Source organism: Podarcis liolepis (genome assembly GCF_965112155.1).
Source record: "Podarcis liolepis genome assembly, chromosome: 9".
Classification (NCBI taxonomy): domain Eukaryota; kingdom Metazoa; phylum Chordata; class Lepidosauria; order Squamata; family Lacertidae; genus Podarcis; species Podarcis liolepis.
The window spans coordinates 71214365-71284267 of NC_139564.1; positions in this window are offsets into that span (position 1 = coordinate 71214365).

The window sequence follows — 69903 nt, forward strand, 5'->3', positions numbered from 1 at the left end:
CAAGCTTCTGGCATTATTCTTGAGTGAATTGTCAAAAGTCAGATTTTTGCTGAAATTCTGACCCCGGGGCTTAGGGATTTTTTCAAAAAAATATTTTCCGCCTGTTAAGTTGTTGAGGGCTGATTTCTTGTCCTGTGATAAAAAGCCTTCTGTTTCGACTCCCAGTCCTTTCAGTGGAGCATTTGCAAGCTTCTGGCATCATTTTTGAGTGAATCGCCAAAAGTCAGATTTTTGCTGAAATTCTGACCCCGGGGCTTAGGGATATTTTCAAAAAAATATTTTCCGCCGGTTAAGTTGTTGAGGGCTGATTTCTTGTCCTGTGATAAAAAGCCTTCTGTTTCGACTGCCAAACCTTTCAGGGGAGCATTTGCAAGCTTCTGGCATCATTTTTGAGTGAATCGCCAAAAGTCAGATTTTTGCTGAAATTCTGACCCCGGGGCTTAGGGATTTTTTCAAAAAAATATTTTCCGCCTGTTAAGTTTTTGAGGGCTGATTTCTTGTCCTGTGATAAAAAGCCTTCTGTTTCGACTCCGAAACCTATCAGGGGAGCATTTGCAAGCTTCTGGAATCTTTTTTGAGTGAATTTCCAAAAGTCAGATTTTTGCTGAAATTCTGACCCCGGGGCTTAGGGATTTTTTCAAAAAAATATTTTCCGCCGGTTAAGTTGTTGAGGGCTGATTTCTTGTCCTGTGATAAAAAGCCTTCTGTTTCGACTGCCAAACCTTTCAGGGGAGCATTTGCAAGCTTCTGGCGTCATTTTTGAGTGAATTGCCAAAAGTCAGATTTTTGGTGAAATTCTGACCCCGGGGCTTAGGGATTTTTTCAAAAAAATATTTTCCGCCTGTTAAGTTTTTGAGGGCAGATTTCTTGTCCTGTGATAAAAAGCCTTCTGTTTCGACTCCCAAACCTATCAGGGGAGCATTTGCAAGCTTCTGGAATCTTTTTTGAGTCAATTTCCAAAAGTCAGATTTTTGCTGAAATTCTGACCCCGGGGCTTAGGGATTTTTTCAAAAAAATATTTTCCGCCGGTTAAGTTGCTGAGGGCTGATTTCTTGTTCTGTGATAAAAAGCCTTCTGTTTCGACTGCCAAAGCTTTCAGGGGAGCATTTGCAAGCTTCTGGCATCATTTTTGAGTGAATTGCCAAAAGTCAGATTTTTGCTGAAATTCTGACCCCGGGGCTTAGGGATTTTTTCAAAAAAATATTTTCCGCCGGTTAAGTTGTTGAGGGCTGATTTCTTGTCCTTTGATAAAAAGCCTTCTGTTTCGACTGCCAACCCTTTCAGGGGAGCATTTGCAAGCTTCTGGCATTATTCTTGAGTGAATCGCCAAAAGTCAGATTTTTGCTGAAATTCTGACCCCGGGGCTTGGGGATTTTTTCAAAAAAATATATTTTCCGCCTGTTAAGTTTTTGAGGGCTGATTTCTTGTCCTGTGATAAAAAGCCTTCTGTTTCGACTGCCAAACCTTTCAGGGGAGCATTTGCAAGCTTCTGGCATCATTTTTGAGTGAATTGCCAAAAGTCAGATTTTTGCTGAAATTGTGACCCCGGGGCTTAGGGATTTTTTCAAAAAAATATTTTCCGCCAGTTAAGTTTTTGAGGGCTGATTTCTTGTCCTGTGATAAAAAGCCTTCTGTTTCGACTCCCAATCCTTTCAGGGGAGCATTTGCAAGCTTCTGGCATCATTTTTGAGTGAATCGCCAAAAGTCAGATTTTTGCTGAAATTCTGACCCCGGGGCTTAGGGATTTTTTCAAAAAAATATATTTTCCGCCGGTTAAGTTTTTGAGGGCTGATTTCTTGTCCTGTGATAAAAAGCCTTCTGTTTCGACTGCCAAACCTTTCAGGGGAGCATTTGCAAGCTTCTGGCATCATTTTTGAGTGAATTGCCAAAAGTCAGATTTTTGCTGAAATTCTGACCCCGGGGCTTAGGGATTTTTTCAAAAAAATATTTTCCGCCAGTTAAGTTTTTGAGGGCTGATTTCTTGTCCTGTGATAAAAAGCCTTCTGTTTCGACTCCCAAACCTATCAGGGGAGCATTTGCAAGCTTCTGGAATCTTTTTTGAGTGAATTGCCAAAAGTCAGATTTTTGCTGAAATTCTGACCCCGGGGCTTAGGGATTTTTTCAAAAAAATATTTTCCGCCGGTTAAGTTGCTGAGGGCTGACTTCTTGTTCTGTGATAAAAAGCCTTCTGTTTCGACTGCCAAAGCTTTCAGGGGAGCATTTGCAAGCTTCTGGCATCATTTTTGAGTGAATTGCCAAAAGTCAGATTTTTGCTGAAATTCTGACCCCGGGACTTAGGGATTTTTTCAAAAAAATATTTTCCGCCGGTTAAGTTGTTGAGGGCTGATTTCTTGTCCTTTGATAAAAAGCCTTCTGTTTCGACTGCCAAAGCTTTCAGTCGAGCATTTGCAAGCTTCTGGCATCATTTTTGAGTGAATTGCCAAAAGTCAGATTTTTGCTGAAATTCTGACCCCGGGGCTTAGGGATTTTTTCAAAAAAATATTTTCCGCCTGGTAAGTTTTTGAGGGCTGATTTCTTGTCCTGTGATAAAAAGCCTTCTGTTTCGACTCCCAAACCTATCAGGGGAGCATTTGCAAGCTTCTGGAATCTTTTTTGAGTGAATTGCCAAAAGTCAGATTTTTGCTGAAATTCTGACCCCGGGGCCTAGGGATTTTTTCAAAAAAATATTTTCCGCCGGTTAAGTTGCTGAGGGCTGATTTCTTGTTCTGTGATAAAAAGCCTTCTGTTTCGACTGCCAAAGCTTTCAGGGGAGCATTTGCAAGCTTCTGGCATCATTTTTGAGTGAATTGCCAAAAGTCAGATTTTTGCTGAAATTCTGACCCCGGGGCTTAGGGATTTTTTCAAAAAAATATTTTCCGCCGGTTAAGTTGTTGAGGGCTGATTTCTTGTCCTTTCATAAAAAGCCTTCTGTTTCGACTGCCAACCCTTTCAGGGGAGCATTTGCAAGCTTCTGGCATTATTCTTGAGTGAATTGTCAAAAGTCAGATTTTTGCTGAAATTCTGACCCCGGGGCTTAGGGATTTTTTCAAAAAAATATTTTCCGCCTGTTAAGTTGTTGAGGGCTGATTTCTTGTCCTGTGATAAAAAGCCTTCTGTTTCGACTCCCAGTCCTTTCAGTGGAGCATTTGCAAGCTTCTGGCATCATTTTTGAGTGAATCGCCAAAAGTCAGATTTTTGCTGAAATTCTGACCCCGGGGCTTAGGGATATTTTCAAAAAAATATTTTCCGCCGGTTAAGTTGTTGAGGGCTGATTTCTTGTCCTGTGATAAAAAGCCTTCTGTTTCGACTGCCAAACCTTTCAGGGGAGCATTTGCAAGCTTCTGGCATCATTTTTGAGTGAATCGCCAAAAGTCAGATTTTTGCTGAAATTCTGACCCCTGGGCTTAGGGATTTTTTCAAAAAAATATTTTCCGCCTGTTAAGTTTTTGAGGGCTGATTTCTTGTCCTGTGATAAAAAGCCTTCTGTTTCGACTCCCAAACCTATCAGGGGAGCATTTGCAAGCTTCTGGAATCTTTTTTGAGTGAATTTCCAAAAGTCAGATTTTTGCTGAAATTCTGACCCCGGGGCTTAGGGATTTTTTCAAAAAAATATTTTCCGCCAGTTAAGTTTTTGAGGGCTGATTTCTTGTCCTGTGATAAAAAGCCTTCTGTTTCGACTCCCAAACCTATCAGGGGAGCATTTGCAAGCTTCTGGAATCTTTTTTGAGTGAATTGCCAAAAGTCAGATTTTTGCTGAAATTCTGACCCCGGGGCTTAGGGATTTTTTCAAAAAAATATTTTCCGCCGGTTAAGTTGCTGAGGGCTGACTTCTTGTTCTGTGATAAAAAGCCTTCTGTTTCGACTGCCAAAGCTTTCAGGGGAGCATTTGCAAGCTTCTGGCATCATTTTTGAGTGAATTGCCAAAAGTCAGATTTTTGCTGAAATTCTGACCCCGGGACTTAGGGATTTTTTCAAAAAAATATTTTCCGCCGGTTAAGTTGTTGAGGGCTGATTTCTTGTCCTTTGATAAAAAGCCTTCTGTTTCGACTGCCAAAGCTTTCAGGGGAGCATTTGCAAGCTTCTGGCATCATTTTTGAGTGAATTGCCAAAAGTCAGATTTTTGCTGAAATTCTGACCCCGGGGCTTAGGGATTTTTTCAAAAAAATATTTTCCGCCGGTTAAGTTGCTGAGGGCTGATTTCTTGTTCTGTGATAAAAAGCCTTCTGTTTCGACTGCCAAAGCTTTCAGGGGAGCATTTGCAAGCTTCTGGCATCATTTTTGAGTGAATTGCCAAAAGTCAGATTTTTGCTGAAATTCTGACCCCGGGGCTTAGGGATTTTTTCAAAAAAATATTTTCCGCCGGTTAAGTTGTTGAGGGCTGATTTCTTGTCCTTTCATAAAAAGCCTTCTGTTTCGACTGCCAACCCTTTCAGGGGAGCATTTGCAAGCTTCTGGCATTATTCTTGAGTGAATTGTCAAAAGTCAGATTTTTGCTGAAATTCTGACCCCGGGGCTTAGGGATTTTTTCAAAAAAATATTTTCCGCCTGTTAAGTTGTTGAGGGCTGATTTCTTGTCCTGTGATAAAAAGCCTTCTGTTTCGACTCCCAGTCCTTTCAGTGGAGCATTTGCAAGCTTCTGGCATCATTTTTGAGTGAATCGCCTAAAGTCAGATTTTTGCTGAAATTCTGACCCCGGGGCTTAGGGATATTTTCAAAAAAATATTTTCCGCCGGTTAAGTTGTTGAGGGCTGATTTCTTGTCCTGTGATAAAAAGCCTTCTGTTTCGACTGCCAAACCTTTCAGGGGAGCATTTGCAAGCTTCTGGCATCATTTTTGAGTGAATCGCCAAAAGTCAGATTTTTGCTGAAATTCTGACCCCGGGGCTTAGGGATTTTTTCAAAAAAATATTTTCCGCCTGTTAAGTTTTTGAGGGCTGATTTCTTGTCCTGTGATAAAAAGCCTTCTGTTTCGACTCCCAAACCTATCAGGGGAGCATTTGCAAGCTTCTGGAATCTTTTTTGAGTGAATTTCCAAAAGTCAGATTTTTGCTGAAATTCTGACCCCGGGGCTTAGGGATTTTTTCAAAAAAATATTTTCCGCCGGTTAAGTTGTTGAGGGCTGATTTCTTGTCCTGTGATAAAAAGCCTTCTGTTTCGACTCCCAAACCTATCAGGGGAGCATTTGCAAGCTTCTGGAATCTTTTTTGAGTGAATTTCCAAAAGTCAGATTTTTGCTGAAATTCTGACCCCGGGGCTTAGGGATTTTTTCAAAAAAATATTTTCCGCCGGTTAAGTTGTTGAGGGCTGATTTCTTGTCCTGTGATAAAAAGCCTTCTGTTTCGACTGCCAAACCTTTCAGGGGAGCATTTGCAAGCTTCTGGCATCATTTTTGAGTGAATTGCCAAAAGTCTGATTTTTGGTGAAATTCTGACCCCGGGGCTTAGGGATTTTTTCAAAAAAATATTTTCCGCCTGTTAAGTTTTTGAGGGCTGATTTCTTGTCCTGTGATAAAAAGCCTTCTGTTTCGACTCCCAAACCTATCAGGGGAGCATTTGCAAGCTTCTGGAATCTTTTTTGAGTCAATTTCCAAAAGTCAGATTTTTGCTGAAATTCTGACCTCGGGGCTTAGGGATTTTTTCAAAAAAATATTTTCCGCCGGTTAAGTTGCTGAGGGCTGATTTCTTGTTCTGTGATAAAAAGCCTTCTGTTTCGACTGCCAAAGCTTTCAGGGGAGCATTTGCAAGCTTCTGGCATCATTTTTGAGTGAATTGCCAAAAGTCAGATTTTTGCTGAAATTCTGACCCCGGGGCTTAGGGATTTTTTCAAAAAAATATTTTCCGCCGGTTAAGTTGTTGAGGGCTGATTTCTTGTCCTTTGATAAAAAGCCTTCTGTTTCGACTGCCAACCCTTTCAGGGGAGCATTTGCAAGCTTCTGGCATTATTCTTGAGTGAATCGCCAAAAGTCAGATTTTTGCTGAAATTCTGACCCCGGGGCTTAGGGATTTTTTCAAAAAAATATATTTTCCGCCTGTTAAGTTTTTGAGGGCTGATTTCTTGTCCTGTGATAAAAAGCCTTCTGTTTCGACTGCCAAACCTTTCAGGGGAGCATTTGCAAGCTTCTGGCATCATTTTTGAGTGAATTGCCAAAAGTCAGATTTTTGCTGAAATTGTGACCCCGGGGCTTAGGGATTTTTTCAAAAAAATATTTTCCGCCAGTTAAGTTTTTGAGGGCTGATTTCTTGTCCTGTGATAAAAAGCCTTCTGTTTCGACTCCCAATCCTTTCAGGGGAGCATTTGCAAGCTTCTGGCATCATTTTTGAGTGAATCGCCAAAAGTCAGATTTTTGCTGAAATTCTGACCCCGGGGCTTAGGGATTTTTTCAAAAAAATATATTTTCCGCCGGTTAAGTTTTTGAGGGCTGATTTCTTGTCCTGTGATAAAAAGCCTTCTGTTTCGACTGCCAAACCTTTCAGGGGAGCATTTGCAAGCTTCTGGCATCATTTTTGAGTGAATTGCCAAAAGTCAGATTTTTGCTGAAATTCTGACCCCGGGGCTTAGGGATTTTTTCAAAAAAATATTTTCCGCCAGTTAAGTTTTTGAGGGCTGATTTCTTGTCCTGTGATAAAAAGCCTTCTGTTTCGACTCCCAAACCTATCAGGGGAGCATTTGCAAGCTTCTGGAATCTTTTTTGAGTGAATTGCCAAAAGTCAGATTTTTGCTGAAATTCTGACCCCGGGGCTTAGGGATTTTTTCAAAAAAATATTTTCCGCCGGTTAAGTTGCTGAGGGCTGACTTCTTGTTCTGTGATAAAAAGCCTTCTGTTTCGACTGCCAAAGCTTTCAGGGGAGCATTTGCAAGCTTCTGGCATCATTTTTGAGTGAATTGCCAAAAGTCAGATTTTTGCTGAAATTCTGACCCCGGGACTTAGGGATTTTTTCAAAAAAATATTTTCCGCCGGTTAAGTTGTTGAGGGCTGATTTCTTGTCCTTTGATAAAAAGCCTTCTGTTTCGACTGCCAAAGCTTTCAGGGGAGCATTTGCAAGCTTCTGGCATCATTTTTGAGTGAATTGCCAAAAGTCAGATTTTTGCTGAAATTCTGACCCCGGGGCTTAGGGATTTTTTCAAAAAAATATTTTCCGCCTGTTAAGTTTTTGAGGGCTGATTTCTTGTCCTGTGATAAAAAGCCTTCTGTTTCGACTCCCAAACCTATCAGGGGAGCATTTGCAAGCTTCTGGAATCTTTTTTGAGTGAATTGCCAAAAGTCAGATTTTTGCTGAAATTCTGACCCCGGGGCCTAGGGATTTTTTCAAAAAAATATTTTCCGCCGGTTAAGTTGCTGAGGGCTGATTTCTTGTTCTGTGATAAAAAGCCTTCTGTTTCGACTGCCAAAGCTTTCAGGGGAGCATTTGCAAGCTTCTGGCATCATTTTTGAGTGAATTGCCAAAAGTCAGATTTTTGCTGAAATTCTGACCCCGGGGCTTAGGGATTTTTTCAAAAAAATATTTTCCGCCGGTTAAGTTGTTGAGGGCTGATTTCTTGTCCTTTCATAAAAAGCCTTCTGTTTCGACTGCCAACCCTTTCAGGGGAGCATTTGCAAGCTTCTGGCATTATTCTTGAGTGAATTGTCAAAAGTCAGATTTTTGCTGAAATTCTGACCCCGGGGCTTAGGGATTTTTTCAAAAAAATATTTTCCGCCTGTTAAGTTGTTGAGGGCTGATTTCTTGTCCTGTGATAAAAAGCCTTCTGTTTCGACTCCCAAACCTATCAGGGGAGCATTTGCAAGCTTCTGGAATCTTTTTTGAGTGAATTTCCAAAAGTCAGATTTTTGCTGAAATTCTGACCCCGGGGCTTAGGGATTTTTTCAAAAAAATATTTTCCGCCGGTTAAGTTGTTGAGGGCTGATTTCTTGTCCTGTGATAAAAAGCCTTCTGTTTCGACTGCCAAACCTTTCAGGGGAGCATTTGCAAGCTTCTGGCATCATTTTTGAGTGAATCGCCAAAAGTCCGATTTTTGCTGAAATTCTGACCCCGGGGCTTAGGGATTTTTTCAAAAAAATATTTTCCGCCTGTTAAGTTTTTGAGGGCTGATTTCTTGTCCTGTGATAAAAAGCCTTCTGTTTCGACTCCCAAACCTATCAGGGGAGCATTTGCAAGCTTCTGGAATCTTTTTTGAGTGAATTTCCAAAAGTCAGATTTTTGCTGAAATTCTGACCCCGGGGCTTAGGGATTTTTTCAAAAAAATATTTTCCGCCGGTTAAGTTGTTGAGGGCTGATTTCTTGTCCTGTGATAAAAAGCCTTCTGTTTCGACTGCCAAACCTTTCAGGGGAGCATTTGCAAGCTTCTGGCATCATTTTTGAGTGAATCGCCAAAAGTCAGATTTTTGCTGAAATTCTGACCCCGGGGCTTAGGGATTTTTTCAAAAAAATATTTTCCGCCTGTTAAGTTTTTGAGGGCTGATTTCTTGTCCTGTGATAAAAAGCCTTCTGTTTCGACTCCCAAACCTATCAGGGGAGCATTTGCAAGGTTCTGGAATCTTTTTTGAGTCAATTTCCAAAAGTCAGATTTTTGCTGAAATTCTGACCCCGGGGCTTAGGGATTTTTTCAAAAAAATATTTTCCGCCGGTTAAGTTGCTGAGGGCTGATTTCTTGTTCTGTGATAAAAAGCCTTCTGTTTCGACTGCCAAAGCTTTCAGGGGAGCATTTGCAAGCTTCTGGCATCATTTTTGAGTGAATTGCCAAAAGTCAGATTTTTGCTGAAATTCTGACCCCGGGGCTTAGGGATTTTTTCAAAAAAATATTTTCCGCCGGTTAAGTTGTTGAGGGCTGATTTCTTGTCCTTTGATAAAAAGCCTTCTGTTTCGACTGCCAACCCTTTCAGGGGAGCATTTGCAAGCTTCTGGCATTATTCTTGAGTGAATTGTCAAAAGTCAGATTTTTGCTGAAATTCTGACCCCGGTGCTTAGGGATTTTTTCAAAAAAATATTTTCCGCCTGTTAAGTTGTTGAGGGCTGATTTCTTGTCCTGTGATAAAAAGCCTTCTGTTTCGACTGCCAAACCATTCAGGGGAGCATTTGCAAGCTTCTGGCATCATTTTTGAGTGAATCGCCAAAAGTCAGATTTTTGCTGAAATTCTGACCCCGGGGCTTAGGGATTTTTTCAAAAAAATATTTTCCGCCTGTTAAGTTTTTGAGGGCTGATTTCTTGTCCTGTGATAAAAAGCCTTCTGTTTCGACTCCCAAACCTATCAGGGGAGCATTTGCAAGCTTCTGGAATCTTTTTTGAGTGAATTGCCAAAAGTCAGATTTTTGCTGAAATTCTGACCCCGGGGCCTAGGGATTTTTTCAAAAAAATATTTTCCGCCGGTTAAGTTGCTGAGGGCTGATTTCTTGTTCTGTGATAAAAAGCCTTCTGTTTCGACTGCCAAAGCTTTCAGGGGAGCATTTGCAAGCTTCTGGCATCATTTTTGAGTGAATTGCCAAAAGTCAGATTTTTGCTGAAATTCTGACCCCGGGGCTTAGGGATTTTTTCAAAAAAATATTTTCCGCCGGTTAAGTTGTTGAGGGCTGATTTCTTGTCCTTTCATAAAAAGCCTTCTGTTTCGACTGCCAACCCTTTCAGGGGAGCATTTGCAAGCTTCTGGCATTATTCTTGAGTGAATTGTCAAAAGTCAGATTTTTGCTGAAATTCTGACCCCGGGGCTTAGGGATTTTTTCAAAAAAATATTTTCCGCCTGTTAAGTTGTTGAGGGCTGATTTCTTGTCCTGTGATAAAAAGCCTTCTGTTTCGACTCCCAGTCCTTTCAGTGGAGCATTTGCAAGCTTCTGGCATCATTTTTGAGTGAATCGCCAAAAGTCAGATTTTTGCTGAAATTCTGACCCCGGGGCTTAGGGATATTTTCAAAAAAATATTTTCCGCCGGTTAAGTTGTTGAGGGCTGATTTCTTGTCCTGTGATAAAAAGCCTTCTGTTTCGACTGCCAAACCTTTCAGGGGAGCATTTGCAAGCTTCTGGCATCATTTTTGAGTGAATCGCCAAAAGTCAGATTTTTGCTGAAATTCTGACCCCGGGGCTTAGGGATTTTTTCAAAAAAATATTTTCCGCCTGTTAAGTTTTTGAGGGCTGATTTCTTGTCCTGTGATAAAAAGCCTTCTGTTTCGACTCCCAAACCTATCAGGGGAGCATTTGCAAGCTTCTGGAATCTTTTTTGAGTGAATTTCCAAAAGTCAGATTTTTGCTGAAATTCTGACCCCGGGGCTTAGGGATTTTTTCAAAAAAATATTTTCCGCCGGTTAAGTTGTTGAGGGCTGATTTCTTGTCCTGTGATAAAAAGCCTTCTGTTTCGACTGCCAAACCTTTCAGGGGAGCATTTGCAAGCTTCTGGCATCATTTTTGAGTGAATCGCCAAAAGTCAGATTTTTGCTGAAATTCTGACCCCGGGGCTTAGGGATTTTTTCAAAAAAATATTTTCCGCCTGTTAAGTTTTTGAGGGCTGATTTCTTGTCCTGTGATAAAAAGCCTTCTGTTTCGACTCCCAAACCTATCAGGGGAGCATTTGCAAGCTTCTGGAATCTTTTTTGAGTCAATTTCCAAAAGTCAGATTTTTGCTGAAATTCTGACCCCGGGGCTTAGGGATTTTTTCAAAGAAATATTTTCCGCCGGTTAAGTTGCTGAGGGCTGATTTCTTGTTCTGTGATAAAAAGCCTTCTGTTTCGACTGCCAAAGCTTTCAGGGGAGCATTTGCAAGCTTCTGGCATCATTTTTGAGTGAATTGCCAAAAGTCAGATTTTTGCTGAAATTCTGACCCTGGGGCTTAGGGATTTTTTCAAAAAAATATTTTCCGCCGGTTAAGTTGTTGAGGGCTGATTTCTTGTCCTTTGATAAAAAGCCTTCTGTTTCGACTGCCAACCCTTTCAGGGGAGCATTTGCAAGCTTCTGGCATTATTCTTGAGTGAATTGTCAAAAGTCAGATTTTTGCTGAAATTCTGACCCCGGGGCTTAGGGATTTTTTCAAAAAAATATTTTCCGCCTGTTAAGTTGTTGAGGGCTGATTTCTTGTCCTGTGATAAAAAGCCTTCTGTTTCGACTCCCAATCCTTTCAGGGGAGCATTTGCAAGCTTCTGGCATCATTTTTGAGTGAATTGCCAAAAGTCAGATTTTTGCTGAAATTCTGACCCCGGGGCTTAGGGATTTTTTCAAAAAAACATTTTCCGCCGGTTAAGTTGTTGAGGGCTGATTTCTTGTCCTGTGATAAAAAGCCTTCTGTTTCGACTCCCAATCCTTTCAGGGGAGCATTTGCAAGCTTCTGGCATCATTTTTGAGTGAATCGCCAAAAGTCAGATTTTTGCTGAAATTCTGACCCCGGGGCTTAGGGATTTTTTCAAAAAAATATATTTTCCGCCGGTTAAGTTTTTGAGGGCTGATTTCTTGTCCTGTGATAAAAAGCCTTCTGTTTCGACTGCCAAACCTTTCAGGGGAGCATTTGCAAGCTTCTGGCATCATTTTTGAGTGAATTGCCAAAAGTCAGATTTTTGCTGAAATTCTGACCCCGGGGCTTAGGGATTTTTTCAAAAAAATATTTTCCGCCAGTTAAGTTTTTGAGGGCTGATTTCTTGTCCTGTGATAAAAAGCCTTCTGTTTCGACTCCCAAACCTATCAGGGGAGCATTTGCAAGCTTCTGGAATCTTTTTTGAGTGAATTGCCAAAAGTCAGATTTTTGCTGAAATTCTGACCCCGGGGCTTAGGGATTTTTTCAAAAAAATATTTTCCGCCGGTTAAGTTGCTGAGGGCTGATTTCTTGTTCTGTGATAAAAAGCCTTCTGTTTCGACTGCCAAAGCTTTCAGGGGAGCATTTGCAAGCTTCTGGCATCATTTTTGAGTGAATTGTCAAAAGTCAGATTTTTGCTGAAATTCTGACCCCGGGGCTTAGGGATTTTTTCAAAAAAATATTTTCCGCCGGTTAAGTTGTTGAGGGCTGATTTCTTGTCCTTTGATAAAAAGCCTTCTGTTTCGACTGCCAAAGCTTTCAGGGGAGCATTTGCAAGCTTCTGGCATCATTTTTGAGTGAATTGCAAAAAGTCAGATTTTTGCTGAAATTCTGACCCCGGGGCTTAGGGATTTTTTCAAAAAAATATTTTCCGCCGGTTAAGTTGTTGAGGGCTGATTTCTTGTCCTGTGATAAAAAGCCTTCTGTTTCGACTGCCAAACCTTTCAGGGGAGCATTTGCAAGCTTCTGGCATCATTTTTGAGTGAATCGCCAAAAGTCAGATTTTTGCTGAAATTCTGACCCCGGGGCTTAGGGATTTTTTCAAAAAAATATTTTCCGCCTGTTAAGTTTTTGAGGGCTGATTTCTTGTCCTGTGATAAAAAGCCTTCTGTTTCGACTCCCAAACCTATCAGGGGAGCATTTGCAAGCTTCTGGAATCTTTTTTGAGTCAATTTCCAAAAGTCAGATTTTTGCTGAAATTCTGACCCCGGGGCTTAGGGATTTTTTCAAAAAAATATTTTCCGCCGGTTAAGTTGCTGAGGGCTGATTTCTTGTTCTGTGATAAAAAGCCTTCTGTTTCGACTGATTTCTTGTTCTGTGATAAAAAGCCTTCTGTTTCGACTGCCAAAGCTTTGCAAAAAGCATTTGCAAGCTTCTGGCATCATTTTTGAGTGAATTGCCAAAAGTCAGATTTTTGCTGAAATTCTGACCCCGGGGCTTAGGGATTTTTTCAAAAAAATATTTTCCGCCGGTTAAGTTGTTGAGGGCTGATTTCTTGTCCTTTGATAAAAAGCCTTTTGTTTCGACTGCCAACCCTTTCAGGGGAGCATTTGCAAGCTTCTGGCATTATTCTTGAGTGAATTGTCAAAAGTCAGATTTTTGCTGAAATTCTGACCCCGGGGCTTAGGGATTTTTTCAAAAAAATATTTTCCGCCTGTTAAGTTGTTGAGGGCTGATTTCTTGTCCTGTGATAAAAAGCCTTCTGTTTCGACTCCCAATCCTTTCAGTGGAGCATTTGCAAGCTTCTGGCATCATTTTTGAGTGAATCGCCAAAAGTCAGATTTTTGCTGAAATTCTGACCCCGGGGCTTAGGGATTTTTTCAAAAAAACATTTTCCGCCGGTTAAGTTGTTGAGGGCTGATTTCTTGTCCTGTGATAAAAAGCCTTCTGTTTCGACTCCCAATCCTTTCAGGGGAGCATTTGCAAGCTTCTGGCATCATTTTTGAGTGAATCGCCAAAAGTCAGATTTTTGCTGAAATTCTGACCCCGGGGCTTAGGGATTTTTTCAAAAAAATATTTTCCGCCGGTTAAGTTGTTGAGGGCTGATTTCTTGTCCTTTGATAAAAAGCCTTTTGTTTCGACTGCCAACCCTTTCAGGGGAGCATTTGCAAGCTTCTGGCATTATTCTTGAGTGAATTGTCAAAAGTCAGATTTTTGCTGAAATTCTGATTCTGAAATTAGGGATTTTTTCAAAAAAATATTTTCCGCCTGTTAAGTTGTTGAGGGCTGATTTCTTGTCCTGTGATAAAAAGCCTTCTGTTTCGACTCCCAATCCTTTCAGTGGAGCATTTGCAAGCTTCTGGCATCATTTTTGAGTGAATCGCCAAAAGTCAGATTTTTGCTGAAATTCTGACCCCGGGGCTTAGGGATTTTTTCAAAAAAACATTTTCCGCCGGTTAAGTTGTTGAGGGCTGATTTCTTGTCCTGTGATAAAAAGCCTTCTGTTTCGACTCCCAATCCTTTCAGGGGAGCATTTGCAAGCTTCTGGCATCATTTTTGAGTGAATCGCCAAAAGTCAGATTTTTGCTGAAATTCTGACCCCGGGGCTTAGGGATTTTTTCAAAAAAATATATTTTCCGCCGGTTAAGTTTTTGAGGGCTGATTTCTTGTCCTGTGATAAAAAGCCTTCTGTTTCGACTGCCAAACCTTTCAGGGGAGCATTTGCAAGCTTCTGGCATCATTTTTGAGTGAATTGCCAAAAGTCAGATTTTTGCTGAAATTCTGACCCCGGGGCTTAGGGATTTTTTCAAAAAAATATTTTCCGCCAGTTAAGTTTTTGAGGGCTGATTTCTTGTCCTGTGATAAAAAGCCTTCTGTTTCGACTCCCAAACCTATCAGGGGAGCATTTGCAAGCTTCTGGAATCTTTTTTGAGTGAATTGCCAAAAGTCAGATTTTTGCTGAAATTCTGACCCCGGGGCTTAGGGATTTTTTCAAAAAAATATTTTCCGCCGGTTAAGTTGCTGAGGGCTGATTTCTTGTTCTGTGATAAAAAGCCTTCTGTTTCGACTGCCAAAGCTTTCAGGGGAGCATTTGCAAGCTTCTGGCATCATTTTTGAGTGAATTGTCAAAAGTCAGATTTTTGCTGAAATTCTGACCCCGGGGCTTAGGGATTTTTTCAAAAAAATATTTTCCGCCGGTTAAGTTGTTGAGGGCTGATTTCTTGTCCTGTGATAAAAAGCCTTCTGTTTCGACTGCCAAACTTTTCAGGGGAGCATTTGCAAGCTTCTGGCGTCATTTTTGAGTGAATTGCCAAAAGTCAGATTTTTGCTGAAATTCTGACCCCGGGGCTTAGGGATTTTTTCAAAAAAATATTTTCCGCCGGTTAAGTTGTTGAGGGCTGATTTCTTGTCCTGTGATAAAAAGCCTTCTGTTTCGACTCCCAATCCTTTAAGGGGAGCATTTGCAAGCTTCTGGCATCATTTTTGAGTGAATCGCCAAAAGTCAGATTTTTGCTGAAATTCTGACCCCGGGACTTAGGGATTTTTTCAAAAAAATATTTTCCGCCGGTTAAGTTGTTGAGGGCTGATTTCTTGTCCTGTGATAAAAAGCCTTCTGTTTCGACTCCCAATCCTTTAAGGGGAGCATTTGCAAGCTTCTGGCATCATTTTTGAGTGAATCGCCAAATGTCAGATTTTTGCTGAAATTCTGACCCCGGGGCTTAGGGATTTTTTCAAAAAAATATTTTCCGCCGGTTAAGTTGTTGAGGGCTGATTTCTTGTCCTGTGATAAAAAGCCTTCTGTTTCGACTGCCAAACCTTTCAGGGGAGCATTTGCAAGCTTCTGGCATCATTTTTGAGTGAATTGCCAAAAGTCAGATTTTTGCTGAAATTGTGACCCCGGGGCTTAGGGATTTTTTCAAAAAAATATTTTCCGCCGATTAAGTTGCTGAGGGCTGATTTCTTGTTCTGTGATAAAAAGCCTTCTGTTTCGACTGCCAAACCTTTCAGGGGAGCATTTGCAAGCTTCTGGCATCATTTTTGAGTGAATTGCCAAAAGTCAGATTTTTGCTGAAATTCTGACCCCGGGGCTTAGGGATTTTTTCAAAAAAATATTTTCCGCCAGTTAAGTTGTTGAGGGCTGATTTCTTGTCCTTTGATAAAAAGCCTTCTGTTTCGACTGCCAAAGCTTTCATTTGCAAGCTTCTGGCATCATTTTTGAGTGAATTGCCAAAAGTCCGATTTTTGCTGAAATTCTGACCCCGGGGCTTAGGGATTTTTTCAAAAAAATATTTTCCGCCGGTTAAGTTGTTGAGGGCTGATTTCTTGTCCTGTGATAAAAAGCCTTCTGTTTCGACTGCCAAACCTTTCAGGGGAGCATTTGCAAGCTTCTGGCATCATTTTTGAGTGAATCGCCAAAAGTCAGATTTTTGCTGAAATTCTGACCCCGGGGGCTTAGGGATTTTTTCAAAAAAATATTTTCCGCCGGTTAAGTTGTTGAGGGCTGATTTCTTGTCCTTTGATAAAAAGCCTTCTGTTTCGACTGCCAACCCTTTCAGGGGAGCATTTGCAAGCTTCTGGCATCATTTTTGAGTGAATTGCCAAAAGTCAGATTTTTGCTGAAATTCTGACCCCGGGGCTTAGGGATTTTTTCAAAAAAATATTTTCCGCCGGTTAAGTTGTTGAGGACTGATTTATTGTCCTGTGATAAAGAGCCTTCTGTTTCTACTGCCAAACCTTTCAGGGGAGCATTTGCAAGCTTCTGGCATTATTTTTGAGTGAATTGCCAAAAGTCAGATTTTTGCTGAAATTCTGACCCCGGGGCTTAGGGATTTTTTCAAAAAAATATTTTCCGCCGGTTAAGTTGTTGAGGGCTGATTTCTTGTCCTGTGATAAAAAGCCTTCTGTTTCGACTCCCAATCCTTTCAGGGGAGCATTTGCAAGCTTCTGGCATCATTTTTGAGTGAATCGCCAAAAGTCAGATTTTTGCTGAAATTCTGACCCCGGGGCTTAGGGATTTTTTCAAAAAAATATTTTCCGCCGGTTAAGTTTTTGAGGGCTGATTTCTTGTCCTGTGATAAAAAGCCTTCTGTTTCGACTGCCAAACCTTTCAGGGGAGCATTTGCAAGCTTCTGGCATCATTTTTGAGTGAATTGCCAAAAGTCAGATTTTTGCTGAAATTGTGACCCCGGGGCTTAGGGATTTTTTCAAAAAAAAATTTCCGCCGGTTAAGTTGCTGAGGGCTGATTTCTTGTTCTGTAATAAAAAGCCTTCTGTTTCGACTGCCAAAGCATTCAGGGGAGCATTTGCAAGCATGTGGCATCATTTTTGAGTGAATTGCCAAAAGTCAGATTTTTGCTGAAATTCTGACCCCGGGGCTTAGGGATTTTTTCAAAAAAATATTTTCCGCCGGTTAAGTTGTTGAGGGCTGATTTCTTGTCCTGTGATAAAAAGCCTTCTGTTTCGACTCCCAATCCTTTCAGGGGAGCATTTGCAAGCTTCTGGCATCATTTTTGAGTGAATTGCCAAAAGTCAGATTTTTGCTGAAATTGTGACCCCGGGGCTTAGGGATTTTTTCAAAAAAAAATTTCCGCCGGTTAAGTTGCTGAGGGCTGATTTCTTGTTCTGTAATAAAAAGCCTTCTGTTTCGACTGCCAAAGCATTCAGGGGAGCATTTGCAAGCTTCTGGCATCATTTTTGAGTGAATCGCCAAATGTCAGATTTTTGCTGAAATTCTGACCCCGGGGCTTAGGGACTTTTTCAAAAAAATATTTTCCGCCGGTTAAGTTGTTGAGGGCTGATTTCTTGTCCTTTGATAAAAAGCCTTCTGTTTCGACTGCCAAAGCTTTCAGGGGAGCATTTGCAAGCTTCTGGCATCATTTTTGAGTGAATTGCCAAAAGTCAGATTTTTGCTGAAATTCTGACCCCGGGGCTTAGGGATTTTTTCAAAAAAATATTTTCCGCCGGTTAAGTTGTTGAGGGCTGATTTCTTGTCCTGTGATAAAAAGCCTTCTGTTTCGACTGCCAAAGCTTTCAGGGGAGCATTTGCAAGCTTCTGGCATCATTTTTGAGTGAATTGCCAAAAGTCCGATTTTTGCTGAAATTCTGACCCCGGGGCTTAGGGATTTTTTCAAAAAAATATTTTCAGCCGGTTAAGTTGTTGAGGGCTGATTTCTTGTCCTTTGATAAAAAGCCTTCTGTTTCGACTGCCAACCCTTTCAGGGGAACATTTGCAAGCTTCTGGCATTATTTTTGAGTGAATTGTCAAAAGTCAGATTTTTGCTGAAATTCTGACCCCGGGGCTTAGGGATTTTTTCAAAAAAATATTTTCCGCCGGTTAAGTTGTTGAGGGCTGATTTCTTGTCCTGTGATAAAAAGCCTTCTGTTTCAACTGCCAAACCTTTCAGGGGAGCATTTGCAAGCTTCTGGCATCATTTTTGAGTGAATTGCCAAAAGTCAGATTTTTGCCGAAATTCTGACCCCGGGGCTTAGGGATTTTTTCAAAAAAATATTTTCCACCGGTTAAGTTGCTGAGGGCTGATTTCTTGTTCTGTGATAAAAAGCCTTCTGTTTCGACTGCCAAAGCTTTCAGGGGAGCATTTGCAAGCTTCTGGCATCATTTTTGAGTGAATTGCCAAAAGTCAGATTTTTGCTGAAATTCTGACCCCGGGACTTAGGGATTTTTTCAAAAAAATATTTTCCGCCGGTTAAGTTGTTGAGGGCTGATTTCTTGTCCTGTGATAAAAAGCCTTCTGTTTCGACTCCCAATCCTTTCAGGGGAGCATTTGCAAGCTTCTGGCATCATTTTTGAGTGAATCGCCAAATGTCAGATTTTTGCTGAAATTGTGACCCCGGGGCTTAGGGATTTTTTCAAAAAAATATTTTCCGCCGGTTAAGTTGCTGAGGGCTGATTTCTTGTTCTGTGATAAAAAGCCTTCTGTTTCGACTGCCAAAGCTTTCAGGGGAGCATTTGCAAGCTTCTGGCATCATTTTTGAGTGAATTGCCAAAAGTCAGATTTTTGCTGAAATTCTGACCCCGGGGCTTAGGGATTTTTTCAAAAAAATATTTTCCGCCGGTTAAGTTGTTGAGGGTTGATTTCTTGTCCTGTGATAAAAAGCCTTCTGTTTCGACTCACAATCCTTTAAGGGGAGCATTTGCAAGCTTCTGGCATCATTTTTGAGTGAATCGCGAAATGTCAGATTTTTGCTGAAATTCTGACCCCGGGGCTTAGGGACTTTTTCAAAAAAATATTTTCCGCCGGTTAAGTTGTTGAGGGCTGATTTCTTGTCCTTTGATAAAAAGCCTTCTGTTTCGACTGCCAAAGCTTTCAGGGGAGCATTTGCAAGCTTCTGGCATCATTTTTGAGTGAATTGCCAAAAGTCAGATTTTTGCTGAAATTCTGACCCCGGGGCTTAGGAATTTTTTCAAAAAAATATTTTCCGCCGGTTAAGTTGTTGAGGGCTGATTTCTTGTCCTGTGATAAAAAGCCTTCTGTTTCTACTGCCAAACCTTTCAGGGGAGCATTTGCAAGCTTCTGGCATCATTTTTGAGTGAATTGCCAAAAGTCAGATTTTTGCTGAAATTCTGACCCCGGGACTTAGGGATTTTTTCAAAAAAATATTTTCCGCCGGTTAAGTTGTTGAGGGCTGATTTCTTGTCCTTTGATAAAAAGCCTTCTGTTTCGACTGCCAAAGCTTTCAGGGGAGCATTTGCAAGCTTCTGGCATCATTTTTGAGTGAATTGCCAAAAGTCCGATTTTTGCTGAAATTCTGACCCCGGGGCTTAGGGATTTTTTCAAAAAAATATTTTCAGCCGGTTAAGTTGTTGAGGGCTGATTTCTTGTCCTTTGATAAAAAGCCTTCTGTTTCGACTGCCAACCCTTTCAGGGGAACATTTGCAAGCTTCTGGCATTATTTTTGAGTGAATTGCCAAAAGTCCGATTTTTGCTGAAATTCTGACCCCGGGGCTTAGGGATTTTTTCAAAAAAATATTTTCCGCCGGTCAAGTTGTTGAGGACTGATTTCTTGTCCTGTGATAAAAAGCCTTCTGTTTCGACTGCCAAACCTTTCAGGGGAGCATTTGCAAGCTTTTCGCATCATTTTTGAGTGAATTGCCAAAAGTCAGATTTTTGCTGAAATTCTGACCCCGGGGCTTAGGGATTTTTTCAAAAAAATATTTTCCGCCGGTTAAGTTGTTGAGGGCTGATTTCTTGTCCTGTGATAAAAAGCCTTCTGTTTCGACTCCCAATCCTTTAAGGGGAGCATTTGCAAGCTTCTGGCATCATTTTTGAGTGAATCGCCAAATGTCAGATTTTTGCTGAAATTCTGACCCCGGGGCTTAGGGATTTTTTCAAAAAAATATTTTCCGCCGGTTAAGTTGTTGAGGGCTGATTTCTTGTCCTGTGATAAAAAGCCTTCTGTTTCGACTGCCAAACCTTTCAGGGGAGCATTTGCAAGCTTCTGGCATCATTTTTGAGTGAATTGCCAAAAGTCAGATTTTTGCTGAAATTGTGACCCCGGGGCTTAGGGATTTTTTCAAAAAAATATTTTCCGCCGATTAAGTTGCTGAGGGCTGATTTCTTGTTCTGTGATAAAAAGCCTTCTGTTTCGACTGCCAAACCTTTCAGGGGAGCATTTGCAAGCTTCTGGCATCATTTTTGAGTGAATTGCCAAAAGTCAGATTTTTGCTGAAATTCTGACCCCGGGGCTTAGGGATTTTTTCAAAAAAATATTTTCCGCCAGTTAAGTTGTTGAGGGCTGATTTCTTGTCCTTTGATAAAAAGCCTTCTGTTTCGACTGCCAAAGCTTTCATTTGCAAGCTTCTGACATCATTTTTGAGTGAATTGCCAAAAGTCCGATTTTTGCTGAAATTCTGACCCCGGGGCTTAGGGATTTTTTCAAAAAAATATTTTCCGCCGGTTAAGTTGTTGAGGGCTGATTTCTTGTCCTGTGATAAAAAGCCTTCTGTTTCGACTGCCAAACCTTTCAGGGGAGCATTTGCAAGCTTCTGGCATCATTTTTGAGTGAATCGCCAAAAGTCAGATTTTTGCTGAAATTCTGACCCCGGGGGCTTAGGGATTTTTTCAAAAAAATATTTTCCGCCGGTTAAGTTGTTGAGGGCTGATTTCTTGTCCTTTGATAAAAAGCCTTCTGTTTCGACTGCCAACCCTTTCAGGGGAGCATTTGCAAGCTTCTGGCATCATTTTTGAGTGAATTGCCAAAAGTCAGATTTTTGCTGAAATTCTGACCCCGGGGCTTAGGGATTTTTTCAAAAAAATATTTTCCGCCGGTTAAGTTGTTGAGGACTGATTTATTGTCTTGTGATAAAGAGCCTTCTGTTTCTACTGCCAAACCTTTCAGGGGAGCATTTGCAAGCTTCTGGCATTATTTTTGAGTGAATTGCCAAAAGTCAGATTTTTGCTGAAATTCTGACCCCGGGGCTTAGGGATTTTTTCAAAAAAATATTTTCCGCCGGTTAAGTTGTTGAGGGCTGATTTCTTGTCCTGTGATAAAAAGCCTTCTGTTTCGACTCCCAATCCTTTAAGGGGAGCATTTGCAAGCTTCTGGCATCATTTTTGAGTGAATCGCCAAATGTCAGATTTTTGCTGAAATTCTGACCCCGGGGCTTAGGGACTTTTTCAAAAAAATATTTTCCGCCGGTTAAGTTGCTGAGGGCTGATTTCTTGTTCTGTAATAAAAAGCCTTCTGTTTCGACTGCCAAAGCATTCAGGGGAGCATTTGCAAGCATGTGGCATCATTTTTGAGTGAATTGCCAAAAGTCAGATTTTTGCTGAAATTCTGACCCCGGGGCTTAGGGATTTTTTCAAAAAAATATTTTCCGCCGGTTAAGTTGTTGAGGGCTGATTTCTTGTCCTGTGATAAAAAGCCTTCTGTTTCGACTCCCAATCCTTTAAGGGGAGCATTTGCAAGCTTCTGGCATCATTTTTGAGTGAATCGCCAAATGTCAGATTTTTGCTGAAATTCTGACCCCGGGGCTTAGGGACTTTTTCAAAAAAATATTTTCCGCCGGTTAAGTTGTTGAGGGCTGATTTCTTGTCCTTTGATAAAAAGCCTTCTGTTTCGACTGCCAAAGCTTTCAGGGGAGCATTTGCAAGCTTCTGGCATCATTTTTGAGTGAATTGCCAAAAGTCAGATTTTTGCTGAAATTCTGACCCCGGGGCTTAGGGATTTTTTCAAAAAAATATTTTCCGCCGGTTAAGTTGTTGAGGGCTGATTTCTTGTCCTGTGATAAAAAGCCTTCTGTTTCGACTGCCAAACCTTTCAGGGGAGCATTTGCAAGCTTCTGGCATCATTTTTGAGTGAATTGCCAAAAGTCCGATTTTTGCTGAAATTCTGACCCCGGGGCTTAGGGATTTTTTCAAAAAAATATTTTCAGCCGGTTAAGTTGTTGAGGGCTGATTTCTTGTCCTTTGATAAAAAGCCTTCTGTTTCGACTGCCAAAGCTTTCAGGGGAGCATTTGCAAGCTTCTGGCATCATTTTTGAGTGAATTGCCAAAAGTCAGATTTTTGCTGAAATTCTGACCCCGGGGCTTAGGGATTTTTTCAAAAAAATATTTTCCGCCGGTTAAGTTGTTGAGGGCTGATTTCTTGTCCTGTGATAAAAAGCCTTCTGTTTCGACTGCCAAAGCTTTCAGGGGAGCATTTGCAAGCTTCTGGCATCATTTTTGAGTGAATTGCCAAAAGTCCGATTTTTGCTGAAATTGTGACCCCGGGGCTTAGGGATTTTTTCAAAAAAAAATTTCCGCCGGTTAAGTTGCTGAGGGCTGATTTCTTGTTCTGTAATAAAAAGCCTTCTGTTTCGACTGCCAAAGCATTCAGGGGAGCATTTGCAAGCATGTGGCATCATTTTTGAGTGAATTGCCAAAAGTCAGATTTTTGCTGAAATTCTGACCCCGGGGCTTAGGGATTTTTTCAAAAAAATATTTTCCGCCGGTTAAGTTGTTGAGGGCTGATTTCTTGTCCTGTGATAAAAAGCCTTCTGTTTCGACTCCCAATCCTTTAAGGGGAGCATTTGCAAGCTTCTGGCATCATTTTTGAGTGAATCGCCAAATGTCAGATTTTTGCTGAAATTCTGACCCCGGGGCTTAGGGACTTTTTCAAAAAAATATTTTCCGCCGGTTAAGTTGTTGAGGGCTGATTTCTTGTCCTTTGATAAAAAGCCTTCTGTTTCGACTGCCAAAGCTTTCAGGGGAGCATTTGCAAGCTTCTGGCATCATTTTTGAGTGAATTGCCAAAAGTCAGATTTTTGCTGAAATTCTGACCCCGGGGCTTAGGGATTTTTTCAAAAAAATATTTTCCGCCGGTTAAGTTGTTGAGGGCTGATTTCTTGTCCTGTGATAAAAAGCCTTCTGTTTCGACTGCCAAACCTTTCAGGGGAGCATTTGCAAGCTTCTGGCATCATTTTTGAGTGAATTGCCAAAAGTCCGATTTTTGCTGAAATTCTGACCCCGGGGCTTAGGGATTTTTTCAAAAAAATATTTTCAGCCGGTTAAGTTGTTGAGGGCTGATTTCTTGTCCTTTCATAAAAAGCCTTCTGTTTCGACTGCCAACCCTTTCAGGGGAACATTTGCAAGCTTCTGGCATTATTTTTGAGTGAATTGTCAAAAGTCAGATTTTTGCTGAAATTCTGACCCCGGGGCTTAGGGATTTTTTCAAAAAAATATTTTCCGCCGGTTAAGTTGTTGAGGGCTGATTTCTTGTCCTGTGATAAAAAGCCTTCTGTTTCAACTGCCAAACCTTTCAGGGGAGCATTTGCAAGCTTCTGGCATCATTTTTGAGTGAATTGCCAAAAGTCAGATTTTTGCTGAAATTCTGACCCCGGGGCTTAGGGATTTTTTCAAAAAAATATTTTCCGCCGGTTAAGTTGCTGAGGACTGATTTATTGTCCTGTGATAAAGAGCCTTCTGTTTCTACTGCCAAACCTTTCAGGGGAGCATTTGCAAGCTTCTGGCATTATTTTTGAGTGAATTGCCAAAAGTCAGATTTTTGCTGAAATTCTGACCCCGGGGCTTAGGGATTTTTTCAAAAAAATATTTTCCGCCGGTTAAGTTGTTGAGGGCTGATTTCTTGTCCTGTGATAAAAAGCCTTCTGTTTCGACTCCCAATCCTTTAAGGGGAGCATTTGCAAGCTTCTGGCATCATTTTTGAGTGAATCGCCAAATGTCAGATTTTTGCTGAAATTCTGACCCCGGGGCTTAGGGACTTTTTCAAAAAAATATTTTCCGCCGGTTAAGTTGCTGAGGGCTGATTTCTTGTTCTGTAATAAAAAGCCTTCTGTTTCGACTGCCAAAGCATTCAGGGGAGCATTTGCAAGCATGTGGCATCATTTTTGAGTGAATTGCCAAAAGTCAGATTTTTGCTGAAATTCTGACCCCGGGGCTTAGGGATTTTTTCAAAAAAATATTTTCCGCCGGTTAAGTTGTTGAGGGCTGATTTCTTGTCCTGTGATAAAAAGCCTTCTGTTTCGACTCCCAATCCTTTAAGGGGAGCATTTGCAAGCTTCTGGCATCATTTTTGAGTGAATCGCCAAATGTCAGATTTTTGCTGAAATTCTGACCCCGGGGCTTAGGGACTTTTTCAAAAAAATATTTTCCGCCGGTTAAGTTGTTGAGGGCTGATTTCTTGTCCTTTGATAAAAAGCCTTCTGTTTCGACTGCCAAAGCTTTCAGGGGAGCATTTGCAAGCTTCTGGCATCATTTTTGAGTGAATTGCCAAAAGTCAGATTTTTGCTGAAATTCTGACCCCGGGGCTTAGGGATTTTTTCAAAAAAATATTTTCCGCCGGTTAAGTTGTTGAGGGCTGATTTCTTGTCCTGTGATAAAAAGCCTTCTGTTTCGACTGCCAAACCTTTCAGGGGAGCATTTGCAAGCTTCTGGCATCATTTTTGAGTGAATTGCCAAAAGTCCGATTTTTGCTGAAATTCTGACCCCGGGGCTTAGGGATTTTTTCAAAAAAATATTTTCAGCCGGTTAAGTTGTTGAGGGCTGATTTCTTGTCCTGTGATAAAAAGCCTTCTGTTTCGACTGCCAAAGCTTTCAGGGGAGCATTTGCAAGCTTCTGGCATCATTTTTGAGTGAATTGCCAAAAGTCCGATTTTTGCTGAAATTGTGACCCCGGGGCTTAGGGATTTTTTCAAAAAAAAATTTCCGCCGGTTAAGTTGCTGAGGGCTGATTTCTTGTTCTGTAATAAAAAGCCTTCTGTTTCGACTGCCAAAGCATTCAGGGGAGCATTTGCAAGCATGTGGCATCATTTTTGAGTGAATTGCCAAAAGTCAGATTTTTGCTGAAATTCTGACCCCGGGGCTTAGGGATTTTTTCAAAAAAATATTTTCCGCCGGTTAAGTTGTTGAGGGCTGATTTCTTGTCCTGTGATAAAAAGCCTTCTGTTTCGACTCCCAATCCTTTAAGGGGAGCATTTGCAAGCTTCTGGCATCATTTTTGAGTGAATCGCCAAATGTCAGATTTTTGCTGAAATTCTGACCCCGGGGCTTAGGGACTTTTTCAAAAAAATATTTTCCGCCGGTTAAGTTGTTGAGGGCTGATTTCTTGTCCTTTGATAAAAAGCCTTCTGTTTCGACTGCCAAAGCTTTCAGGGGAGCATTTGCAAGCTTCTGGCATCATTTTTGAGTGAATTGCCAAAAGTCAGATTTTTGCTGAAATTCTGACCCCGGGGCTTAGGGATTTTTTCAAAAAAATATTTTCCGCCGGTTAAGTTGTTGAGGGCTGATTTCTTGTCCTGTGATAAAAAGCCTTCTGTTTCGACTGCCAAACCTTTCAGGGGAGCATTTGCAAGCTTCTGGCATCATTTTTGAGTGAATTGCCAAAAGTCCGATTTTTGCTGAAATTCTGACCCCGGGGCTTAGGGATTTTTTCAAAAAAATATTTTCAGCCGGTTAAGTTGTTGAGGGCTGATTTCTTGTCCTTTCATAAAAAGCCTTCTGTTTCGACTGCCAACCCTTTCAGGGGAACATTTGCAAGCTTCTGGCATTATTTTTGAGTGAATTGTCAAAAGTCAGATTTTTGCTGAAATTCTGACCCCGGGGCTTAGGGATTTTTTCAAAAAAATATTTTCCGCCGGTTAAGTTGTTGAGGGCTGATTTCTTGTCCTGTGATAAAAAGCCTTCTGTTTCAACTGCCAAACCTTTCAGGGGAGCATTTGCAAGCTTCTGGCATCATTTTTGAGTGAATTGCCAAAAGTCAGATTTTTGCTGAAATTCTGACCCCGGGGCTTAGGGATTTTTTCAAAAAAATATTTTCCGCCGGTTAAGTTGCTGAGGGCTGATTTCTTGTTCTGTGATAAAAAGCCTTCTGTTTCGACTGCCAAAGCTTTCAGGGGAGCATTTGCAAGCTTCTGGCATCATTTTTGAGTGAATTGCCAAAAGTCAGATTTTTGCTGAAATTCTGACCCCGGGACTTAGGGATTTTTTCAAAAAAATATTTTCCGCCGGTTAAGTTGTTGAGGGCTGATTTCTTGTCCTGTGATAAAAAGCCTTCTGTTTCGACTGCCAAAGCTTTCATTTGCAAGCTTCTGGCATCATTTTTGAGTGAATTGCCAAAAGTCCGATTTTTGCTGAAATTCTGACCCCGGGGCTTAGGGATTTTTTCAAAAAAATATTTTCCGCCGGTTAAGTTGTTGAGGGCTGATTTCTTCTCCTGTGATAAAAAGCCTTCTGTTTCGACTGCCAAACCTTTCAGGGGAGCATTTGCAAGCTTCTGGCATCATTTTTGAGTGAATCGCCAAAAGTCAGATTTTTGCTGAAATTCTGACCCCGGGGGCTTAGGGATTTTTTCAAAAAAATATTTTCCGCCGGTTAAGTTGTTGAGGGCTGATTTCTTGTCCTTTGATAAAAAGCCTTCTGTTTCGACTGCCAACCCTTTCAGGGGAGCATTTGCAAGCTTCTGGCATCATTTTTGAGTGAATTGCCAAAAGTCAGATTTTTGCTGAAATTCTGACCCCGGGGCTTAGGGATTTTTTCAAAAAAATATTTTCCGCCGGTTAAGTTGTTGAGGACTGATTTATTGTCCTGTGATAAAGAGCCTTCTGTTTCTACTGCCAAACCTTTCAGGGGAGCATTTGCAAGCTTCTGGCATTATTTTTGAGTGAATTGCCAAAAGTCAGATTTTTGCTGAAATTCTGACCCCGGGGCTTAGGGATTTTTTCAAAAAAATATTTTCCGCCGGTTAAGTTGTTGAGGGCTGATTTCTTGTCCTGTGATAAAAAGCCTTCTGTTTCGACTCCCAATCCTTTCAGGGGAGCATTTGCAAGCTTCTGGCATCATTTTTGAGTGAATCGCCAAAAGTCAGATTTTTGCTGAAATTCTGACCCCGGGGCTTAGGGATTTTTTCAAAAAAATATTTTCCGCCGGTTAAGTTTTTGAGGGCTGATTTCTTGTCCTGTGATAAAAAGCCTTCTGTTTCGACTGCCAAACCTTTCAGGGGAGCATTTGCAAGCTTCTGGCATCATTTTTGAGTGAATTGCCAAAAGTCAGATTTTTGCTGAAATTGTGACCCCGGGGCTTAGGGATTTTTTCAAAAAAAAATTTCCGCCGGTTAAGTTGCTGAGGGCTGATTTCTTGTTCTGTAATAAAAAGCCTTCTGTTTCGACTGCCAAAGCATTCAGGGGAGCATTTGCAAGCATGTGGCATCATTTTTGAGTGAATTGCCAAAAATCAGATTTTTGCTGAAATTCTGACCCCGGGGCTTAGGGATTTTTTCAAAAAAATATTTTCCGCCGGTTAAGTTGTTGAGGGCTGATTTCTTGTCCTGTGATAAAAAGCCTTCTGTTTCGACTCCCAATCCTTTAAGGGGAGCATTTGCAAGCTTCTGGCATCATTTTTGAGTGAATCGCCAAATGTCAGATTTTTGCTGAAATTCTGACCCCGGGGCTTAGGGATTTTTTCAAAAAAATATTTTCCGCCGGTTAAGTTGTTGAGGGCTGATTTCTTGTCCTTTGATAAAAAGCCTTCTGTTTCGACTGCCAAAGCTTTCAGGGGAGCATTTGCAAGCTTCTGGCATTATTTTTGAGTGAATTGCCAAAAGTCAGATTTTTGCTGAAATTCTGACCCCGGGGCTTAGGGATTTTTTCAAAAAAATATTTTCCGCCGGTTAAGTTGTTGAGGGCTGATTTCTTGTCCTGTGATAAAAAGCCTTCTGTTTCGACTCCCAATCCTTTCAGGGGAGCATTTGCAAGCTTCTGGCATCATTTTTGAGTGAATCGCCAAAAGTCAGATTTTTGCTGAAATTCTGACCCCGGGGCTTAGGGATTTTTTCAAAAAAATATTTTCCGCCGGTTAAGTTTTTGAGGGCTGATTTCTTGTCCTGTGATAAAAAGCCTTCTGTTTCGACTGCCAAACCTTTCAGGGGAGCATTTGCAAGCTTCTGGCATCATTTTTGAGTGAATTGCCAAAAGTCAGATTTTTGCTGAAATTGTGACCCCGGGGCTTAGGGATTTTTTCAAAAAAAAATTTCCGCCGGTTAAGTTGCTGAGGGCTGATTTCTTGTTCTGTAATAAAAAGCCTTCTGTTTCGACTGCCAAAGCATTCAGGGGAGCATTTGCAAGCATGTGGCATCATTTTTGAGTGAATTGCCAAAAGTCAGATTTTTGCTGAAATTCTGACCCCGGGGCTTAGGGATTTTTTCAAAAAAATATTTTCCGCCGGTTAAGTTGTTGAGGGCTGATTTCTTGTCCTGTGATAAAAAGCCTTCTGTTTCGACTCCCAATCCTTTAAGGGGAGCATTTGCAAGCTTCTGGCATCATTTTTGAGTGAATCGCCAAATGTCAGATTTTTGCTGAAATTCTGACCCCGGGGCTTAGGGACTTTTTCAAAAAAATATTTTCCGCCGGTTAAGTTGTTGAGGGCTGATTTCTTGTCCTTTGATAAAAAGCCTTCTGTTTCGACTGCCAAAGCTTTCAGGGGAGCATTTGCAAGCTTCTGGCATCATTTTTGAGTGAATTGCCAAAAGTCAGATTTTTGCTGAAATTCTGACCCCGGGGCTTAGGGATTTTTTCAAAAAAATATTTTCCGCCGGTTAAGTTGTTGAGGGCTGATTTCTTGTCCTGTGATAAAAAGCCTTCTGTTTCGACTGCCAAAGCTTTCAGGGGAGCATTTGCAAGCTTCTGGCATCATTTTTGAGTGAATTGCCAAAAGTCCGATTTTTGCTGAAATTCTGACCCCGGGGCTTAGGGATTTTTTCAAAAAAATATTTTCAGCCGGTTAAGTTGTTGAGGGCTGATTTCTTGTCCTTTGATAAAAAGCCTTCTGTTTCGACTGCCAACCCTTTCAGGGGAACATTTGCAAGCTTCTGGCATTATTTTTGAGTGAATTGTCAAAAGTCAGATTTTTGCTGAAATTCTGACCCCGGGGCTTAGGGATTTTTTCAAAAAAATATTTTCCGCCGGTTAAGTTGTTGAGGGCTGATTTCTTGTCCTGTGATAAAAAGCCTTCTGTTTCAACTGCCAAACCTTTCAGGGCAGCATTTGCAAGCTTCTGGCATCATTTTTGAGTGAATTGCCAAAAGTCAGATTTTTGCTGAAATTCTGACCCCGGGGCTTAGGGATTTTTTCAAAAAAATATTTTCCGCCGGTTAAGTTGCTGAGGGCTGATTTCTTGTTCTGTGATAAAAAGCCTTCTGTTTCGACTGCCAAAGCTTTCAGGGGAGCATTTGCAAGCTTCTGGCATCATTTTTGAGTGAATTGCCAAAAGTCAGATTTTTGCTGAAATTCTGACCCCGGGACTTAGGGATTTTTTCAAAAAAATATTTTCCGCCGGTTAAGTTGTTGAGGGCTGATTTCTTGTCCTGTGATAAAAAGCCTTCTGTTTCGACTCCCAATCCTTTCAGGGGAGCATTTGCAAGCTTCTGGCATCATTTTTGAGTGAATCGCCAAATGTCAGATTTTTGCTGAAATTGTGACCCCGGGGCTTAGGGATTTTTTCAAAAAAATATTTTCCGCCGGTTAAGTTGCTGAGGGCTGATTTCTTGTTCTGTGATAAAAAGCCTTCTGTTTCGACTGCCAAAGCTTTCAGGGGAGCATTTGCAAGCTTCTAGCATCATTTTTGAGTGAATTGCCAAAAGTCAGATTTTTGCTGAAATTCAAAAAAATATTTTCCGCCGGTTAAGTTGTTGAGGGCTGATTTCTTGTCCTGTGATAAAAAGCCTTCTGTTTCTACTGCCAAACCTTTCAGGGGAGCATTTGCAAGCTTCTGGCATCATTTTTGAGTGAATTGCCAAAAGTCCGATTTTTGCTGAAATTCTGACCCCGGGACTTAGGGATTTTTTCAAAAAAATATTTTCCGCCGGTTAAGTTGTTGAGGGCTGATTTCTTGTCCTTTGATAAAAAGCCTTCTGTTTCGACTGCCAAAGCTTTCAGGGGAGCATTTGCAAGCTTCTGGCATCATTTTTGAGTGAATTGCCAAAAGTCCGATTTTTGCTGAAATTCTGACCCCGGGGCTTAGGGATTTTTTCAAAAAAATATTTTCAGCCGGTTAAGTTGTTGAGGGCTGATTTCTTGTCCTTTGATAAAAAGCCTTCTGTTTCGACTGCCAACCCTTTCAGGGGAACATTTGCAAGCTTCTGGCATTATTTTTGAGTGAATTGTCAAAAGTCAGATTTTTGCTGAAATTCTGACCCCGGGGCTTAGGGATTTTTTCAAAAAAATATTTTCCGCCGGTTAAGTTGTTGAGGGCTGATTTCTTGTCCTGTGATAAAAAGCCTTCTGTTTCGACTGCCAAACCTTTCAGGGGAGCATTTGCAAGCTTCTGGCATCATTTTTGAGTGAATTGCCAAAAGTCAGATTTTTACTGAAATTCTGACCCCGGGGCTTAGGGATTTTTTCAAAAAAATATTTTCCGCCGGTTAAGTTGCTGAGGGCTGATTTCTTGTTCTGTGATAAAAAGCCTTCTGTTTCGACTGCCAAAGCTTTCAGGGGAGCATTTGCAAGCTTCTGGCATCATTTTTGAGTGAATTGCCAAAAGTCAGATTTTTGCTGAAATTCTGACCCCGGGACTTAGGGATTTTTTCAAAAAAATATTTTCCGCCGGTTAAGTTGTTGAGGGCTGATTTCTTGTCCTGTGATAAAAAGCCTTCTGTTTCGACTCCCAATCCTTTCAGGGGAGCATTTGCAAGCTTCTGGCATCATTTTTGAGTGAATCGCCAAATGTCAGATTTTTGCTGAAATTCTGACCCCGGGGCTTAGGGATTTTTTCAAAAAAATATTTTCCGCCGGTTAAGTTGTTGAGGGCTGATTTCTTGTCCTTTGATAAAAAGCCTTCTGTTTCGACTGCCAAAGCTTTCAGGGGAGCATTTGCAAGCTTCTGGCATCATTTTTGAGTGAATCGCCAAATGTCAGATTTTTGCTGAAATTCTGACCCCGGGGCTTAGGGATTTTTTCAAAAAAATATTTTCCGCCGGTTAAGTTGTTGAGGGCTGATTTCTTGTCCTTTGATAAAAAGCCTTCTGTTTCGACTGCCAAAGCTTTCAGGGGAGCATTTGCAAGCTTCTGGCATCATTTTTGAGTGAATTGCCAAAAGTCCGATTTTTGCTGAAATTCTGACCCCGGGGCTTAGGGATTTTTTCAAAAAAATATTTTCCGCCGGTTAAGTTGTTGAGGGCTGATTTCTTGTCCTGTGATAAAAAGCCTTCTGTTTCGACTCCCAATCCTTTCAGGGGAGCATTTGCAAGCTTCTGGCATCATTTTTGAGTGAATCGCCAAATGTCAGATTTTTGCTGAAATTCTGACCCCGGGGCTTAGGGATTTTTTCAAAAAAATATTTTCCGCCGGTTAAGTTGTTGAGGGCTGATTTCTTGTCCTGTGATAAAAAGCCTTCTGTTTCGACTGGCAAACCTTTCAGGGGAGCATTTGCAAGCTTCTGGCATCATTTTTGAGTGAATTGCCAAAAGTCAGATTTTTGCTGAAATTGTGACCCCGGGGCTTAGGGATTTTTTCAAAAAAATATTTTCCGCCGGTTAAGTTGCTGAGGGCTGATTTCTTGTTCTGTGATAAAAAGCCTTCTGTTTCGACTGCCAAACCTTTCAGGGGAGCATTTGCAAGTTTCTGGCATCATTTTTGAGTGAATCGCCAAAAGTCAGATTTTTGCTGAAATTCTGACCCCGGGGCTTAGGGATTTTTTCAAAAAAATATTTTCCGCCGGTTAAGTTGTTGAGGGCTGATTTCTTGTCCTTTGATAAAAAGCCTTCTGTTTCGACTGCCAACCCTTTCAGGGGAGCATTTGCAAGCTTCTGGCATTATTTTTGAGTGAATTGTCAAAAGTCAGATTTTTGCTGAAATTCTGACCCCGGGGCTTAGGGATTTTTTCAAAAAAATATTTTCCGCCGGTTAAGTTGTTGAGGGCTGATTTCTTGTCCTGTGATAAAAAGCCTTCTGTTTCGACTGCCAAACCTTTCAGGGGAGCATTTGCAAGCTTCTCGCATCATTTTTGAGTGAATTGCCAAAAGTCAGATTTTTGCTGAAATTCTGACCCCGGGGCTTAGGGATTTTTTCAAAAAAATATTTTCCGCCGGTTAAGTTGTTGAGGGCTGATTTCTTGTCCTGTGATAAAAAGCCTTCTGTTTCGACTGCCAAACCTTTCAGGGGAGCATTTGCAAGCTTCTGGCATCATTTTTGAGTGAATCGCCAAAAGTCAGATTTTTGCTGAAATTGTGACCCCGGGGCTTAGGGATTTTTTCAAAAAAATATTTTCCGCCGGTTAAGTTGTTGAGGGCTGATTTCTTGTTCTGTGATAAAAAGCCTTCTGTTTCGACTGCCAAAGCTTTCAGGGGAGCATTTGCAAGCTTCTGGCATCATTTTTGAGTGAATTGCCAAAAGTCAGATTTTTGCTGAAATTCTGACCCCGGGGCTTAGGGATTTTTTCAAAAAAATATTTTTCGCCGGTTAAGTTGTTGAGGGCTGATTTCTTGTCCTGTGATAAAAAGCCTTCTGTTTCGACTGCCAAAGCTTTTAGGGGACCATTTGCAAGCTTCTGGCATCATTTTTGAGTGAATCGCCATAAGTCAGATTTTTGCTGAAATTCTGACCCCGGGGCTTAGGGATTTTTTCAAAAAAATATTTTCCGCCGGTTAAGTTGTTGAGGGCTGATTTCTTGTCCTGTGATAAAAAGCCTTCTGTTTCGACTGCCAAACCTTTCAGGGGAGCATTTGCAAGCTTCTGGCATCATTTTTGAGTGAATTGCCAAAAGTCAGATTTTTGCTGAAATTCTGACCCCGGGGCTTAGGGATTTTTTCAAAAAAATATTTTCTGCCAGTTAAGTTTTTGAGGGCTGATTTCTTGTCCTGTGATAAAAAGCCTTCTGTTTCGACTCCTAAACCTATCAGGGGAGCATTTGCAAGCTTCTGGAATCTTTTTTGAGTGAATTGCCAAAAGTCAGATTTTTGCTGAAATTCTGACCCCGGGGCTTAGGGATTTTTTCAAAAAAATATTTTCCGCCGGTTAAGTTGTTGAGGGCTGATTTCTTGTCCTGTGATAAAAAGACTTCTGTTTCGACTGCCAAACCTTTCAGGGGAGCATTTGCAAGCTTCTGGCATCATTTTTGAGTGAATCGCCAAAAGTCAGATTTTTGCTGAAATTCTGACCCCGGGGCTTAGGGATTTTTTCAAAAAAATATTTTCCGCCGGTTAAGTTGTTGAGGGCTGATTTCTTGTCCTTTGATAAAAAGCCTTCTGTTTCGACTGCCAAACCTTTCAGGGGAGCATTTGCAAGCTTCTGGCATTATTTTTGAGTGAATTGTCAAAAGTCAGATTTTTGCTGAAATTCTGACCCCGGGGCTTAGGGATTTTTTCAAAAAAATATTTTCCGCCGGTTAAGTTGTTGAGGACTGATTTCTTGTCCTGTGATAAAAAGCCTTCTGTTTCGACTGCCAAACCTTTCAGGGGAGCATTTGCAAGCTTCTGGCATCATTTTTGAGTGAATTGCCAAAAGTCAGATTTTTGCTGAAATTCTGACCCCGGGGCTTAGGGATTTTTTCAAAAAAATATTTTCCGCCGGTTAAGTTGTTGAGGGTTGATTTCTTGTCCTTTGATAAAAAGCCTTCTGTTTCGACTGCCAACCCTTTCAGGGGAGCATTTGCAAGCTTCTGGCATCATTTTTGAGTGAATTGCCAAAAGTCAGATTTTTGCTGAAATTCTGACCCCGGGGCTTAGGGATTTTTTCAAAAAAATATTTTCCGCCGGTTAAGTTGTTGAGGGCTGATTTCTTGTCCTGTGATAAAAAGCCTTCTGTTTCGACTGCCAAACCTTTCAGGGGAGCATTTGCAAGCTTCTGGCATCATTTTTGAGTGAATCGCCAAAAGTCAGATTTTTGCTGAAATTCTGACCCCGGGGCTTAGGGATTTTTTCAAAAAAATATTTTCCGCCGGTTAAGTTGTTGAGGGCTGATTTCTTGTCCTGTGATAAAAAGACTTCTGTTTCGACTGCCAAACCTTTCAGGGGAGCATTTGCAAGCTTCTGGCGTCATTTTTGAGTGAATCGCCAAAAGTCAGATTTTTGCTGAAATTCTGACCCCGGGGCTTAGGGATTTTTTCAAAAAAATATTTTCCGCCGGTTAAGTTGTTGAGGGCTGATTTCTTGTCCTTTGATAAAAAGCCTTCTGTTTCGACTGCCAAACCTTTCAGGGGAGCATTTGCTAGCTTCTGGCATTATTTTTGAGTGAATTGCCAAAAGTCAGATTTTTGCTGAAATTCTGACCCCGGGGCTTTGGGATTTTTTCAAAAAAATATTTTCCGCCGGTTAAGTTGTTGAGGGCTGATTTCTTGTCCTGTGATAAAAAGCCTTCTGTTTCGACTGCCAAACCTTTCAGGGGAGCATTTGCAAGCTTCTGGCATCATTTTTGAGTGAATTGCCAAAAGTCAGATTTTTGCTGAAATTGTGACCCCGGGGCTTAGGGATTTTTTCAAAAAAATATTTTCCGCCGGTTAAGTTGCTGAGGGCTGATTTCTTGTTCTGTGATAAAAAGCCTTCTGTTTCGACTGCCAAAGCTTTCAGGGGAGCATTTGCAAGCTTCTGGCATCATTTTTGAGTGAATTGCCAAAAGTCAGATTTTTGCTGAAATTCTGACCCCGGGGCTTAGGGATTTTTTCAAAAAAATATTTTCCGCCGGTTAAGTTGTTGAGGGCTGATTTCTTGTCCTGTGATAAAAAGACTTCTGTTTCGACTGCCAAACCTTTCAGGGGAGCATTTGCAAGCTTCTGGCATTATTCTTGAGTGAATTGTCAAAAGTCAGATTTTTGCTGAAATTCTGACCCCGGGGCTTAGGGATTTTTTCAAAAAAATATTTTCCGCCGGTTAAGTTGTTGAGGGCTGATTTCTTGTCCTGTGATAAAAAGCCTTCTGTTTCGACTGCCAAACCTTTCAGGGGAGCATTTGCAAGCTTCTGGCATCATTTTTGAGTGAATCGCCAAAAGTCAGATTTTTGCTGAAATTGTGACCCCGGGGCTTAGGGATTTTTTCAAAAAAATATTTTCCGCCGGTTAAGTTGTTGAGGGCTGATTTCTTGTTCTGTGATAAAAAGCCTTCTGTTTCGACTGCCAAAGCTTTCAGGGGAGCATTTGCAAGCTTCTGGCATCATTTTTGAGTGAATTGCCAAAAGTCAGATTTTTGCTGAAATTCTGACCCCGGGGCTTAGGGATTTTTTCAAAAAAATATTTTTCGCCGGTTAAGTTGTTGAGGGCTGATTTCTTGTCCTGTGATAAAAAGCCTTCTGTTTCGACTGCCAAAGCTTTTAGGGGACCATTTGCAAGCTTCTGGCATCATTTTTGAGTGAATCGCCATAAGTCAGATTTTTGCTGAAATTCTGACCCCGGGGCTTAGGGATTTTTTCAAAAAAATATTTTCCGCCGGTTAAGTTGTTGAGGGCTGATTTCTTGTCCTGTGATAAAAAGCCTTCTGTTTCGACTGCCAAACCTTTCAGGGGAGCATTTGCAAGCTTCTGGCATCATTTTTGAGTGAATTGCCAAAAGTCAGATTTTTACTGAAATTCTGACCCCGGGGCTTAGGGATTTTTTCAAAAAAATATTTTCCGCCGGTTAAGTTGCTGAGGGCTGATTTCTTGTTCTGTGATAAAAAGCCTTCTGTTTCGACTGCCAAAGCTTTCAGGGGAGCATTTGCAAGCTTCTGGCATCATTTTTGAGTGAATTGCCAAAAGTCAGATTTTTGCTGAAATTCTGACCCCGGGACTTAGGGATTTTTTCAAAAAAATATTTTCCGCCGGTTAAGTTGTTGAGGGCTGATTTCTTGTCCTGTGATAAAAAGCCTTCTGTTTCGACTCCCAATCCTTTCAGGGGAGCATTTGCAAGCTTCTGGCATCATTTTTGAGTGAATCGCCAAATGTCAGATTTTTGCTGAAATTCTGACCCCGGGGCTTAGGGATTTTTTCAAAAAAATATTTTCCGCCGGTTAAGTTGTTGAGGGCTGATTTCTTGTCCTTTGATAAAAAGCCTTCTGTTTCGACTGCCAAAGCTTTCAGGGGAGCATTTGCAAGCTTCTGGCATCATTTTTGAGTGAATCGCCAAATGTCAGATTTTTGCTGAAATTCTGACCCCGGGGCTTAGGGATTTTTTCAAAAAAATATTTTCCGCCGGTTAAGTTGTTGAGGGCTGATTTCTTGTCCTTTGATAAAAAGCCTTCTGTTTCGACTGCCAAAGCTTTCAGGGGAGCATTTGCAAGCTTCTGGCATCATTTTTGAGTGAATTGCCAAAAGTCCGATTTTTGCTGAAATTCTGACCCCGGGGCTTAGGGATTTTTTCAAAAAAATATTTTCAGCCGGTTAAGTTGTTGAGGGCTGATTTCTTGTCCTTTGATAAAAAGCCTTCTGTTTCGACTGCCAACCCTTTCAGGGGAACATTTGCAAGCTTCTGGCATTATTTTTGAGTGAATTGTCAAAAGTCAGATTTTTGCTGAAATTCTGACCCCGGGGCTTAGGGATTTTTTCAAAAAAATATTTTCCGCCGGTTAAGTTGTTGAGGGCTGATTTCTTGTCCTGTGATAAAAAGCCTTCTGTTTCGACTGCCAAACCTTTCAGGGGAGCATTTGCAAGCTTCTGGCATCATTTTTGAGTGAATTGCCAAAAGTCAGATTTTTGCTGAAATTCTGACCCCGGGGCTTAGGGATTTTTTCAAAAAAATATTTTCCGCCGGTTAAGTTGTTGAGGGCTGATTTCTTGTCCTGTGATAAAAAGCCTTCTGTTTCGACTCCCAATCCTTTCAGGGGAGCATTTGCAAGCTTCTGGCATCATTTTTGAGTGAATCGCCAAATGTCAGATTTTTGCTGAAATTCTGACCCCGGGGCTTAGGGATTTTTTCAAAAAAATATTTTCCGCCGGTTAAGTTGTTGAGGGCTGATTTCTTGTCCTGTGATAAAAAGCCTTCTGTTTCGACTGGCAAACCTTTCAGGGGAGCATTTGCAAGCTTCTGGCATCATTTTTGAGTGAATTGCCAAAAGTCAGATTTTTGCTGAAATTGTGACCCCGGGGCTTAGGGATTTTTTCAAAAAAATATTTTCCGCCGGTTAAGTTGCTGAGGGCTGATTTCTTGTTCTGTGATAAAAAGCCTTCTGTTTCGACTGCCAAACCTTTCAGGGGAGCATTTGCAAGCTTCTGGCATCATTTTTGAGTGAATTGCCAAAAGTCAGATTTTTGCTGAAATTCTGACCCCGGGGCTTAGGGATTTTTTCAAAAAAATATTTTCCGCCGGTTAAGTTGTTGAGGGCTGATTTCTTGTCCTTTGATAAAAAGCCTTCTGTTTCGACTGCCAACCCTTTCAGGGGAGCATTTGCAAGCTTCTGGCATTATTTTTGAGTGAATTGTCAAAAGTCAGATTTTTGCTGAAATTCTGACCCCGGGGCTTAGGGATTTTTTCAAAAAAATATTTTCCGCCGGTTAAGTTGTTGAGGGCTGATTTCTTGTCCTGTGATAAAAAGCCTTCTGTTTCGACTGCCAAACCTTTCAGGGGAGCATTTGCAAGCTTCTCGCATCATTTTTGAGTGAATTGCCAAAAGTCAGATTTTTGCTGAAATTCTGACCCCGGGGCTTAGGGATTTTTTCAAAAAAATATTTTCCGCCGGTTAAGTTGTTGAGGGCTGATTTCTTGTCCTGTGATAAAAAGCCTTCTGTTTCGACTGCCAAACCTTTCAGGGGAGCATTTGCAAGCTTCTGGCATCATTTTTGAGTGAATCGCCAAAAGTCAGATTTTTGCTGAAATTGTGACCCCGGGGCTTAGGGATTTTTTCAAAAAAATATTTTCCGCCGGTTAAGTTGTTGAGGGCTGATTTCTTGTTCTGTGATAAAAAGCCTTCTGTTTCGACTGCCAAAGCTTTCAGGGGAGCATTTGCAAGCTTCTGGCATCATTTTTGAGTGAATTGCCAAAAGTCAGATTTTTGCTGAAATTCTGACCCCGGGGCTTAGGGATTTTTTCAAAAAAATATTTTTCGCCGGTTAAGTTGTTGAGGGCTGATTTCTTGTCCTGTGATAAAAAGCCTTCTGTTTCGACTGCCAAAGCTTTTAGGGGACAATTTGCAAGCTTCTGGCATAATTTTTGAGTGAATCGCCATAAGTCAGATTTTTGCTGAAATTCTGACCCCGGGGCTTAGGGATTTTTTCAAAAAAATATTTTCCGCCGGTTAAGTTGTTGAGGGCTGATTTCTTGTCCTGTGATAAAAAGCCTTCTGTTTCGACTGCCAAACCTTTCAGGGGAGCATTTGCAAGCTTCTGGCATCATTTTTGAGTGAATTGCCAAAAGTCAGATTTTTGCTGAAATTCTGACCCCGGGGCTTAGGGATTTTTTCAAAAAAATATTTTCTGCCAGTTAAGTTTTTGAGGGCTGATTTCTTGTCCTGTGATAAAAAGCCTTCTGTTTCGACTCCTAAACCTATCAGGGGAGCATTTGCAAGCTTCTGGAATCTTTTTTGAGTGAATTGCCAAAAGTCAGATTTTTGCTGAAATTCTGACCCCGGGGCTTAGGGATTTTTTCAAAAAAATATTTTCCGCCGGTTAAGTTGTTGAGGGCTGATTTCTTGTCCTGTGATAAAAAGACTTCTGTTTCGACTGCCAAACCTTTCAGGGGAGCATTTGCAAGCTTCTGGCATCATTTTTGACTGAATCGCCAAAAGTCAGATTTTTGCTGAAATTCTGACCCCGGGGCTTAGGGATTTTTTCAAAAAAATATTTTCCGCCGGTTAAGTTGTTGAGGGCTGATTTCTTGTCCTTTGATAAAAAGCCTTCTGTTTCGACTGCCAAACCTTTCAGGGGAGCATTTGCAAGCTTCTGGCATTATTTTTGAGTGAATTGTCAAAAGTCAGATTTTTGCTGAAATTCTGACCCCGGGGCTTAGGGATTTTTTCAAAAAAATATTTTCCGCCGGTTAAGTTGTTGAGGGCTGATTTCTTGTCCTGTGATAAAAAGCCTTCTGTTTCGACTGCCAAACCTTTCAGGGGAGCATTTGCAAGCTTCTGGCGTCATTTTTGAGTGAATTGCCAAAAGTCAGATTTTTGCTGAAATTCTGACCCCGGGGCTTAGGGATTTTTTCAAAAAAATATTTTCCGCCGGTTAAGTTGTTGAGGACTGATTTCTTGTCCTGTGATAAAAAGCCTTCTGTTTCGACTGCCAAACCTTTCAGGGGAGCATTTGCAAGCTTCTGGCATCATTTTTGAGTGAATTGCCAAAAGTCAGATTTTTGCTGAAATTCTGACCCCGGGGCTTAGGGATTTTTTCAAAAAAATATTTTCCGCCGGTTAAGTTGTTGAGGGTTGATTTCTTGTCCTTTGATAAAAAGCCTTCTGTTTCGACTGCCAACCCTTTCAGGGGAGCATTTGCAAGCTTCTGGCATCATTTTTGAGTGAATTGCCAAAAGTCAGATTTTTGCTGAAATTCTGACCCCGGGGCTTAGGGATTTTTTCAAAAAAATATTTTCCGCCGGTTAAGTTGTTGAGGGCTGATTTCTTGTCCTGTGATAAAAAGCCTTCTGTTTCGACTGCCAAACCTTTCAGGGGAGCATTTGCAAGCTTCTGGCATCATTTTTGAGTGAATCGCCAAAAGTCAGATTTTTGCTGAAATTCTGACCCCGGGGCTTAGGGATTTTTTCAAAAAAATATTTTCCGCCGGTTAAGTTGTTGAGGGCTGATTTCTTGTCCTGTGATAAAAAGACTTCTGTTTCGACTGCCAAACCTTTCAGGGGAGCATTTGCAAGCTTCTGGCGTCATTTTTGAGTGAATCGCCAAAAGTCAGATTTTTGCTGAAATTCTGACCCCGGGGCTTAGGGATTTTTTCAAAAAAATATTTTCCGCCGGTTAAGTTGTTGAGGGCTGATTTCTTGTCCTTTGATAAAAAGCCTTCTGTTTCGACTGCCAAACCTTTCAGGGGAGCATTTGCTAGCTTCTGGCATTATTTTTGAGTGAATTGCCAAAAGTCAGATTTTTGCTGAAATTCTGACCCCGGGGCTTTGGGATTTTTTCAAAAAAATATTTTCCGCCGGTTAAGTTGTTGAGGGCTGATTTCTTGTCCTGTGATAAAAAGCCTTCTGTTTCGACTGCCAAACCTTTCAGGGGAGCATTTGCAAGCTTCTGGCATCATTTTTGAGTGAATTGCCAAAAGTCAGATTTTTGCTGAAATTGTGACCCCGGGGCTTAGGGATTTTTTCAAAAAAATATTTTCCGCCGGTTAAGTTGCTGAGGGCTGATTTCTTGTTCTGTGATAAAAAGCCTTCTGTTTCGACTGCCAAAGCTTTCAGGGGAGCATTTGCAAGCTTCTGGCATCATTTTTGAGTGAATTGCCAAAAGTCAGATTTTTGCTGAAATTCTGACCCCGGGGCTTAGGGATTTTTTCAAAAAAATATTTTCCGCCGGTTAAGTTGTTGAGGGCTGATTTCTTGTCCTGTGATAAAAAGACTTCTGTTTCGACTGCCAAACCTTTCAGGGGAGCATTTGCAAGCTTCTGGCATTATTCTTGAGTGAATTGTCAAAAGTCAGATTTTTGCTGAAATTCTGACCCCGGGGCTTAGGGATTTTTTCAAAAAAATATTTTCCGCCGGTTAAGTTGTTGAGGGCTGATTTCTTGTCCTGTGATAAAAAGCCTTCTGTTTCGACTGCCAAACCTTTCAGGGGAGCATTTGCAAGCTTCTGGCATCATTTTTGAGTGAATCGCCAAAAGTCAGATTTTTGCTGAAATTGTGACCCCGGGGCTTAGGGATTTTTTCAAAAAAATATTTTCCGCCGGTTAAGTTGTTGAGGGCTGATTTCTTGTTCTGTGATAAAAAGCCTTCTGTTTCGACTGCCAAAGCTTTCAGGGGAGCATTTGCAAGCTTCTGGCATCATTTTTGAGTGAATTGCCAAAAGTCAGATTTTTGCTGAAATTCTGACCCCGGGGCTTAGGGATTTTTTCAAAAAAATATTTTTCGCCGGTTAAGTTGTTGAGGGCTGATTTCTTGTCCTGTGATAAAAAGCCTTCTGTTTCGACTGCCAAAGCTTTTAGGGGACCATTTGCAAGCTTCTGGCATCATTTTTGAGTGAATCGCCATAAGTCAGATTTTTGCTGAAATTCTGACCCCGGGGCTTAGGGATTTTTTCAAAAAAATATTTTCCGCCGGTTAAGTTGTTGAGGGCTGATTTCTTGTCCTGTGATAAAAAGCCTTCTGTTTCGACTGCCAAACCTTTCAGGGGAGCATTTGCAAGCTTCTGGCATCATTTTTGAGTGAATTGCCAAAAGTCAGATTTTTGCTGAAATTCTGACCCCGGGGCTTAGGGATTTTTTCAAAAAAATATTTTCTGCCAGTTAAGTTTTTGAGGGCTGATTTCTTGTCCTGTGATAAAAAGCCTTCTGTTTCGACTCCTAAACCTATCAGGGGAGCATTTGCAAGCTTCTGGAATCTTTTTTGAGTGAATTGCCAAAAGTCAGATTTTTGCTGAAATTCTGACCCCGGGGCTTAGGGATTTTTTCAAAAAAATATTTTCCGCCGGTTAAGTTGTTGAGGGCTGATTTCTTGTCCTGTGATAAAAAGACTTCTGTTTCGACTGCCAAACCTTTCAGGGGAGCATTTGCAAGCTTCTGGCATCATTTTTGAGTGAATCGCCAAAAGTCAGATTTTTGCTGAAATTCTGACCCCGGGGCTTAGGGATTTTTTCAAAAAAATATTTTCCGCCGGTTAAGTTGTTGAGGGCTGATTTCTTGTCCTTTGATAAAAAGCCTTCTGTTTCGACTGCCAAACCTTTCAGGGGAGCATTTGCAAGCTTCTGGCATTATTTTTGAGTGAATTGTCAAAAGTCAGATTTTTGCTGAAATTCTGACCCCGGGGCTTAGGGATTTTTTCAAAAAAATATTTTCCGCCGGTTAAGTTGTTGAGGGCTGATTTCTTGTCCTGTGATAAAAAGCCTTCTGTTTCGACTGCCAAACCTTTCAGGGGAGCATTTGCAAGCTTCTGGCGTCATTTTTGAGTGAATTGCCAAAAGTCAGATTTTTGCTGAAATTCTGACCCCGGGGCTTAGGGATTTTTTCAAAAAAATATTTTCCGCCGTTTAAGTTGTTGAGGACTGATTTCTTGTCCTGTGATAAAAAGCCTTCTGTTTCGACTGCCAAACCTTTCAGGGGAGCATTTGCAAGCTTCTGGCATCATTTTTGAGTGAATTGCCAAAAGTCAGATTTTTGCTGAAATTCTGACCCCGGGGCTTAGGGATTTTTTCAAAAAAATATTTTCCGCCGGTTAAGTTGTTGAGGGTTGATTTCTTGTCCTTTGATAAAAAGCCTTCTGTTTCGACTGCCAACCCTTTCAGGGGAGCATTTGCAAGCTTCTGGCATCATTTTTGAGTGAATTGCCAAAAGTCAGATTTTTGCTGAAATTCTGACCCCGGGGCTTAGGGATTTTTTCAAAAAAATATTTTCCGCCGGTTAAGTTGTTGAGGGCTGATTTCTTGTCCTGTGATAAAAAGCCTTCTGTTTCGACTGCCAAACCTTTCAGGGGAGCATTTGCAAGCTTCTGGCATCATTTTTGAGTGAATCGCCAAAAGTCAGATTTTTGCTGAAATTCTGACCCCGGGGCTTAGGGATTTTTTCAAAAAAATATTTTCCGCCGGTTAAGTTGTTGAGGGCTGATTTCTTGTCCTGTGATAAAAAGCCTTCTGTTTCGACTGCCAAACCTTTCAGGGGAGCATTTGCAAGCTTCTGGCGTCATTTTTGAGTGAATTGCCAAAAGTCAGATTTTTGCTGAAATTCTGACCCCGGGGCTTAGGGATTTTTTCAAAAAAATATTTTCCGCCGGTTAAGTTGTTGAGGACTGATTTCTTGTCCTGTGATAAAAAGCCTTCTGTTTCGACTGCCAAACCTTTCAGGGGAGCATTTGCAAGCTTCTGGCATCATTTTTGAGTGAATTGCCAAAAGTCAGATTTTTGCTGAAATTCTGACCCCGGGGCTTAGGGATTTTTTCAAAAAAATATTTTCCGCCGGTTAAGTTGTTGAGGGTTGATTTCTTGTCCTTTGATAAAAAGCCTTCTGTTTCGACTGCCAACCCTTTCAGGGGAGCATTTGCAAGCTTCTGGCATCATTTTTGAGTGAATTGCCAAAAGTCAGATTTTTGCTGAAATTCTGACCCCGGGGCTTAGGGATTTTTTCAAAAAAATATTTTCCGCCGGTTAAGTTGTTGAGGGCTGATTTCTTGTCCTGTGATAAAAAGCCTTCTGTTTCGACTGCCAAACCTTTCAGGGGAGCATTTGCAAGCTTCTGGCATCATTTTTGAGTGAATCGCCAAAAGTCAGATTTTTGCTGAAATTCTGACCCCGGGGCTTAGGGATTTTTTCAAAAAAATATTTTCCGCCGGTTAAGTTGTTGAGGGCTGATTTCTTGTCCTGTGATAAAAAGACTTCTGTTTCGACTGCCAAACCTTTCAGGGGAGCATTTGCAAGCTTCTGGCGTCATTTTTGAGTGAATCGCCAAAAGTCAGATTTTTGCTGAAATTCTGACCCCGGGGCTTAGGAATTTTTTCAAAAAAATATTTTCCGCCGGTTAAGTTGTTGAGGGCTGATTTCTTGTCCTTTGATAAAAAGCCTTCTGTTTCGACTGCCAAACCTTTCAGGGGAGCATTTGCTAGCTTCTGGCATTATTTTTGAGTGAATTGCCAAAAGTCAGATTTTTGCTGAAATTCTGACCCCGGGGCTTTGGGATTTTTTCAAAAAAATATTTTCCGCCGGTTAAGTTGTTGAGGGCTGATTTCTTGTCCTGTGATAAAAAGCCTTCTGTTTCGACTGCCAAACCTTTCAGGGGAGCATTTGCAAGCTTCTGGCATCATTTTTGAGTGAATTGCCAAAAGTCAGATTTTTGCTGAAATTGTGACCCCGGGGCTTAGGGATTTTTTCAAAAAAATATTTTCCGCCGGTTAAGTTGCTGAGGGCTGATTTCTTGTTCTGTGATAAAAAGCCTTCTGTTTCGACTGCCAAAGCTTTCAGGGGAGCATTTGCAAGCTTCTGGCATCATTTTTGAGTGAATTGCCAAAAGTCAGATTTTTGCTGAAATTCTGACCCCGGGGCTTAGGGATTTTTTCAAAAAAATATTTTCCGCCGGTTAAGTTGTTGAGGGCTGATTTCTTGTCCTGTGATAAAAAGACTTCTGTTTCGACTGCCAAACCTTTCAGGGGAGCATTTGCAAGCTTCTGGCATTATTCTTGAGTGAATTGTCAAAAGTCAGATTTTTGCTGAAATTCTGACCCCGGGGCTTAGGGATTTTTTCAAAAAAATATTTTCCGCCGGTTAAGTTGTTGAGGGCTGATTTCTTGTCCTTTGATAAAAAGCCTTCTGTTTCGACTGCCAAACCTTTCAGGGGAGCATTTGCAAGCTTCTGGCATTATTTTTGAGTGAATTGTCAAAAGTCAGATTTTTGCTGAAATTCTGACCCCGGGGCTTAGGGATTTTTTCAAAAAAATATTTTCCGCCGGTTAAGTTGTTGAGGGCTGATTTCTTGTCCTGTGATAAAAAGCCTTCTGTTTCGACTGCCAAACCTTTCAGGGGAGCATTTGCAAGCTTCTGGCGTCATTTTTGAGTGAATTGCCAAAAGTCAGATTTTTGCTGAAATTCTGACCCCGGGGCTTAGGGATTTTTTCAAAAAAATATTTTCCGCCGGTTAAGTTGTTGAGGACTGATTTCTTGTCCTGTGATAAAAAGCCTTCTGTTTCGACTGCCAAACCTTTCAGGGGAGCATTTGCAAGCTTCTGGCATCATTTTTGAGTGAATTGCCAAAAGTCAGATTTTTGCTGAAATTCTGACCCCGGGGTTTAGGGATTTTTTCAAAAAAATATTTTCCGCCGGTTAAGTTGTTGAGGGTTGATTTCTTGTCCTTTGATAAAAAGCCTTCTGTTTCGACTGCCAACCCTTTCAGGGGAGCATTTGCAAGCTTCTGGCATCATTTTTGAGTGAATTGCCAAAAGTCAGATTTTTGCTGAAATTCTGACCCCGGGGCTTAGGGATTTTTTCAAAAAAATATTTTCCGCCGGTTAAGTTGTTGAGGGCTGATTTCTTGTCCTGTGATAAAAAGCCTTCTGTTTCGACTGCCAAACCTTTCAGGGGAGCATTTGCAAGCTTCTGGCATCATTTTTGAGTGAATCGCCAAAAGTCAGATTTTTGCTGAAATTCTGACCCCGGGGCTTAGGGATTTTTTCAAAAAAATATTTTCCGCCGGTTAAGTTGTTGAGGGCTGATTTCTTGTCCTGTGATAAAAAGCCTTCTGTTTCGACTGCCAAACCTTTCAGGGGAGCATTTGCAAGCTTCTCGCATCATTTTTGAGTGAATTGCCAAAAGTCAGATTTTTGCTGAAATTCTGACCCCGGGGCTTAGGGATTTTTTCAAAAAAATATTTTCCGCCGGTTAAGTTGTTGAGGGCTGATTTCTTGTCCTGTGATAAAAAGCCTTCTGTTTCGACTCCCAATCCTTTCAGGGGAGCATTTGCAAGCTACTGGCATCATTTTTGAGTGAATTGCCAAAAGTCATATTTTTGCTGAAATTCTGACCCCGGGGCTTAGGGATTTTTTCAAAAAAATATTTTCCGCCGGTTAAGTTGTTGAGGGCTGATTTCTTGTCCTGTGATAAAAAGACTTCTGTTTCGACTGCCAAACCTTTCAGGGGAGCATTTGCAAGCTTCTGGCGTCATTTTTGAGTGAATCGCCAAAAGTCAGATTTTTGCTGAAATTCTGACCCCGGGGCTTAGGGATTTTTTCAAAAAAATATTTTCCGCCGGTTAAGTTGTTGAGGGCTGATTTCTTGTCCTTTGATAAAAAGCCTTCTGTTTCGACTGCCAAACCTTTCAGGGGAGCATTTGCTAGCTTCTGGCATTATTTTTGAGTGAATTGCCAAAAGTCAGATTTTTGCTGAAATTCTGACCCCGGAGCTTAGGGATTTTTTCAAAAAAATATTTTCCGCCGGTTAAGTTGTTGAGGGCTGATTTCTTGTCCTGTGATAAAAAGCCTTCTGTTTCGACTGCCAAACCTTTCAGGGGAGCATTTGCAAGCTTCTGGCATCATTTTTGAGTGAATTGCCAAAAGTCAGATTTTTGCTGAAATTGTGACCCCGGGGCTTAGGGATTTTTTCAAAAAAATATTTTCCGCCGGTTAAGTTGCTGAGGGCTGATTTCTTGTTCTGTGATAAAAAGCCTTCTGTTTCGACTGCCAAAGCTTTCAGGGGAGCATTTGCAAGCTTCTGGCATCATTTTTGAGTGAATTGCCAAAAGTCAGATTTTTGCTGAAATTCTGACCCCGGGGCTTAGGGATTTTTTCAAAAAAATATTTTCCGCCGGTTAAGTTGTTGAGGGCTGATTTCTTGTCCTGTGATAAAAAGACTTCTGTTTCGACTGCCAAACCTTTCAGGGGAGCATTTGCAAGCTTCTGGCATTATTCTTGAGTGAATTGTCAAAAGTCAGATTTTTGCTGAAATTCTGACCCCGGGGCTTAGGGATTTTTTCAAAAAAATATTTTCCGCCGGTTAAGTTGTTGAGGGCTGATTTCTTGTCCTGTGATAAAAAGCCTTCTGTTTCGACTGCCAAACCTTTCAGGGGAGCATTTGCAAGCTTCTGGCGTCATTTTTGAGTGAATCGCCAAAAGTCAGATTTTTGCTGAAATTCTGACCCCGGGGCTTAGGGATTTTTTCAAAAAAATATTTTCCGCCGGTTAAGTTGTTGAGGGCTGATTTCTTGTCCTTTGATAAAAAGCCTTCTGTTTCGACTGCCAAACCTTTCAGGGGAGCATTTGCAAGCTTCTGGCATTATTTTTGAGTGAATTGCCAAAAGTCAGATTTTTGCTGAAATTCTGACCCCGGGGCTTAGGGATTTTTTCAAAAAAATATTTTCCGCCGGTTAAGTTGTTGAGGGCTGATTTCTTGTCCTGTGATAAAAAGCCTTCTGTTTCGACTGCCAAACCTTTCAGGGGAGCATTTGCAAGCTTCTGGCATCATTTTTGAGTGAATTGCCAAAAGTCAGATTTTTGCTGAAATTGTGACCCCGGGGCTTAGGGATTTTTTCAAAAAAATATTTTCCGCCGGTTAAGTTGCTGAGGGCTGATTTCTTGTTCTGTGATAAAAAGCCTTCTGTTTCGACTGCCAAGCCTTTCAGGGGAGCATTTGCAAGCTTCTGGCATCATTTTTGAGTGAATTGCCAAAAGTCAGATTTTTGCTGAAATTCTGACCCCGGGACTTAGGGATTTTTTCAAAAAAATATTTTCCGCCGGTTAAGTTGTTGAGGGCTGATTTCATGTCCTTTGATAAAAAGCCTTCTGTTTCGACTGCCAAAGCTTTCAGGGGAGCATTTGCAAGCTTCTGGCATCATTTTTGAGTGAATTGCCAAAAGTCAGATTTTTGCTGAAATTGTGACCCCGGGGCTTAGGGATTTTTTCAAAAAAATATTTTCCGCCGGTTAAGTTGCTGAGGGCTGATTTCTTGTTCTGTGATAAAAAGCCTTCTGTTTCGACTGCCAAACCTTTCAGGGGAGCATTTGCAAGCTTCTGGCATCATTTTTGAGTGAATTGCCAAAAGTCAGATTTTTGCTGAAATTCTGACCCCGGGACTTAGGGATTTTTTCAAAAAAATATTTTCCGCCGGTTAAGTTGTTGAGGGCTGATTTCTTGTCCTTTGATAAAAAGCCTTCTGTTTCGACTGCCAAAGCTTTCAGGGGAGCATTTGAAAGCTTCTGGCATCATTTTTGAGTGAATTGCCAAAAGTCAGATTTTTGCTGAAATTCTGACCCCGGGGCTTAGGGATTTTTTCAAAAAAATATTTTCCGCCGGTTAAGTTGTTGAGGGCTGATTTCTTGTCCTTTGATAAAAAGCCTTCTGTTTCGACTGCCAAAGCTTTCAGGGGAGCATTTGCAAGCTTCTGGCATCATTTTTGAGTGAATTGCCAAAAGTCAGATTTTTGCTGAAATTGTGACCCCGGGGCTTAGGGATTTTTTCAAAAAAATATTTTCCGCCGGTTAAGTTGTTGAGGGCTGATTTCTTGTCCTGTGATAAAAAGCCTTCTGTTTCGACTGCCAAACCTTTCAGGGGAGCATTTGCAAGCTTCTGGCGTCATTTTTGAGTGAATTGTCAAAAGTCAGATTTTTGCTGAAATTCTGACCCCGGGGCTTAGGGATTTTTTCAAAAAAATATTTTCCGCCGGTCAAGTTGTTGAGGACTGATTTCTTGTCCTGTGATAAAAAGCCTTCTGTTTCGACTGCCAAACCTTTCAGGGGAGCATTTGCAAGCTTTTCGCATCATTTTTGAGTGAATTGCCAAAAGTCAGATTTTTGCTGAAATTCTGACCCCGGGGCTTAGGGATTTTTTCAAAAAAATATTTTCCGCCGGTTAAGTTGTTGAGGGCTGATTTCTTGTCCTGTGATAAAAAGCCTTCTGTTTCGACTGCCAAACCTTTCAGGGGAGCATTTGCAAGCTTCTGGCATCATTTTTGAGTGAATTGCCAAAAGTCAGATTTTTGCTGAAATTGTGACCCCGGGGCTTAGGGATTTTTTTCAAAAAAATATTTTCCGCCGGTTAAGTTGCTGAGGGCTGATTTCTTGTCCTGTGATAAAAAGCCTTCTGTTTCGACTGCCAAACCTTTCAGGGGAGCATTTGCAAGCTTCTGGCATCATTTTTGAGTGAATTGCCAAAAGTCAGATTTTTGCTGAAATTCTGACCCCGGGACTTAGGGATTTTTTCAAAAAAATATTTACCGCCGGTTAAGTTGTTGAGGGCTGATTTCTTGTCCTTTGATAAAAAGCATTCTGTTTCGACTGCCAAAGCTTTCAGGGGAGCATTTGCAAGCTTCTGGCATCATTTTTGAGTGAATTGCCAAAAGTCAGATTTTTGCTGAAATTCTGACCCCGGGGCTTAGGGATTTTTTCAAAAAAATATTTTCCGCCGGTTAAGTTGTTGAGGGCTGATTTCTTATCCTTTGATAAAAAGCCTTCTGTTTCGACTGCCAACCCTTTCAGGGGAGCATTTGCAAGCTTCTGGCATTATTTTTGAGTGAATTGTCAAAAGTCAGATTTTTGCTGAAATTCTGACCCCGGGGCTTAGGGATTTTTTCAAAAAAATATTTTCCGCCGGTTAAGTTGTTGAGGGCTGATTTCTTGTCCTGTGATAAAAAGCCTTCTGTTTCGACTGCCAAACCTTTCAGGGGAGCATTTGCAAGCTTCTCGCATCATTTTTGAGTGAATTGCCAAAAGTCAGATTTTTGCTGAAATTCTGACCCCGGGGCTTAGGGATTTTTTCAAAAAAATATTTTCCGCCGGTTAAGTTGTTGAGGGCTGATTTCTTGTCCTGTGATAAAAAGCCTTCTGTTTCGACTCCCAATCCTTTCAGGGGAGCATTTGCAAGCTTCTGGCATCATTTTTGAGTGAATCGCCAAAAGTCAGATTTTTGCTGAAATTCTGACCCCGGGGCTTAGGGATTTTTTCAAAAAAATATTTTCCGCCGGTTAAGTTGTTGAGGGCTGATTTCTTGTCCTGTGATAAAAAGCCTTCTGTTTCGACTCCCAATCCTTTAAGGGGAGCATTTGCAAGCTTCTGGCATCATTTTTGAGTGAATCGCCAAATGTCAGATTTTTGCTGAAATTCTGACCCCGGGGCTTAGGGATTTTTTCAAAAAAATATTTTCCGCCGGTTAAGTTGTTGAGGGCTGATTTCTTGTCCTGTGATAAAAAGCCTTCTGTTTCGACTGCCAAACCTTTCAGGGGAGCATTTGCAAGCTTCTGGCATCATTTTTGAGTGAATTGCCAAAAGTCAGATTTTTGCTGAAATTGTGACCCCAGGGCTTAGGGATTTTTTTCAAAAAAATATTTTCCGCCGGTTAAGTTGCTGAGGGCTGATTTCTTGTCCTGTGATAAAAAGCCTTCTGTTTCGACTGCCAAACCTTTCAGGGGAGCATTTGCAAGCTTCTGGCATCATTTTTGAGTGAATTGCCAAAAGTCAGATTTTTGCTGAAATTCTGACCCCGGGACTAAGGGATTTTTTCAAAAAAATATTTACCGCCGGTTAAGTTGTTGAGGGCTGATTTCTTGTCCTTTGATAAAAAGCATTCTGTTTCGACTGCCAAAGCTTTCAGGGGAGCATTTGCAAGCTTCTGGCATCATTTTTGAGTGAATTGCCAAAAGTCCGATTTTTGCTGAAATTCTGACCCCGGGGCTTAGGGATTTTTTCAAAAAAATATTTTCCGCCGGTTAAGTTGTTGAGGGCTGATTTCTTGTCCTGTGATAAAAAGCCTTCTGTTTCGACTACCAAACCTTTCAGGGGAGCATTTGCAAGCTTCTGGCATCATTTTTGAGTGAATCGCCAAAAGTCAGATTTTTGCTGAAATTCTGACCCCGGGGCTTAGGGATTTTTTCAAAAAAATATTTTCCGCCGGTTAAGTTGTTGAGGGCTGATTTCTTGTCCTTTGATAAAAAGCCTTCTGTTTCGACTGCCAACCCTTTCAGGGGAGCATTTGCAAGCTTCTGGCATTATTTTTGAGTGAATTGTCAAAAGTCAGATTTTTGCTGAAATTCTGACCCCGGGACTTAGGGATTTTTTCAAAAAAATATTTTCCGCCGGTTAAGTTGTTGAGGGCTGATTTCTTGTCCTGTGATAAAAAGCCTTCTGTTTCGACTCCCAATCCTTTAAGGGGAGCATTTGCAAGCTTCTGGCATCATTTTTGAGTGAATCGCCAAATGTCAGATTTTTGCTGAAATTCTGACCCCGGGGCTTAGGGATTTTTTCAAAAAAATATTTTCCGCCGGTTAAGTTGTTGAGGGCTGATTTCTTGTCCTTTGATAAAAAGCCTTCTGTTTCGACTGCCAAACCTTTCAGGGGAGCATTTGCAAGCTTCTGGCATTATTTTTGAGTGAATTGCCAAAAGTCAGATTTTTGCTGAAATTCTGACCCCGGGGCTTAGGGATTTTTTCAAAAAAATATTTTCCGCCGGTTAAGTTGTTGAGGGCTGATTTCTTGTCCTGTGATAAAAAGCCTTCTGTTTCGACTGCCAAAGCTTTCAGGGGAGCATTTGCAAGCTTCTCGCATCATTTTTGAGTGAATCGCCAAAAGTCAGATTTTTGCTGAAATTCTGACCCCGGGGCTTAGGGATTTTTTCAAAAAAATATTTTCCGCCGGTTAAGTTGTTGAGGGCTGATTTCTTGTTCTGTGATAAAAAGCCTTCTGTTTCGACTGCCAAACCTTTCAGGGGAGCATTTGCAAGCTTCTGGCATCATTTTTGAGTGAATTGCCAAAAGTCAGATTTTTGCTGAAATTCTGACCCCGGGACTTAGGGATTTTTTCAAAAAAATATTTTCCGCCGGTTAAGTTGTTGAGGGCTGATTTCTTGTCCTGTGATAAAAAGCCTTCTGTTTCGACTCCCAATCCTTTAAGGGGAGCATTTGCAAGCTTCTGGCATCATTTTTGAGTGAATCGCCAAATGTCAGATTTTTGCTGAAATTCTGACCCCGGGGCTTAGGGATTTTTTCAAAAAAATATTTTCCGCCGGTTAAGTTGTTGAGGGCTGATTTCTTGTCCTTTGATAAAAAGCCTTCTGTTTCGACTTCCAAACCTTTCAGGGGAGCATTTGCAAGCTTCTGGCATTATTTTTGAGTGAATTGCCAAATGTCAGATTTTTGCTGAAATTCTGACCCCGGGGCTTAGGGATTTTTTCAAAAAAATATTTTCCACCGGTTAAGTTGTTGAGGGCTGATTTCTTGTCCTGTGATAAAAAGCCTTCTGTTTCGACTGCCAAAGCTTTCAGGGGAGCATTTGCAAGCTTCTCGCATCATTTTTGAGTGAATCGCCAAATGTCAGATTTTTGCTGAAATTCTGACCCCGGGACTTAGGGATTTTTTCAAAAAAATATTTTCCGCCGGTTAAGTTGTTGAGGGCTGATTTCTTGTCCTGTGATAAAAAGCCTTCTGTTTCGACTCCCAATCCTTTAAGGGGAGCATTTGCAAGCTTCTGGCATCATTTTTGAGTGAATCGCCAAATCTCAGATTTTTGCTGAAATTCTGACCCCGGGGCTTAGGGATTTTTTCAAAAAAATATTTTCCGCCGGTTAAGTTGTTGAGGGCTGATTTCTTGTCCTGTGATAAAAAGCCTTCTGTTTCGACTGCCAAAGCTTTCAGGGGAGCATTTGCAAGCTTCTCGCATCATTTTTGAGTGAATCGCCAAAAGTCAGATTTTTGCTGAAATTCTGACCCCGGGGCTTAGGGATTTTTTCAAAAAAATATTTTCCGCCGGTTAAGTTGTTGAGGGCTGATTTCTTGTTCTGTGATAAAAAGCCTTCTGTTTCGACTGCCAAACCTTTCAGGGGAGCATTTGCAAGCTTCTGGCATCATTTTTGAGTGAATTGCCAAAAGTCAGATTTTTGCTGAAATTCTGACCCCGGGACTTAGGGATTTTTTCAAAAAAATATTTTCCGCCGGTTAAGTTGTTGAGGGCTGATTTCTTGTCCTGTGATAAAAAGCCTTCTGTTTCGACTCCCAATCCTTTAAGGGGAGCATTTGCAAGCTTCTGGCATCATTTTTGAGTGAATCGCCAAAAGTCCGATTTTTGCTGAAATTCTGACCCCGGGGCTTAGGGATTTTTTCAAAAAAATATTTTCCGCCGGTTAAGTTGTTGAGGGCTGATTTCTTGTCCTGTGATAAAAAGCCTTCTGTTTCGACTACCAAACCTTTCAGGGGAGCATTTGCAAGCTTCTGGCATCATTTTTGAGTGAATCGCCAAAAGTCAGATTTTTGCTGAAATTCTGACCCCGGGGCTTAGGGATTTTTTCAAAAAAATATTTTCCGCCGGTTAAGTTGTTGAGGGCTGATTTCTTGTCCTTTGATAAAAAGCCTTCTGTTTCGACTGCCAACCCTTTCAGGGGAGCATTTGCAAGCTTCTGGCATTATTTTTGAGTGAATTGTCAAAAGTCAGATTTTTGCTGAAATTCTGACCCCGGGACTTAGGGATTTTTTCAAAAAAATATTTTCCGCCGGTTAAGTTGTTGAGGGCTGATTTCTTGTCCTGTGATAAAAAGCCTTCTGTTTCGACTCCCAATCCTTTAAGGGGAGCATTTGCAAGCTTCTGGCATCATTTTTGAGTGAATCGCCAAATGTCAGATTTTTGCTGAAATTCTGACCCCGGGGCTTAGGGATTTTTTCAAAAAAATATTTTCCGCCGGTTAAGTTGTTGAGGGCTGATTTCTTGTCCTTTGATAAAAAGCCTTCTGTTTCGACTGCCAAACCTTTCAGGGGAGCATTTGCAAGCTTCTGGCATTATTTTTGAGTGAATTGCCAAAAGTCAGATTTTTGCTGAAATTCTGACCCCGGGGCTTAGGGATTTTTTCAAAAAAATATTTTCCGCCGGTTAAGTTGTTGAGGGCTGATTTCTTGTCCTGTGATAAAAAGCCTTCTGTTTCGACTGCCAAAGCTTTCAGGGGAGCATTTGCAAGCTTCTCGCATCATTTTTGAGTGAATCGCCAAAAGTCAGATTTTTGCTGAAATTCTGACCCCGGGGCTTAGGGATTTTTTCAAAAAAATATTTTCCGCCGGTTAAGTTGTTGAGGGCTGATTTCTTGTTCTGTGATAAAAAGCCTTCTGTTTCGACTGCCAAACCTTTCAGGGGAGCATTTGCAAGCTTCTGGCATCATTTTTGAGTGAATTGCCAAAAGTCAGATTTTTGCTGAAATTCTGACCCCGGGACTTAGGGATTTTTTCAAAAAAATATTTTCCGCCGGTTAAGTTGTTGAGGGCTGATTTCTTGTCCTGTGATAAAAAGCCTTCTGTTTCGACTCCCAATCCTTTAAGGGGAGCATTTGCAAGCTTCTGGCATCATTTTTGAGTGAATCGCCAAATGTCAGATTTTTGCTGAAATTCTGACCCCGGGGCTTAGGGATTTTTTCAAAAAAATATTTTCCGCCGGTTAAGTTGTTGAGGGCTGATTTCTTGTCCTTTGATAAAAAGCCTTCTGTTTCGACTTCCAAACCTTTCAGGGGAGCATTTGCAAGCTTCTGGCATTATTTTTGAGTGAATTGCCAAAAGTCAGATTTTTGCTGAAATTCTGACCCCGGGGCTTAGGGAATTTTTTTAAAAAAAATATTTTCCGCCGGTTAAGTTGTTGAGGGCTGATTTCTTGTCCTGTGATAAAAAGCCTTCTGTTTCGACTGCCAAACCTTTCAGGGGAGCATTTGCAAGCTTCTCGCATCATTTTTGAGTGAATTGCCAAAAGTCAGATTTTTGCTGAAATTCTGACCCCGGGGCTTAGGGATTTTTTCAAAAAAATATTTTCCGCCGGTTAAATTTTTGAGGGCTGATTTCTTGTCCTGTGATAAAAAGCCTTCTGTTTCGACTGCCAAACCTTTCAGGGGAGCATTTGCAAGCTTCTGGCATCATTTTTGAGTGAATTGCCAAAAGTCAGATTTTTGCTGAAATTCTGACCCCGGGGCTTAGGGATTTTTTCAAAAAAATATTTTCCGCCGGTTAAGTTGTTGAGGGCTGATTTCTTGTTCTGTGATAAAAAGCCTTCTGTTTCGACTGCCAAACCTTTCAGGGGAGCATTTGCAAGCTTCTGGCATCATTTTTGAGTGAATCGCCAAAAGTCAGATTTTTGCTGAAATTCTGACCCCGGGGCTTAGGGATTTTTTCAAAAAAATATTCTCCGCCGGTTAAGTTGTTGAGGGCTGATTTCTTGTCCTTTGATAAAAAGCCTTCTGTTTCGACTACCAAACCTTTCAGGGGAGCATTTGCAAGCTTCTGGCATCATTTTTGAGTGAATCGCCAAAAGTCAGATTTTTGCTGAAATTCTGACCCCGGGGCTTAGGGATTTTTTCAAAAAAATATTTTCCGCCGGTTAAGTTGTTGAGGGCTGATTTCTTGTCCTTTGATAAAAAGCCTTCTGTTTCGACTGCCAACCCTTTCAGGGGAGCATTTGCAAGCTTCTGGCATTATTTTTGAGTGAATTGTCAAAAGTCAGATTTTTGCTGAAATTCTGACCCCGGGACTTAGGGATTTTTTCAAAAAAATATTTTCCGCCGGTTAAGTTGTTGAGGGCTGATTTCTTGTCCTGTGATAAAAAGCCTTCTGTTTCGACTCCCAATCCTTTAAGGGGAGCATTTGCAAGCTTCTGGCATCATTTTTGAGTGAATCGCCAAATGTCAGATTTTTGCTGAAATTCTGACCCCGGGGCTTAGGGATTTTTTCAAAAAAATATTTTCCGCCGGTTAAGTTGTTGAGGGCTGATTTCTTGTCCTTTGATAAAAAGCCTTCTGTTTCGACTGCCAAACCTTTCAGGGGAGCATTTGCAAGCTTCTGGCATTATTTTTGAGTGAATTGCCAAAAGTCAGATTTTTGCTGAAATTCTGACCCCGGGGCTTAGGGATTTTTTCAAAAAAATATTTTCCGCCGGTTAAGTTGTTGAGGGCTGATTTCTTGTCCTGTGATAAAAAGCCTTCTGTTTCGACTGCCAAAGCTTTCAGGGGAGCATTTGCAAGCTTCTCGCATCATTTTTGAGTGAATCGCCAAAAGTCAGATTTTTGCTGAAATTCTGACCCCGGGGCTTAGGGATTTTTTCAAAAAAATATTTTCCGCCGGTTAAGTTGTTGAGGGCTGATTTCTTGTTCTGTGATAAAAAGCCTTCTGTTTCGACTGCCAAACCTTTCAGGGGAGCATTTGCAAGCTTCTGGCATCATTTTTGAGTGAATTGCCAAAAGTCAGATTTTTGCTGAAATTCTGACCCCGGGACTTAGGGATTTTTTCAAAAAAATATTTTCCGCCGGTTAAGTTGTTGAGGGCTGATTTCTTGTCCTGTGATAAAAAGCCTTCTGTTTCGACTCCCAATCCTTTAAGGGGAGCATTTGCAAGCTTCTGGCATCATTTTTGAGTGAATCGCCAAATGTCAGATTTTTGCTGAAATTCTGACCCCGGGGCTTAGGGATTTTTTCAAAAAAATATTTTCCGCCGGTTAAGTTGTTGAGGGCTGATTTCTTGTCCTTTGATAAAAAGCCTTCTGTTTCGACTTCCAAACCTTTCAGGGGAGCATTTGCAAGCTTCTGGCATTATTTTTGAGTGAATTGCCAAAAGTCAGATTTTTGCTGAAATTCTGACCCCGGGGCTTAGGGAATTTTTTTAAAAAAAATATTTTCCGCCGGTTAAGTTGTTGAGGGCTGATTTCTTGTCCTGTGATAAAAAGCCTTCTGTTTCGACTGCCAAACCTTTCAGGGGAGCATTTGCAAGCTTCTCGCATCATTTTTGAGTGAATTGCCAAAAGTCAGATTTTTGCTGAAATTCTGACCCCGGGGCTTAGGGATTTTTTCAAAAAAATATTTTCCGCCGGTTAAATTTTTGAGGGCTGATTTCTTGTCCTGTGATAAAAAGCCTTCTGTTTCGACTGCCAAACCTTTCAGGGGAGCATTTGCAAGCTTCTGGCATCATTTTTGAGTGAATTGCCAAAAGTCAGATTTTTGCTGAAATTCTGACCCCGGGGCTTAGGGATTTTTTCAAAAAAATATTTTCCGCCGGTTAAGTTGTTGAGGGCTGATTTCTTGTTCTGTGATAAAAAGCCTTCTGTTTCGACTGCCAAACCTTTCAGGGGAGCATTTGCAAGCTTCTGGCATCATTTTTGAGTGAATCGCCAAAAGTCAGATTTTTGCTGAAATTCTGACCCCGGGGCTTAGGGATTTTTTCAAAAAAATATTCTCCGCCGGTTAAGTTGTTGAGGGCTGATTTCTTGTCCTTTGATAAAAAGCCTTCTGTTTCGACTGCCAAACCTTTCAGGGGAGCATTTGCAAGCTTCTGGCGTCATTTTTGAGTGAATTGCCAAAAGTCAGATTTTTGCTGAAATTGTGACCCCGGGGCTTAGGGATTTTTTCAAAAAAATATTTTCCGCCGGTTAAATTTTTGAGGGCTGATTTCTTGTCCTGTGATAAAAAGCCTTCTGTTTCGACTGCCAAACCTTTCAGGGGAGCATTTGCAAGCTTCTGGCATCATTTTTGAGTGAATTGCCAAAAGTCAGATTTTTGCTGAAATTCTGACCCCGGGGCTTAGGGATTTTTTCAAAAAAATATTTTCCGCCGGTTAAGTTGTTGAGGGCTGATTTCTTGTTCTGTGATAAAAAGCCTTCTGTTTCGACTGCCAAACCTTTCAGGGGAGCATTTGCAAGCTTCTGGCATCATTTTTGAGTGAATCGCCAAAAGTCAGATTTTTGCTGAAATTCTGACCCCGGGGCTTAGGGATTTTTTCAAAAAAATATTTTCCGCCGGTTAAGTTGTTGAGGGCTGATTTCTTGTCCTTTGATAAAAAGCCTTCTGTTTCGACTGCCAAACCTTTCAGGGGAGCATTTGCAAGCTTCTGGCATTATTTTTGAGTGAATTGTCAAAAGTCAGATTTTTGCTGAAATTCTGACCCCGGGGCTTAGGGATATTTTCAAAAAAATATTTTACGCCGGTTAAGTTGTTGAGGGCTGATTTCTTGTCCTGTGATAAAAAGCCTTCTGTTTCGACTGCCAAACCTTTCAGGGGAGCATTTGCAAGCTTCTGGCGTCATTTTTGAGTGAATTGCCAAAAGTCAGATTTTTGCTGAAATTCTGACCCCGGGGCTTAGGGATTTTTTCAAAAAAATATTTTCCGCCGGTTAAGTTGTTGAGGACTGATTTCTTGTCCTGTGATAAAAAGCCTTCTGTTTCGACTGCCAAACCATTCAGGGGAGCATTTGCAAGCTTCTGGCATCATTTTTGAGTGAATTGCCAAAAGTCAGATTTTTGCTGAAATTCTGACCCCGGGGCTTAGGGATTTTTTCAAAAAAATATTTTCCGCCAGTTAAGTTGTTGAGGGCTGATTTCTTGTCCTGTGATAAAAAGCCTTCTGTTTCGACTGCCAAACCTTTCAGGGGAGCATTTGCAAGCTTCTGGCATTATTCTTGAGTGAATTGTCAAAAGTCAGATTTTTGCTGAAATTCTGACCCCGGGGCTTAGGGATTTTTTCAAAAAAATACTTTCCGCCGGTTAAGTTGTTGAGGGCTGATTTCTTGTCCTTTGATAAAAAGCCTTCTGTTTCGACAGCCAAAGCTTTCAGGGGAGCATTTGCAAGCTTCTGGCATTATTTTTGAGTGAATTGTCAAAAGTCAGATTTTTGCTGAAATTCTGACCCCGGGGCTTAGGGATTTTTTCAAAAAAATATTTTCCGCCGGTTAAGTTGTTGAGGGCTGATTTCTTGTCCTGTGATAAAAAGCCTTCTGTTTCGACTGCCAAACCTTTCAGGGGAGCATTTGCAAGCTTCTGGCATCATTTTTGAGTGAATTGCCAAAAGTCAGATTTTTGCTGAAATTCTGACCCCGGGGCTTAGGGATTTTTTCAAAAAAATATTTTCCGCCGGTTAAGTTGTTGAGGACTGATTTCTTGTCCTGTGATAAAAAGCCTTCTGTTTCGACTGCCAACCCTTTCAGGGGAGCATTTGCAAGCTTCTGGCATCATTTTTGAGTGAATTGCCAAAAGTCAGATTTTTGCTGAAATTCTGACCCCGGGGCTTAGGGATTTTTTCAAAAAAATATTTTCCGCCGGTTAAGTTGTTGAGGACTGATTTCTTGTCCTGTGATAAAAAGCCTTCTGTTTCGACTGCCAACCCTTTCAGGGGAGCATTTGCAAGCTTCTGGCATTATTCTTGAGTGAATTGCCAAAAGTCAGATTTTTGCTGAAATTCTGACCCCGGGACTTAGGGATTTTTTCAAAAAAATATTTTCCGCCGGTTAAGTTGTTGAGGGCTGATTTCTTGTCCTTTGATAAAAAGCCTTCTGTTTCGACTGCCAAAGCTTTCAGGGGAGCATTTGCAAGCTTCTGGCATCATTTTTGAGTGAATTGCCAAAAGTCAGATTTTTGCTGAAATTCTGACCCCGGGGCTTAGGGATTTTTTCAAAAAAATATTTTCCGCCGGTTAAGTTGTTGAGGGCTGATTTCTTGTCCTTTGATAAAAAGCCTTCTGTTTCGACTGCCAAAGCTTTCAGGGCAGCATTTGCAAGCTTCTGGCATCATTTTTGAGTGAATTGCCAAAAGTCAGATTTTTGCTGAAATTCTGACCCCGGGGCTTAGGGATTTTTTCAAAAAAATATTTTCCGCCGGTTAAGTTGTTGAGGGCTGATTTCTTGTCCTTTGATAAAAAGCCTTCTGTTTCGACTGCCAACCCTTTCAGGGGAGCATTTGCAAGCTTCTGGCATTATTCTTGAGTGAATTGCCAAAAGTCAGATTTTTGCTGAAATTCTGACCCCGGGGCTTAGGGATTTTTTCAAAAAAATATTTTCCGCCGGTTAAGTTGCTGAGGGCTGATTTCTTGTTATGTGATAAAAAGCCTTCTGTTTCGACTGCCAAAGCTTTCAGGGGAGCATTTGCAAGCTTCTGGCATCATTTTTGAGTGAATTGCCAAAAGTCAGATTTTTGCTGAAATTCTGACCCCGGGGCTTAGGGATTTTTTCAAAAAAATATTTTCCGCCGGTTAAGTTGTTGAGGGCTGATTTCTTGTCCTTTGATAAAAAGCCTTCTGTTTCGACTGCCAAACCTTTCAGGGGAGCATTTGCAAGCTTCTGGCATTATTCTTGAGTGAATTGTCAAAAGTCAGATTTTTGCTGAAATTCTGACCCCGGGGCTTAGGGATTTTTTCAAAAAAATACTTTCCGCCGGTTATGTTGTTGAGGGCTGATTTCTTGTCCTTTGATAAAAAGCCTTCTGTTTCGACAGCCAAAGCTTTCAGGGGAGCATTTGCAAGCTTCTGGCATTATTTTTGAGTGAATTGTCAAAAGTCAGATTTTTGCTGAAATTCTGACCCCGGGGCTTAGGGATTTTTTCAAAAAAATATTTTCCGCCGGTTAAGTTGTTGAGGGCTGATTTCTTGTCCTGTGATAAAAAGCCTTCTGTTTCGACTGCCAAACCTTTCAGGGGAGCATTTGCAAGCTTCTGGCATCATTTTTGAGTGAATTGCCAAAAGTCAGATTTTTGCTGAAATTCTGACCCCGGGGCTTAGGGATTTTTTCAAAAAAATATTTTCCGCCGGTTAAGTTGTTGAGGACTGATTTCTTGTCCTGTGATAAAAAGCCTTCTGTTTCGACTGCCAACCCTTTCAGGGGAGCATTTGCAAGCTTCTGGCATTATTCTTGAGTGAATTGCCAAAAGTCAGATTTTTGCTGAAATTCTGACCCCGGGACTTAGGGATTTTTTCAAAAAAATATTTTCCGCCGGTTAAGTTGTTGAGGGCTGATTTCTTGTCCTTTGATAAAAAGCCTTCTGTTTCGACTGCCAAAGCTTTCAGGGGAGCATTTGCAAGCTTCTGGCATCATTTTTGAGTGAATTGCCAAAAGTCAGATTTTTGCTGAAATTCTGACCCCGGGGCTTAGGGATTTTTTCAAAAAAATATTTTCCGCCGGTTAAGTTGTTGAGGGCTGATTTCTGGTCCTTTGATTAAAAGCCTTCTGTTTCGACTGCCAAAGCTTTCAGGGCAGCATTTGCAAGCTTCTGGCATCATTTTTGAGTGAATTGCCAAAAGTCAGATTTTTGCTGAAATTCTGACCCCGGGGCTTAGGGATTTTTTCAAAAAAATATTTTCCGCCGGTTAAGTTGTTGAGGGCTGATTTCTTGTCCTTTGATAAAAAGCCTTCTGTTTCGACTGCCAACCCTTTCAGGGGAGCATTTGCAAGCTTCTGGCATTATTCTTGAGTGAATTGCCAAAAGTCAGATTTTTGCTGAAATTCTGACCCCGGGGCTTAGGGATTTTTTCAAAAAAATATTTTCCGCCGGTTAAGTTGCTGAGGGCTGATTTCTTGTTATGTGATAAAAAGCCTTCTGTTTCGACTGCCAAAGCTTTCAGGGGAGCATTTGCAAGCTTCTGGCATCATTTTTGAGTGAATTGCCAAAAGTCAGATTTTTGCTGAAATTCTGACCCCGGGGCTTAGGGATATTGTCAAAAAAATATTTTCCGCCGGTTAAGTTGTTGAGGGCTGATTTCTTGTCCTTTGATAAAAAGCCTTCTGTTTCGACTGCCAAAGCTTTCAGGGGAGCATTTGCAAGCTTCTGGCATCATTTTTGAGTGAATTGCCAAAAGTCAGATTTTTGCTGAAATTCTGACCCCGGGGCTTAGGGATTTTTTCAAAAAAATATTTTCCGCCGGTTAAGTTGTTGAGGGCTGATTTCTTGTCCTTTGATAAAAAGCCTTCTGTTTCGACTGCCAAACCTTTCAGGGGAGCATTTGCAAGCTTCTGGCATCATTTTTGAGTGAATTGCCAAAAGTCAGATTTTTGCTGAAATTCTGACCCCGGGGCTTAGGGATTTTTTCAAAAAAATATTTTCCGCCGGTTAAGTTGTTGAGGGCTGATTTCTTGTCCTTTGATAAAAAGCCTTCTGTTTCGACTGCCAACCCTTTCAGGGGAGCATTTGCAAGCTTCTGGCATTATTCTTGAGTGAATTGCCAAAAGTCAGATTTTTGCTGAAATTCTGACCCCGGGGCTTAGGGATTTTTTCAAAAAAATATTTTCCGCCGGTTAAGTTGCTGAGGGCTGATTTCTTGTTCTGTGATAAAAAGCCTTCTGTTTTGACTGCCAAAGCTTTCAGGGGAGCATTTGCAAGCTTCTGGCATCATTTTTGAGTGAATTGCCAAAAGTCAGATTTTTGCTGAAATTCTGACCCCGGGGCTTAGGGATTTTTTCAAAAAAATATTTTCCGCCGGTTAAGTTGTTGAGGGCTGATTTCTTGTCCTTTGATGAAAAGCCTTCTGTTTCGACTGCCAACCCTTTCAGGGGAGCATTTACAATCTTCTGGCATTATTCTTGAGTGAATTGTCAAAAGTCAGATTTTTGCTGAAATTCTGACCCCGGGGCTTAGGGATTTTTTCAAAAAAATATTTTCCGCCGGTTAAGTTGTTGAGGGCTGATTTCTTGTCCTTTGATAAAAAGCCTTCTGTTTCGACTGCCAACCCTTTCAGGGGAGCATTTGCAAGCTTCTGGCATTATTCTTGAGTGAATTGCCAAAAGTCAGATTTTTGCTGAAATTCTGACCCCGGGGCTTAGGGATTTTTTCAAAAAAATATTTTCCGCCGGTTAAGTTGCTGAGGGCTGATTTCTTGTTCTGTGATAAAAAGCCTTCTGTTTCGACTGCCAAAGCTTTCAGGGGAGCATTTGCAAGCTTCTGGCATCATTTTTGAGTGAATTGCCAAAAGTCAGATTTTTGCTGAAATTCTGACCCCGGGGCTTAGGGATTTTTTCAAAAAAATATTTTCCGCCGGTTAAGTTGTTGAGGGCTGATTTCTTGTCCTTTGATGAAAAGCCTTCTGTTTCGACTGCCAACCCTTTCAGGGGAGCATTTGCAAGCTTCTGGCATTATTCTTGAGTGAATTGTCAAAAGTCAGATTTTTGCTGAAATTCTGACCCCGGGGCTTAGGGATATTGTCAAAAAAATATTTTCCGCCGGTTAAGTTGTTGAGGGCTGATTTCTTGTCCTGTGATAAAAAGCCTTCTGTTTCGACTGCCAACCCTTTCAGGGGAGCATTTGCAAGCTTCTGGCGTCATTTTTGAGTGAATTGCCAAAAGTCAGATTTTTGCTGAAATTCTGACCCCGGGACTTAGGGATTTTTTCAAAAAAATATTTTCCGCCGGTTAAGTTGTTTAGGGCTGATTTCTTGTCCTTTGATAAAAAGCCTTCTGTTTCGACTGCCAAAGCTTTCAGGGGAGCATTTGCAAGCTTCTGGCATCATTTTTGAGTGAATTGCCAAAAGTCAGATTTTTGCTGAAATTCTGACCCCGGGGCTTAGGGATTTTTTCAAAAAAATATTTTCCGCCGGTTAAGTTGTTGAGGGCTGATTTCTTGTCCTTTGATAAAAAGCCTTCTGTTTCGACTGCCTACCCTTTCAGGGGAGCATTTGCAAGCTTCTGGCATTATTCTTGAGTGAATTGTCAAAAGTCAGATTTTTGCTGAAATTCTGACACCGGGGCTTAGGGATTTTGTCAAAAAAATATTTTCCGCCGGTTAAGTTGTTGAGGGCTGATTTCTTGTCCTGTGATAAAAAGCCTTATGTTTCGACTGCCAACCCTTTCAGGGGAGCATTTGCAAGCTTCTGGCATTATTCTTGAGTGAATTGTCAAAAGTCAGATTTTTGCTGAAATTCTGACCCCGGGGCTTAGGGATTTTTTCAAAAAAATATTTTCCGCCGGTTAAGTTGTTGAGGGCTGATTTCTTGTTCTGTGATAAAAAGACTTCTGTTTCGACTGCCAAACATTTCAGGGGAGCATTTGCAAGCTTCTGGCATCATTTTTGTGTGAATTGCCAAAAGTCAGATTTTTGCTGAAATTCTGACCCCGGGGCTTAGGGATTTTTTCAAAAAAATATATTTTCCGCCGGTTAAGTTGTTGAGGGCTGATTTCTTGTCCTGTGATAAAAAGCCTTCTGTTTCGACTGCCAAACCTTTCAGGGGAGCATTTGCAAGCTTCTGGCATCATTTTTGAGTGAATCGCCAAAAGTCAGATTTTTGCTGAAATTCTGACCCCGGGGCTTAGGGATTTTTTCAAAAAAATATATTTTCCGCCGGTTAAGTTGTTGAGGGCTGATTTCTTGTCCTGTGATAAAAAGCCTTCTGTTTCGACTCCCAATCCTTTCAGGGGAGCATTTGCAAGCTTCTGGCATCATTTTTGAGTGAATTGCCAAAAGTCAGATTTTTGCTGAAATTCTGACCCCGGGGCTTAGGGATTTTTTCAAAAAAATATATTTTCCGCCGGTTAAGTTTTTGAGGGCTGATTTCTTGTCCTGTGATAAAAAGCCTTCTGTTTCGACTGCCAAACCTTTCAGGGGAGCATTTGCAAGCTTCTGGCATCATTTTTGAGTGAATTGCCAAAAGTCAGATTTTTGCTGAAATTCTGACCCCAGGGCTTAGGGATTTTTTCAAAAAAATATATTTTCCGCCGGTTAAGTTGTTGAGGGCTGATTTCTTGTCCTGTGATAAAAAGCCTTCTGTTTCGACTCCCAAACCTTTCAGGGGAGCATTTGCAAGCTTCTGGAATCTTTTTTGAGTGAATTGCCAAAAGTCAGATTTTTGCTGAAATTCTGACCCCGGGGCTTAGGGATTTTTTCAAAAAAATATTTTCCGCCGGTTAAGTTGTTGAGGGCTGATTTCTTGTCCTGTGATAAAAAGCCTTCTGTTTCGACTGCCAAACCTTTCAGGGGAGCATTTGCAAGCTTCTGGCATCATTTTTGAGTGAATTGCCAAAAGTCAGATTTTTGCTGAAATTCTGACCCCGGGGCTTAGGGATTTTTTCAAAAAAATATTTTCCGCCGGTTAAGTTGTTGAGGGCTGATTTCTTGTCCTGTGATAAAAAGCCTTCTGTTTCGACTGCCAAACCTTTCAGGGGAGCATTTGCAAGCTTCTGGCATCATTTTTGAGTGAATCGCCAAAAGTCAGATTTTTGCTGAAATTCTGACCCCGGGGCTTAGGGATTTTTTCAAAAAAATATTTTCCGCCGGTTAAGTTGTTGAGGGCTGATTTCTAGTCCTTTGATAAAAAGCCTTCTGTTTCGACTGCCAACCCTTTCAGGGGAGCATTTGCAAGCTTCTGGCATTACTTTTGAGTGAATTGTCAAAAGTCAGATTTTTGCTGAAATTCTGACCCCGGGGCTTAGGGATTTTTTCAAAAAAATATTTTCCGCCGGTTAAGTTGTTGAGGGCTGATTTCTTGTTCTGTGATAAAAAGACTTCTGTTTCGACTGCCAAACATTTCAGGGGAGCATTTGCAAGCTTCTGGCATCATTTTTGTGTGAATTGCCAAAAGTCAGATTTTTGCTGAAATTCTGACCCCGGGGCTTAGGGATTTTTTCAAAAAAATATATTTTCCGCCGGTTAAGTTGTTGAGGGCTGATTTCTTGTCCTGTGATAAAAAGCCTTCTGTTTCGACTGCCAAACCTTTCAGGGGAGCATTTGCAAGCTTCTGGCATCATTTTTGAGTGAATCGCAAAAAGTCAGATTTTTGCTGAAATTCTGACCCCGGGGCTTAGGGATTTTTTCAAAAAAATATATTTTCCGCCGGTTAAGTTGTTGAGGGCTGATTTCTTGTCCTGTGATAAAAAGCCTTCTGTTTCGACTCCCAATCCTTTCAGGGGAGCATTTGCAAGCTTCTGGCATCATTTTTGAGTGAATTGCCAAAAGTCAGATTTTTGCTGAAATTCTGACCCCGGGGCTTAGGGATTTTTTCAAAAAAATATATTTTCCGCCGGTTAAGTTTTTGAGGGCTGTTTTCTTGTCCTGTGATAAAAAGCCTTCTGTTTCGACTGCCAAACCTTTCAGGGGAGCATTTGCAAGCTTCTGGCATCATTTTTGAGTGAATTGCCAAAAGTCAGATTTTTGCTGAAATTCTGACCCCAGGGCTTAGGGATTTTTTCAAAAAAATATATTTTCCGCCGGTTAAGTTGTTGAGGGCTGATTTCTTGTCCTGTGATAAAAAGCCTTCTGTTTCGACTCCCAAACCTTTCAGGGGAGCATTTGCAAGCTTCTGGAATCTTTTTTGAGTGAATTGCCAAAAGTCAGATTTTTGCTGAAATTCTGACCCCGGGGCTTAGGGATTTTTTCAAAAAAATATTTTCCGCCGGTTAAGTTGTTGAGGGCTGATTTCTTGTCCTGTGATAAAAAGCCTTCTGTTTCGACTGCCAAACCTTTCAGGGGAGCATTTGCAAGCTTCTGGCATCATTTTTGAGTGAATTGCCAAAAGTCAGATTTTTGCTGAAATTCTGACCCCGGGGCTTAGGGATTTTTTCAAAAAAATATTTTCCGCCGCTTAAGTTGTTGAGGGCTGATTTCTTGTCCTGTGATAAAAAGCCTTCTGTTTCGACTGCCAAACCTTTCAGGGGAGCATTTGCAAGCTTCTGGCATCATTTTTGAGTGAATCGCCAAAAGTCAGATTTTTGCTGAAATTCTGACCCCGGGGCTTAGGGATTTTTTCAAAAAAATATTTTCCGCCGGTTAAGTTGTTGAGGGCTGATTTCTTGTCCTGTGATAAAAAGCCTTCTGTTTCGACTGCCAAACGTTTCAGGGAAACATTTGCAAGCTTCTGGCATCATTTTTGAGTGAATTGCCAAAAGTCAGATTTTTGCTGAAATTCTGACCCCGGGGCTTAGGGATTTTTTCAAAAAAATATATTTTCCGCCCGTTAAGTTGTTGAGGGCTGATTTCTTGTCCTGTGATAAAAAGCCTTCTGTTTCGACTCCCAATCCTTTCAGGGGAGCATTTGCAAGCTTCTGGCATCATTTTTGAGTGAATTGCCAAAAGTCAGATTTTTGCTGAAATTCTGACCCCGGGGCTTAGGGATTTTTTCAAAAAAATATATTTTCCGCCGGTTAAGTTTTTGAGGGCTGATTTCTTGTCCTGTGATAAAAAGCCTTCTGTTTCGACTGCCAAACCTTTCAGGGGAGCATTTGCAAGCTTCTGGCATCATTTTTGAGTGAATTGCCAAAAGTCAGATTTTTGCTGAAATTCTGACCCCAGGGCTTAGGGATTTTTTCAAAAAAAAAATTTTTCCGCCGGTTAAGTTGTTGAGGGCTGATTTCTTGTCCTGTGATAAAAAGCCTTCTGTTTCGACTGCCAAACCTTTCAGGGGAGCATTTGCAAGCTTCTGGCATCATTTTTGAGTGAATTGCCAAAAGTCAGATTTTTGCTGAAATTCTGACCCCGGGGCTTAGGGATTTTTTCAAAAAAATATTTTCCGCCGGTTAAGTTGTTGAGGGCTGATTTCTTGTCCTGTGATAAAAAGCCTTCTGTTTCGACTGCCAAACGTTTCAGGGAAACATTTGCAAGCTTCTGGCATCATTTTTGAGTGAATTGCCAAAAGTCAGATTTTTGCTGAAATTCTGACCCCGGGGCTTAGGGATTTTTTCAAAAAAATATTTTCCGCCTGTTAAGTTGTTGAGGGCTGATTTCTTGTCCTGTGATAAAAAGCCTTCTGTTTCGACTCCCAATCCTTTCAGGGGAGCATTTGCAAGCTTCTGGCATCATTTTTGAGTGAATTGCCAAAAGTCAGATTTTTGCTGAAATTCTGACCCCGGGGCTTAGGGATTTTTTCAAAAAAATATATTTTCCACCGGTTAAGTTGTTGAGGGCTGATTTCTTGTCCTGTGATAAAAAGCCTTCTGTTTCGACTGCCAAACCTTTCAGGGGAGCATTTGCAAGCTTCTGGCATCATTTTTGAGTGAATTGCCAAAAGTCAGATTTTTGCTGAAATTCTGACCCCGGGGCTTAGGGATTTTTTCAAAAAAAAATATTTTCCGCCGGTTAAGTTGTTGAGGGCTGATTTCTTGTCCTGTGATAAAAAGCCTTCTGTTTCGACTCTCAAACCTTTCAGGGGAGCATTTGCAAGCTTCTGGCATCATTTTTGAGTGAATTGCCAAAAGTCAGATTTTTGCTGAAATTCTGACCCCGGGGCTTAGGGATTTTTTCAAAAAAAATTTTTCCGCCGGTTAAATTTTTGAGGGCTGATTTCTTGTCCTGTGATAAAAAGCCTTCTGTTTCGACTGCCAAACCTTTCAGGGGAGCATTTGCAAGCTTCTGGCATCATTTTTGAGTGAATTGCCAAAAGTCAGATTTTTGCTGAAATTCTGACCCCGGGGCTTAGGGATTTTTTCAAAAAAATATATTTTCCGCCGGTTAAGTTGTTGAGGGCTGATTTCTTGTCCTGTGATAAAAAGCCTTCTGTTTCGACTGCCAAACCTTTCAGGGGAGCATTTGCAAGCTTCTGGCATCATTTTTGAGTGAATTGCCAAAAGTCAGATTTTTGCTGAAATTCTGACCCCAGGGCTTAGGGATTTTTTCAAAAAAATATATTTTCCGCCGGTTAAGTTGTTGAGGGCTGATTTCTTGTCCTGTGATAAAAAGCCTTCCTTTTCGACTGCCAAAGCTTTCAGGGGAGCATTTGCAAGCTTCTGGAATCTTTTTTGAGTGAATTGCCAAAAGTCAGATTTTTGCTGAAATTCTGACCCCGGGGCTTAGGGATTTTTTCAAAAAAATATATTTTCCGCCGGTTAAATTGTTGAGGGCTGATTTCTTGTCCTGTGATAAAAAGCCTTCTGTTTCGACTGCCAAACCTTTCAGGGGAGCATTTGCAAGCTTCTGGCATCATTTTTGAGTGAATTGCCAAAAGTCAGATTTTTGCTGAAATTCTGACCCCGGGGCTTAGGGATTTTTTCAAAAAAATATTTTCCGCCGCTTAAGTTGTTGAGGGCTGATTTCTTGTCCTGTGATAAAAAGGCTTCTGTTTCGACTGCCAATCCTTTCAGGGGAGCATTTGCAATCTTCTGGCGTCATTTTTGAGTGAATCGCCAAAAGTCAGATTTTTGCTGAAATTCTGACCCCGGGGCTTAGGGATTTTTTCAAAAAAATATTTTCCGCCGGTTAAGTTGTTGAGGACTGATTTCTTGTCCTGTGATAAAAAGCCTTCTGTTTCGACTGCCAAACCTTTCAGGGGAGCATTTGCAAGCTTCTGGCATCATTTTTGAGTGAATCGCCAAAAGTCAGATTTTTGCTGAAATTCTGACCCCGGGGCTTAGGGATTTTTTCAAAAAAATATATTTTCCGCCGGTTAAGTTGTTGAGGGCTGATTTCTTGTCCTGTGATAAAAAGCCTTCTGTTTCGACTGCCAAACCTTTCAGGGGAGCATTTGCAAGCTTCTGGCATCATTTTTGAGTGAATCGCCAAAAGTCAGATTTTTGCTGAAATTCTGACCCCGGGGCTTAGGGATTTTTTCAAAAAAATATTTTCCGCCGGTTAAGTTGTTGAGGGCTGATTTCTTGTCCTTTGATAAAAAGCCTTCTGTTTCGACTCCCAATCCGTTCAGGGGAGCATTTGCAAGCTTCTGGCATCATTTTTGAGTGAATTGCCAAAAGTCAGATTTTTGCTGAAATTCTGACCCCGGGGCTTAGGGATTTTTTCAAAAAAATATTTTCCGCCGGTTAAGTTGTTGAGGGCTGATTTCTTGTCCTTTGATAAAAAGCCTTCTGTTTCGACTGCCAACCCTTTCAGGGGAGCAATTGCAAACGGTTGGTACCATTTTTGAGTGAATTGCCAAAAGACAGATTTTTGCTGAAATTCTGACCCCGGGGCTTGGGGATTTTATCGAAAAAATATATTTTCCGCCGGTTAAGTTGTTGAGGGCTGATTTCTTGTCCTGTGATAAAAAGCCTTCTGTTTTGACTCCCAAACCTTTCAGGGGAGCATTTGCAAGCTTCTGGAATCATTTTTGAGTGAATTGCCAAAAGTCAGATTTTTGCTGAAATTCTGACCCCGGGGCTTAGGGATTTTTTCAACAAAATATTTTCCGCCGGTTAAGTTGTTGAGGGCTGATTTCTTGTCCTGTGATAAAAAGACTTCTGTTTCGACTGCCAAACGTTTCAGGGGAGCATTTGCAAGCTTCTGGCATCATTTTTGAGTGAATTGCCAAAAGTCAGATTTTTGCTGAAATTCTGACCCCGGGGCTTAGGGATTTTTTCAAAAAAATATATTTTCCGCCGGTTAAGTTGTTGAGGGCTGATTTCTTGTCCTGTGATAAAAAGCCTTCTGTTTCGACTCCCAAACCTTTCAGGGGAGCATTTGCAAGCTTCTGGCATCATTTTTGAGTGAATTGCCAAAAGTCAGATTTTTGCTGAAATTCTGACCCCGGGGCTTAGGGATTTTTTCAAAAAAATATTTTCCGCCGGTTAAATTTTTGAGGGCTGATTTCTTGTCCTGTGATAAAAAGCCTTCTGTTTCGACTGCCAAACCTTTCAGGGGAGCATTTGCAAGCTTCTGGCATCATTTTTGAGTGAATTGCCAAAAGTCAGATTTTTGCTGAAATTCTGACCCCGGGGCTTAGGGATTTTTTCAAAAAAATATTTTCCGCCTGTTAAGTTGTTGAAGGCTGATTTCTTGTCCTGTGATAAAAAGCCTTCTGTTTCGACTCCCAATCCTTTCAGGGGAGCATTTGCAAGCTTCTGGCATCATTTTTGAGTGAATTGCCAAAAGTCAGATTTTTGCTGAAATTCTGACCCCGGGGCTTAGGGATTTTTTCAAAAAAAAATATTTTCCGCCGGTTAAGTTGTTGAGGGCTGATTTCTTGTCCTGTGATAAAAAGCCTTCTGTTTCGACTCTCAAACCTTTCAGGGGAGCATTTGCAAGCTTCTGGCATCATTTTTGAGTGAATTGCCAAAAGTCAAATTTTTGCTGAAATTCTGACCCCGGGGCTTAGGGATTTTTTCAAAAAAATATTTTCCGCCGGTTAAATTTTTG